Raw genomic sequence first — 68388 nt, 5'->3', positions numbered from 1 at the left:
TTTTTGACAAATGGGTAGATGTGCTGAGGAGGTACCATGACGGGGAGTTACTAAACTCAATGGGTGTGGAGGACGGCCGGAAGCTCAATGATTTGAAGCTCAACGCCTTGCGTTTCTCGCGGTCTCTAGACGACGACGACCTTCTGACAGTGGCTAATGCTCTTCTACGTGGTGAGGTAGTCTTCAACAAGACCAAAATGACTCCCGGCCATATTGTGACATACAAGGACTTGTGCACGACTCTGAGAGCTCGTGCGCTATTGAAGGATTGGATCTTCGAGCAAGTGGCCGTGGAGAGGGTGAGCATCGACACCACGCAAGAGATGATGGAAGCGCTGGATTTGTCAAATGAAGACATCGACGAGTACGTGAAGAGGGCCCCCAAGTTCATCGATCTGCTGCGGGATGCCACGAAAAGTAAAACTGAGAAGTTGGATCAGTATCCAAATTTCATTCAGAGTGATGTCGACCGCCGGCTTCAGAAACAGCTTGACCCCATAGCAGAGGCCTATCGAGAACCTTACCGGGTATACTTGAATTCGGATGAGGATCAAAGGTGGAGGAGCATCGTTTCCCGCGGAGATGAGCAGGTCAAGAACATCTTTTGTGTGATGGACTTCACAAACAAGGAGATCACTCATGCAGACGAAGTCAGCTCCATCATTGACTTAATGGTGGGACTTGCGGAGGTGGAATCTTCAGTCCACTATATGATCTACTACTCCGAATCCTATCACAAGTTCTAGAAGGCCTTGAACGAGGTGAAGGCTCGATTGAAAGGCAAGGAGATGCGGGAGATCCATGGGATAATGGCTAAGAAGAAGATACCAACGAATGTCCGCATCTTCACACTCGCCCTTGTTATTGGTCTTGCAGTAGAGTGGGACTGGAGTGACTTCCCAGCTTCGTTCAACAAGGCCGATCGAATTGATCTGAGGGAGGTCAATTTACCCGTGCCTGAGGAACTGAAGACGGCTATGGAGCTTTCGAATCCAAAGAAAGCTCCAGGTGCAGCATGGGAAATGCTCAGTTGGGTCTTCAACGCAATAGCGGGTGGGTCACCTGCTTCCGACTCCAAGGGCAAATGCGTTGTCGAGTACAACTGCGGCGGACTATTCTTTCGAGCCGCACTACTCAAGGGTGTCCCGTGTGTTGCGGTGACAAACTCCATTAAAGAGGTGACTTCAATGGAGCATATAATTACAGTTGCCAAAGAAAAACAATATCTTCTCTGTGAACCTGGTGAGTACGCACTTTAAGTTTAAATGTTATCTCACAAGCTCTGTATGCAGGAGCGTGGCCACCCCCAGATGCTGAAACGGCATTAACAGCTACTGTTGAAGATACCCATGTTGGGCCGAGCTCACAACCTGCACAAGTTAAGGTCACGTGAGGCCTCACGCCATTTTGATTATAGATTGTTGTGAATATTCAGACACGAGGACTGAAAAGCGCACTGGTGGCGCGTCGAAGAAGGACAAACAGACAAGCAATAGGAAAAAAGGAGGTACAAATTATATTTGCAATGGCGTGTGGTCTCATGCCATTCCTTGCAGGAGACACTTCTTCAAAGGCAAAACAGGCAAGCACCAGCCAAGTTCAAACTGACAGTGGTCATAAAAAGCGAAAACACATTGGACAGTCGTCGGGATCAGAGGCGTTTGATTTGAAAAGGAAGAAGGGCAACGAAAAGATGATAGGTAATGCCTCGCGGTTATGGCGTGTGTGCTCATGGCATTCATTGCAGATCAAGGGCTGAGTGAAAGCAGCCAGTCACCACCTCCTGACTCAGATTCCTATGGCGGACTCCCCTTCCTCAATCTCAATGGAGAGGTACAATGGATGAGGGATGCTTTTCAAGTCAGGGCCACGTTTTTCTCATCTCGTCGTCTTCGAAGGGTGCAAGAACGTGTAGAAACCATGTTAAGACAGTCGGGTGAGGATACGGTCCTAGGTCACACACTAAAACAGGCTATGGATGTCTTGTATTTTGAGATGGAGACTCGGCCAAATGATTTTCCCAAGATGGTCCTGGAAGAACAAGCCATCCAGCCTGAGCAGCCTATGGAAGAAATGCAGGAGGGGGATGAGGAGCCAGAGAAAGATAATGAGCAGGAAGAACAGAAGGACGAAGAGGAGGACAAAGAAGAGGAGGACGAAGAGGACTTGGATGGTCCTCACAATGGTGACGATCACAATAACGACGACGACGTTGATAACGACGATGGCCAGCCTGAGGCGGCCAAAGAGCAACGGAGGAAGGTCATACAAGACAAACCATCAGGTAAATAATAGTACATCCATTCCTAACATTTTACCATTTCTAACATTGTCCATGTAGGTCGCAGAGCAAATGGTAAGTAGAGATTATTCAGTTGAATTTACAAACTCTAGCCTTTAGTGTCGAGGAAGGATAGTGCCAAGCAAGGGTCGAAACGTATGTCCAATCCTTCAGAATCAGCAGTGCGCCCAAGTGATATCGGTCCTAGTTCCTCAATAGCAGTTGATGGTAAATATAGTATAGTCGATTCAATGTGCTAATGAGTTTGTTTTTAGTAGCACGGGAGGATACCATCTCAATCGAAGGGAGATATTTGGACATGCATATGGATCCGCTAGTGGACTCTACTTGCCTGCAAGAGTCATCAGAGCTGGTGGAGGCTACTATCCATATCAACGCCAAGCAAGCTGACCACGCTCCACTTGATGCTGCCCATACCACTGAGTCAATCTTGTCCACGTATCCAACTGACGGTGACCAGGCGCCATTGGACCTGCATGAGGCCGCCCGAGCCGCCGAGCCGGTCGTATCCTCATTTCCAACGGACTCAACGTGTGCCCAATCGTCTGACTACGCGCCGTTGGAACCTCCCTACACCGCCCCTGCTGCCTGTTCGGTCATGTCCACTTTGCCAACGGAGGCACCAGCTGAAATGGCGTGTGATCACACGCCATCGAAACCACCCCATGCCACTGTTGAGCCAGTTGTACCAGAGTCTACAGCTGAAATGGCATGTGCCCACACGCTATCGGATGTGATTGACCCCACATTGCAGAGGAGAGTATTTCCACCCTTCACGTTTCCTCGACTAAAACCCTCTCAACGACTATCGGGAGCACCATTCGCTAATATTATAGATGGTAAAATTGACTTGTACCATTTTTTATGCTGACGCATTTCATTTAAGAGTCACGGCGAAGGTACTGTATCGTTTTTGATCTGAACGGTGTCCTTTTCTCCCATGAGCGTGGCTCGTCCTCGAATGTCACTGCACCCTCCAAAGTCTGCGGTCGCAAGTTGGTCAAAAGAGACAGATTCACATTAATCATACGGGAGAAACTGCGGGATCTAATAATGACCATACGACACTTAAAACAGAGGGCCGGGTTCAATTTGCAATTGGGAGTTTGGACATCCATGATGCGCCACAATGCATTAACGTTGCTACAGATGATGCACGATCAGATGCGAGTAATATTACCATTTGACTTTCTCCTAACGCAGGAGGATTGCTTGACTATGGTCCATGTGATGGGTAGCAAGCCCATCTTCGTCAAGCCAGAGGCTGTAGTGATGAACCGGACTGCTAGCTCAAGTGAAATCCTCATCATCGATGACTCGCCGATTAAAACTGTAGCGAACACGCACACATATGCAGTGCACCCCATCTCTTGCAGTATGGAAACTAGGGAGAAGAAACCATATGTTCTGGGGGACCTTGCAAAACGGCTTGGAGCGATGGTGATAGAGAACCGGCCAGTCCAGGAGGTGGCTGCAGAAATCAACCAAATGGCAGATGGAACGGTATATCAGAAGCCATTTGATCGGACAGACACCAGTCATCATTTATGGCATGTATATTGTCTAGCCAAGCACTATCCGCATCTCCATAATCTGCTCAACCGGATGGGTTCTTCGACCACTGAATATGAGCGTGGACGTATTAGAGAAGAGATGGCATTACTATTGAGTTTAAATCCTGATAGTGTGGAGAGTGATGAAATTCCAAGATTATTGTATAGGCGTTGGAGGCAAAAAATAACAGTCTGAGATGGCATGTATTTATTTAAAAATATAACTTATTATAGTATGGGGTTCCATGCCATTGTATTAATATTAAAAGACAATTCTTTGAGAGGATTTACATTATACTAAAAGTGTTACAGCATGTTATTGGAAGTCTACGAAGTTGTTTTATTAATAAGGGGAAAGTAAAGATTGAATGGGGACTTGGGCTCCACCTAGACTTGGAGCAACTGAGCCAATATTAAAAGGATGGAAAGAAATTGGACAACGATGACAAGGAGAAGAGAGAAGTGAAGCAATGGCAGGGGGAGGAGAAGTGATTGAGTAGACATTTCCTTGTTTAAAATAAAATGGCATGTGCCTCAATGCAGTTGAATTTTGTTATATTTATATACTATATAAAGGTTTGGAAACCTTATTTTATAAGTGGGATAATGACAATTCCCACTTTAACGAAATAGAGCTTTAAAGACTTTAAGATAGAAATAAACACTTCAGACTTTGTGTTGGGTGCAGTTTTGAAACAAGACAACCACCTAATGGCATTCTTTTCGAAGAAGTAGATAAAGCTCAACGAAAGTGGCTTACTCATGAAAAGGAATAATTTGTGGTGGTCAAGGCATTTAAGGAGTGGCAACACCACCTTGGGAGGCACTTCAAATTTTATATGGATAATGTGCTAATGAAACACTTCTTGTTGTAACTTGATTTGTGAGGAAAATAGAGTCAATAGGCCAATACTTTGGCCAAATTTGATTGTAAGATTTCGTATAAACCTAGGAAGAGCAATATTATGGCAAATGCTCTAAGTCAAAAAGCAAGCTTAAAGTTGGCAATATCTAACATAACCACAACCTTTTAGGATGATGTATAGATAGCATATAAGGACGATGGTCTAACATAAGAAGTGTTGCTAAGAAACTAAGAGGTGCAAGATGCTCACTAGAGAGGCAAGCTACCTACGGAAGAAAAACAGATTATGTAGAACACAATGGACTCATCTATTATAAGCAAATGAAAGTGTATATCCACAAAGGGAACTAAGGAAGGTGGCCTTAGAAGAGTGTCATAATGGACTTCTTGTAAAACACGACAAAGTGCCCAAGATGATAGGTTTACTCAAAAGAAAGTATCACTAGCTAAACATAGTTAAAGATGTCCAAGATTATGTGAAGATATGTCTAACATATCAACAGGGCAAAGTTGTGACTAAGGCTAGTGGGGGTTTGCTATAAAACCTCCTAATTCTAAATCATCCATAGAAATGTCTTACGATAAATTTCATCATGGGATCCCCCCCTTCCCCCCAAATGAGGGGTTTGATGCAATATTCATGGTGGTGGATTTGCTTTTGAAAATGGCATATTTCATACCCACCACAACAGAAGTGGATGTGAAAGGCATGGCAAAGTTATTCTTCAAATAAATGATTTAAGTGCAGGGAAGGCTGGAAAAAATTACTTCAAATCGGCATAAAATCCTCACTAGTAAAACTCTCTTATAGCAATATTGCACCAAGTTGAAATTTAGCACAACTTATCACCCACATACAAGTATTGGGTATTGAGTCAAGTTGATGGCAATGACACTTCTTGACAAATGGACAAATAGAAAAGGTGAATAGGTAGTTGCAAGATTATTTGTGATGCTATGTTTCCAAAGACCAAATTGATTGAGTAAGTCATTTGGGACTTGCGAAAATATGTTATAACAACTCACTACATTTAAGTATTGGGGTGAGTCTATGGGAAGTCATCAATGGGTGAGCTATTGAAAGTTTTATGGAACTCAGTGTGGCTGAGTATCATGGAGAGTTACTTGCAGTGGAGGCATTCACAATGGAAAGACTCAACAATGGAACAAACTTAACAAAGCAAACCAAATATGTAAACTAGAAGTGCCAAGATGTAGAGTTCCAACTTGGGAAGAACGTATGGCTAAACACCAAGAACTTAAAGTTACCAAGTGGGATTAGCAGAAAGTTGACCCAAAGTGTAAACAACTAAATTTTTCATTTTACTTTAATCACTTAACCACACTATCGACCACTTGGAGGAGTTTTACTCACGACTTTTATAAGTCCTATTTCGGACTTGGGGACTTGCTAGCCCCGAGAATGGCATCCATGCCATTCAACCTTTGCACTCAGTCCAAATGCTTTACATGTCCAATCCTATGATTGACACCCAAAGGTACCACTGGCATTTTAGCCCGTTACACTAAGGCCATACCTAATCACCTTTGTCACACCGATGATCCAACACCACTTATATTATAGTCCTGTATCTTAAAGATTAAGCTATCCATCCATGAGTGATCATTCTAGATCCACTCCTTAACATCCTTAGGATGCCCACAAACATGGGAACAGCCTTCCCTAGTATCCTTTTTTTGATCCCCACAAAGTCCCTTTCAGTCCAGGGTTATGTTTACCAATATTGCCATTGGGTCAAGGCTCACAGGCTCGACCACTATGTCCCATTGACCTTTGAAACTTCCTCACCATATGACTGTAGCTTTGGTCTTTACACCAAAGGCTTGCTCCTCTTCCTTTCTACAGTCCGAGACTTTGAGACAACATTTCAAAACATCATGGCCCTACGCGAGCCTCATGGGTACTCTCCCCACCTTCCATCTTTGGGTGCCCTAGCCATGTGGCTAAAGTGAGGTTCCAATGAGCCATGCTAAGTATCCAAGTAGGTAGTGCCACCCACACTTAAATTGGGAGCATCGAGCTTTCAATCTCTCGGGGGAGGTAAAGCCAGCTCTTAAGCACTTCACCAAGCTACCCCATTTATCTATCTGTATTCACTCTAGCCTTAGACTCCTCAATAAATATATCATCACCCAATACGTGGGTATAGCCTTTCTAAGTCACACTAGCCTTTCCTATCCAAACTGGTTCCACTAGAGTCTAACCCCCACACTCTCCCTATTATACTTTTGGAACCCTTTATAGTTCCCCCACCCCTTGGGGGATAATCACTTTGGGCTTTCACCCCACAACCTATATTAGTATTCAGTCTCAAACTAAGACTCAAACTCAAACTCAAACTTGTACTTTGACTCAGTTTCAGTCTTGGTCTTGAACTCAGACTCGGACTCGTACTTTGACTTAGTCTCAGTCTTGGTCTCGGACTCAGACTCAGACTTGTACTCGGTCTCGGTCTCAGTCTCAGACTCAAACTCGGTCTCAAACTCAGACTCGGTCTTGGACTCAATCGTGGTCTTGGACTCAGACTCAATCTTGGTCTTGGTCTCAATTTCGGTCTCAATCTTGGTCTTGGTCTCAGTTTCTATCTCGGATCCATCTTGGACTCCATCTCGGACTCCATCTTGGGTCCACCTCAAACTCCATCTCGACACTTCCACATGTTATCTATTAGTCCTCTTGTGTCCCTTTTCTAGAAACTCACTTGTTGCTCGTTTCGTGCTCATTCCTCAAGCATTCCGTTGGGAATTCCACTCCCATTCTCTACTTTTCAAGTCGAAGCACACTCATTTGGCTTTTGCTTCAGCCACTACCATGTGGCACCCTTTCAACTCCCCACTTTGGGGCTTAGGGATTTGTGTCTCACAATTCCACCACCCATAAATGAAATTCTACATAGTAGAATAAATTATTTTATAAAGTAACCGCATCATGGATCATCCTCTCTTTTATTTCATACCACTATTGGCACTAAGTTCCACTTATCCATAATTTGTGCTAGGGTTATTTATGGCCATCTCATTTGGCTACTTTACCATTCCATCTCTTTTAGAGCTTTTACTTTCACCAAATTGAAGTATTTAGGAATTTATCCTTGGAAATATATGTCATTTCCCACAATTTATTAATATCTAACATAGCCTAACTTTGTCATTTAGATTCCTTTTAATGATTTCCATAGTCTAATCTTGGTTATTAATCTTTTGCTCATATCCTGATTGTTGCACCATGCAATATAAGATCACTACCTCTATCCTTGATATATCTTTTTGGTTTTATAACAAAGGCTCTACTTTGCAAAGTTTATAAGGTGTTCACCCCTAGTAGGTTTCTTTAGCATTTTCTACTATGGACTCTATCTATAGCCCAATCTTACAACTCACCCATGAGTCCTTTTCTTGGAGATTGTTTTTTTAAACTCATAATACCACTATATTGTTGCAGTTCATTTCCTTTAGGTGTCTTTCCTATTTGGTTGCTTTGACCAAGCCACACCATTACCAATAGTTTAAATTAATATTTTGAACTAGAAACTTTATAAGGACTTTGTTCTTGTTTAACCATAAGATCACTTAGTAATTTAACCTTTGACACCTTAACAAATTTGCTAATAGATACTAAGTCTTCCAAACTTTTAACTTATTGACCATGACCCGGGGGGACCTTGGGGCCATCCCCCACACTTGGCAGTGCACCCAAGCCACCCCTTCCTGCCAAGGGTCCGTAGTAACTGAGACTGAGTGTCCCATCTCATTCACCACTTGCACCAAAGTATTCAAGTTAGATATGCCGAGCTTTCACCCTACGCAATCTAACCATGCATCATGACTCTGGGGCATCCCCCACTTGGCGGTGTGCTCAAGCCAATCTCCTTACCGAGAGTTTATGACCACCGAAAAATGAGTGTCTTCATATTCCAAACTATCACCATGCTTTAGTGAGTTGGGACCCAAACCAAAAGTTCCTAACTTTCTAGATTCTCTTTGGAAGACCATGCACGGTATCTCGCTTTGAGGATGATTGGGAAATTACTACTTATAGGTCTTCATATGCATATCACTAGCCTTGCCAAAATCCCTTTTGGTTTTGTACAATTTAGATAAAAGGATTTTTCCCATCTTTGCAACCTTGGACGTTAGATAATACCTTCTATCCATTATTTGCTAGGGACTTAATCCTTTGGGACTTATCTAATGCCTTCATGATATTAAATACCATTTTCTAGTGTTTTAGAGTGTTTAAGTGTCCCAATGATGGCCTTCTTTGACAATGAATATTTCCCTTTTCAACATTGACTTATTATATTGCAATATAAGCAATTTATCCTCCTAAGAGATTTATCTAACCTTTTTATTCTAATAAGAAGTTTTGGGTAGTTAACTTTTACCAATCCAATCAATTATGTTATACCTTTTGCTTAGTTGTTTTATAGTGGTCAAGTTTTACAACTCATTATTGGTGCTTCCACACCTCCATCATTATTTGAGTTACCACACTTTAACTATATGCCTTCCAACTTAGGCTATGCTATTTTTATTTCCATTAGGATTCCTTTCTCATGAATCCACTAACTTGACCTTAAGGCATCACACCTTAGCACATTTGGTATCTCCACACCATTGGCTCTACGAGCCTATTCTTACGACACTTTTCACTTATATTTAGGTCTTTGCCAAGACCAAAATAGTTGTTTCTTATGCCAACTATCAGTTAGTACTGCACCATAGTGTTCACACGCAACTCTATGCCAACATTGCTTTATTCTAGGAACACTTTTCCCACAACTTTAGTATAACACATTCTACCATCAATTAAATACCCACTATTCTCATACTTGGATTTTATGATCCTCTTTGTCCTTCATAGAGTGCAACACACCTCAATCTAAATGTTTCCACTAGTTCTTTAGAACTATTCCTTGACTCCACTCAAATCATCCAGTTTTTTGGACTTTGCTAATGTGATGACTCATAAGGTCTTAGCCTCACAGCTATTTTTGAGGTGTCAGTTCACTAAAATACAACTTTTTATATTCATATCCTACTCATAAGGAGTATCTTTGCAAGTGTTACTCTGACACTTGATTATTTTTTATTCCTTATGAGCTACTTTTGCCCCTTAGGATTATTTGTCCATAAAATGAAAATATCGACTCATCCTCTAAGTACACCCCCAACTCCTTGGGTTTGTTCCAGTATTTATTAAAGGTAGCCTCGGGTACCATTTCAAGGACTTGTGTTTGTGACAAAGATCCTCTTCGCCATAAACACATTCACATACTTTTAAATGGTTCCTATCTATGTCAACCTATTCAGCTCATCCCTTAGATGCAAAGTAGCATTTGGAGTAATATAAGTTACATAGATTATAAGCCATAAATTCTTCCTTTCCTATTTGCTAACTTATCTCATCTATCCGACCACCACTACCTTGGCCTTAGTTAAATTCCCTTGCCAAGATTTTCGTCTATTGTACCAACTCTTACTTGGACCTATTTGGTTTCAGCTATTCATTGCATGAGCAATGGAATGTTAGCCATCCATTCACAGATTCCAAATTCTCTTTTAATCCCCCTCCTCAGGTTATATTGGATTTAAGATTCAGTTACACTCCCCGCAAGCATAAGTAGCTAATCATATTAAGCCTCCAAGTTTCTAACATTTCATGGTATAACAAAACTTAATCATAGGACCCTTTAAATCTCAAGTCTTGGGTGCATCATTTGCTTTGGGATTCTAGGGGGAAACACTGTGGCCTAACAGCCCGATATGGGTACCCCTACTCCCCCACTTCCATCCTGAAGGGAAGGCCTAAGCCCCTAGGAAGGGGCAAGGACCAATAAGCCATATGGTACTCAAATAGAGCACCACTCCACATAAGCCAAGAGTATTACAATTGGTTTCTCCTTCGAGAGTAAGAGCTGCTTTTGAGCACTTCCTTAGGTAGCCTTTCTAGCACCACTTGAGTCCATGCTCACTCCCACTCTAATCCAATCTTGGTCTCAGACTCAGTCTCGAACTCAAACTCAATCTCGGAGTTGGTCTCAAACTCGATTTCAGACTCAATCTCGAACTTAGTTTTGGAATCAGTTTCGGACTCAATCTTAGACTCCATCTCATCTGATGAACTCTTTATCATCCTGGTCGTGGTTTCCTTTAGCCTACGATACCTTAGAGAGTTAATTCCTTACAAAGGGGCAATTATTTGATAAAAGAGCTATTAATTGCTATTTTATCCTTATTTATCCCCCAAGGTTCCAAAGATTTACAGTGATAATATATCCAAATCTCATCCCATAATCACATGCGCTACACAAAAGGTCCCAACAATTAGCAGTTATAATGATATCATGGCATGTGTAAAGGAATGAAGAGCTAAAAACCCAACATCACATAGATGTAGTTATAAGATGTATGAAAGTCTAGAGGAAGTTGGAACAAGTGCACTTAATCAATGAACAAAAGGTAAAATCTTTTACTCTTATTATGGGCAGATATAAAGGAGATTATTTACCAATTTGCTAGCTAAGCTTGTAGAGAATGAAAAAAATGCCAAACTTTTAGTTCTTATATAGCTTCTTAGTAATTTTTTGGGTGTATGTATAAATAATTAAAGAGAACAACTCAAGAGACTATTCATAAAGGTTTAAATATAAAGGAAAAATCAGAGTCCATTCTTTTTTCTAATCATGTAAACTCTTGGATTTAGACTTCCTAGGAAGTCACCTAGCCCAATACTATTTAAACTCAAAGACACTTAACCTTAAATATTACAAAACCATTAAATCTATTGGAAAAGAGGGTGCATTTTTTTTCATGGGCCATTTCCGTTTATATTTGAACCCTTATGGATTGTCTCTCAAATTGTTCTCTTTGATTGCTTATAGAGTCTTGGGATACTTGGGGTTAAGCATCTTTGGATTTAAATAGTACTAAGGTAAATGACCTTTCAAGAAGTCTAAATTGAGGAGCTTATATTTGGTATCAAAGTGGTCTCGAGTCCAACTCTATTGGTTGGATAGGGGAATTACACCCTATGTTAATATTGATAACTAGTAAGTTTAGTTTGCCTCCAACTAGGCTCAATCTAAGGGGTAGGGTATCAAGAGAATAGGGCTTTTAGTTTTCATTTATGAGGGTGTGAACTTGCAGGGAAGCATGGCAGATTATAAGCAACCAAAGAAAATGACTTGAGAGACGTATAAAGAACTAAAGTTTCCATTCTACTTTAGTCACTTAACCACACCTTTGACCATTTGGAGGAGTCTCACTTACAACCTCCCTAAATCTTAGTTTTGACTTGAGGACATACTAGCTTTATGAATGGCATCTATACCACTCAGCTTTTGCACTTAGTCCAAATGCTCTATGTGTCCAATTTTACAATAAACACCCAAAGGTACCACTAGCATATTAGTCTATTATGCTAAAGCTATATCCATTCACTTTTGTCTTGTGGGTAGTTCAAGATCATGTATACCATAGTCTCACCTCCCAAAAACTAGGCCACTCATCCATAAGTGGTCTGTAAGCGACTAATTTTTCCATTCTACTTTAGCCACTTAACCACACCTTCGACCCATTGGAGGAGTCTCATTCACAACCTCCTTAAGTCCAATTCAGGACTTGGGACTTGCTAGCCCCGAGGAGGGCATCCATGCCACTCATCCCTAGCACTTAGTCCAAGTGCTCCACGTGTCCGGTCCCAAGATTGACACCCAAAGGTACCACTGACATATTGGCCCGTTAAACTAAGGCCATGCCCATTCACCTTTGCCGCACTAGTGGTCCAATACCACTTGCATCACCATCCCGTCTCTCCAAAACTGGGCCATCCGTCCACGAGTGGTCAACCCAGATCCACTCCTTAGCATCCTTAGGATGCCTACAAATATGGGGAATAGCCTTCCCCAATATCCCTTTGTCAGTTCTTACCAAGTCCCTTTTCTGTCCATGGCCATGTTCGCCGACACTGCCACTAGATCAAGGCCCACAGGCCCGACCACTAAGTCCCATGGTCCTTTGGGACTTCCTCACCATGTGATTGTATCCTTAGTCACTACACTAGAGGACTGCTCCTCCTCCTTTCCCCCCATTTGGGACTCCGGGACAACATTTCGGAATACCATGGGCCTACACGAGCCCCGTGGGTACTCTCCCCACCTTCCACCTTTAGGTGCTCTAGCCATGGGCTTAGAGCGAGGTTCTGTTGAGCCATGCCTGGTATCCAAGTAGGTAGTGCCACCCACACTTGGACTGGGAGCATCAGCCAGTCGATCTCCCGGGGGAACTAGAGCCGGCTCTTGAACACTTCACCAAGATACCTCGCTTGTCGGTCTGTATTCACTCTAGTCTTGGACTTCCCAGTGGTCAGTTCATCACCCAACATTGGGTCTGGCCTTTTTGGGCCAAACTGGCCTTTCCTGGCCAAACTGGCTCCATTGCAGTCCTCCCCCTTACTATACTTTTGGAGCTCACCAAACCCCCCAGGGTCTGGGAGACGAACGCTTTGGGCTTTCACCCTCTCAGACTCGAACTCGGACTCGAACTCGGACTCGGACTCAGACTCGGACTTGGGCTTGGTCTCGGCCTCAACCTCAGTCTCGGTCTCGGTCCCGGTCTCGGTCTCAATCCCGGTCTCGGTCTCAGTCCTGGTCTCGGTCTAGGTCTCGGTCTCAACTTCGGACTCCATCTCGGGTCCATCTCGGACTCCACGTCAGGTCCATCTCGGACTCCATCTCGGGTCCATCTCAGACTCCGTCTCGGTCCATCTCGGACTCCATCTCAGGTCCATCTCGGTCCATCTCGGACTCCATCTCGAGTCCATCTCGGACTCCATCTTGAGTCCATCTCGGACTCCATCTCGGTCCATCTCGGATTCCATCTCGGGTCCATCTCGGACTCCATCTCGGGTCCATCTCGGACTCCATCTCGGTCCATCTCGGACTCCATCTCGGGTCCATCTCAGACTCCATCTTGGTCCATCTTGGACTCCACCTCGGACTCCATCTCGGACTCCATCTCGGACTCCATCTCGGACTCCACCTCAAACTCCACCTTGGACTCCTCCTCCACATGTTATGTGTTAGTCCTTTTGGGTCCCTTTTTGGAGCCTCGCTTATTGCTCACTTTGTGCTTGTTCCTCGAGCACTTTGTTGGGAGTTCCACTCCCACTCTCGACCTTTCAAGTTAGAGCTTTTAGTCCAAACGTGTTACGCTCGTTTGGCTTTCGCTTCGGCCACTACCACGTGGCACCCTTCCGGCTCCACTTTGGGGCCTAGGGATTTTGTGTCTCACATGGTCATCCTATGACTACACTTTACCATCCTTGGGATTCACAAAAACATAGGGAATACCCTTCCCCAATATCCCTTCTTCAATCCCCACTAAGTCCTTTTTCGTCCACAACCATGCTCGCCAACATTGCTACTAGGTTAGGGCTTGAAGACCTAACCACTAAGTCCCATTATCTTTTAGGACTTTCTTGCCATGTGACCATATCATTAGTCACTAAATGAAAGGACTACTCCTCTTCTTTTCACTCTAGCCTTGGACTTCTTATTGGTTATATTATCACCCACTACGTGGGTATAACCTTCCTTGATCATACTAACTTTTCTTGGCCAAACTAGTTCCACTAAAGTTCTTCCCCCTACTATACTTTTGGAGTTCACCAAACCCCCTAAGGTCTTGAAGACGATTGCTTTAAGCTTTCACCCTTGGACTCAGACTTGGATGTAATGCTCCTGAGTTTGGACTTCCCGGGAGGTCACCCAAACCAGTACTATTCAAACCTAAGGACGCTTAACCCCAAATATCCCAAGACCCTTAACCGATTGAAAAAGGAGGTGCACTCTTATTCATGGGCCCTTTCCCTCTATATTTGAACCCCATGGACCGTCTCTTGAGTCGTTCCCATCCACCACGCTTCCCTGCAAGTTCACGCCCTCGTGAACGGAAGCTGAGAGCCGTAGCTCTCTTGAGAGCCCCGCTCTCTTTGACACCCTACCCCTCGGGTCGAGCCCAGTGGGAGCAAACTGGACCAGCCAGATGTCAATCAATATGTGGTGTGATTCCCTTAGCCAACCAACAGAGTCGGACCCGAGACCGCTCCGATACCAAATGTAACGCTCCTGAGTTTGGACTTCCCGGGAGGTCCCCCAAATATCCCAAGACCCTTAACCGATTGAAAAAGGAGGTGCACTCTTATTCATGGGCCCTTTCCCTCTATATTTGAACCCATGGACCGTCTCTTGAGTCGTTCCCATCCACCACGCTTCCCTGCAAGTTCACGCCCTCGTGAACGGAAGCTGAGAGCCGTAGCTCTCTTGAGAGCCCCGCTCTCTTTGACACCCTACCCCTCGGGTCGAGCCCAGTGGGAGCAAACTGGACCAGCCAGATGTCAATCAATATGTGGTGCGATTCCCTTAGCCAACCAACAGAGTCGGACCCGAGACCGCAACCAACAGAGTCGGACCCGAGACCGCTCCGATACCAAATGTAACGCTCCTGAGTTTGGATTTCCCAGGAGGTCACCCAGCCCAGTACTATTCAAACCCAAGGACGCTTAACCCCAAATATCCCAAGACCCTTAACCGATTGAAAAAGGAGGTGCACTCTTATTCATGGGCCCTTTCCCTCTATATTTGAACCCTATGGACTGTCTTTTGAGTCGTTCCCTTTAGTTGCTTACATTGGACTCAAACTTGATCTTTGACCTAGTCTCGGTCTCAGTCTCATATCTGGTCTTAGTCTCCATCTCAAACTCCATCTCGAGTCCATCTCAGACTCCATCTTGGGTCCATCTCGGACTTCTTCTCAAACTCCATCTCGGATTCCATCTTGGTTCCATCTCGGACTCCATCTCAAGTCCATCTCAGATTTGGTCCCAACACTTCTATATATCATGTGTTGGTCCTTTTATATCCCTTTTCTAGAAACTCACTTATTAATTGTTTCGTACTCATTCCTTAAGCACTTCATTGGGAGTTCCACTTTTGCTCTTGACTTTTTGAATAAAAGCCTTTAAACCAAATATGTTCCTCTCATTTAGCTTCAGCTTTGACTATTATTATATAACACCCTTTTGGCTCCATTTTGGGGCTTAGGGATTTGTGTTTCACAAGATGATCCATAAGGGTTCAAATATAGAGTATCCCAAAGTTTTGGGATACTTAGTTTTAAGCATTATTGGATTTCACTCGAGAGTGATTCGTGACCACCCGTCTAGCACATGGACGACACTCAGCTCACACCGACCAAAACCCCCAAAGCCGAGATTGCCAGCTTTTCTTCTAGGTGCTCCCGACACCTATCCCTGCCCCAGTGAACCAATTGACCATGCATCTGGAGATATCTCCAGAGGCTGTAGCGAGTGGGCGATATCATTGAAGAAGGCAGTATTTAGGCCAGATGACCTTCCAAAAAATCCAAATCGAAACTTAGGTATGAGCAGTATAACAAGACTAATAGTTTTTTAGACTACAATGATAACCTATATATCTACTTTAAAGGCCAAGGATTTATCTTCCTAGTGCTTTATGTGGATGATATCCAAATTAAGACTCAACTCTCTGGGAAATTAAATCTTGGTGAGTTGCACTACTACCTTGGAATCCAAATATGAAGGAACTAGAGACAATGGATTCTTGAGCTCTCTCAGGAAAAACATGCACTTCAAAGGTACTTTTAATCTTGTGGCCACTCCCATGCAAGCAAGCCTTAAGCTTTCCAAGGCTTCCACATCCAAACATCCGAGCAGGAGAAAAGTGATATATCTTGTGTTGATGGTCGGCAGCATGATCTATCCCGTGATTTCTACAAGGCCAGATTTAGCCTACCTTATAAGCTGCATGGCAAAGTACTTGGAGAATCCATTGCAAGAACATTTTGCAGTTGGTGCTTGAAGAAGCATGCTATCACAGCTATGTCTTTAATAAAATCAGAATATGTAGTAGCAGCAACAATAGCAAAGGAGGTGATCTGGTTGAGTAAGCTTCTTGAAGATCTGCCTCCCATATAGCTCTAGTGTGATAATCAGTCTGCTATTGCTCTTATGAGGAACTCATGATTCCACTCAAGAACAAAGCACATAAAATTGCATTTCCACTTCATATAGGAGCTGATCCAAAAAGGCAAAATTCTCTTGGAATTGTGACCTACTAACATGATGTTGGCAGACGTACTGACCAAGTGAGTGAGTCTTCTTGAAACAGTCAAGCTAGATGCTGACAAACGTACTGACCAAGGCTCTACCTTGAGTAAGCCTTCATGAAAACACTCAAGCTAGGTGACAGAAACCAAAAAAAGTCCACATCACCCATCCTCAAACCACCGAGAGTTGCCACATACTCATGTATAAAACCACCCAAATGCAATGAAGTAACTATTGAGCCTTTCCACCAAAACTTACAGCCGTGACAAACAATCACAAGTATAAAAGAGAAAAAGAACTCATAAGCTCTATTTCGTTAAAGTGGGATTTATTCAGTAAAATGGGACTAAGTACAAATTTTCAAGTATTTGAAAATGACGTGAAATTATATGTTTTTTGTCCAGGGGCTAGACATATCTGGGGCATGGTGACTAGCGCGGTGACTTTGTGTCCAGACTGAGTCCATCTGGTTGTATAATAAATCTCATTGTCAAGGTGAACAAGCCGAATCTGAAGCTAAAGAAGAGCGATGGCATGCGCGCACACACTATTTGTTTGTTCATTGAGCGTGTGGTGAGCTTTCCAAGATGAACGTCATTCCTATTAGCCAGACATATAACTTAATGGTGAGAACATTTAGATATTATTCAATGTTATCTTTTTCTAACGAATCTAATTGTGAAGGTGTAGCAAGAGGCATTGCTAGTCTGGAGAAGTCATTTAACTCATTTGACCCTTAGTGTATTTTCATGAAACTAAATAACATTCATATTATTAAGGAATTTCTCTAGTACCTTTTTTTTACGACATAGAGGTTTGCATTTCTTTCAAAGGTGATTTAGTAAAAGGCCTGAGGGCACATGCCATTCTATTTCTCAGACCGGTATTAAGATATACTAGTGCAAAGGGCCACATGCCATCATGCCTCCTCTGATTCAGATTCGGATTGTTCACCTTGAAATAAAATACATTAGAAACTTAGTAAAGGAATATTAATGAATCTCACCTTGAACCCGGGTTATGAATGCTCTTGCTGCATCTCTTGCATGGTCTGGCAAGGTGATGGTGGCACTCTGCTTCCGCATCCAACCATGCACAACATTATCCACCGATATGCTCATGCTGGGATCCCTTGGATTCAGCACCCATCTTTTTTCTAGGCAATCCTTCGTATATCCGGAACTTGGCTTGAACCACTCCACAGTTACATTGAAGGAGTTAGTTTCCGCGTCCTCCTCTGCATCAGTGATGCAGCGCCCCACCCATATCATTTGTTTTTTATTACTGGGTCTGACAAGCACGACCATTCCTTTGCAGACCTGTACTGGATTGAATGCTGAATCCGGCTTCTTGTTCCTCGGCCCACAATAGTGATCCTCAACATCGTTATCTGTCACTGCATTTCCAGAGGACATTGTTCCGCTACTATCTGGTGCTCTGGGTTCTGGCCAAAAGGACTCTTCCAATTCTTCATATACAACCGGCCCATTTTGGATAGCAGATATAATCTTCTCCCAGTATTCGAGCAAAGGCTTGCACCTCTTAAAATAGGATTCTCCACCAAACACCAACCCCCTCTTCCAGAAGGCAATATGCTGTCTAATCCCGGCCACTATACTTTCCTGGTCTTTGAGTCCATCCGGGTGCATCGGCCGTGGGGAACCCTGAGGAATCATAGGTTCCCCAGTTATGGGATCTCTCTTGAAGAGTTCAATGCCATCCACTGGCAGCCACACTATGTCCCATTCTCTCATCTTGTACCTCATCACTGGAGCACCGTCACGCATGCTGAAATGAAACTGAAGAGGCTTGGAGTGGCCAATCAGCGTTTCGGATCCGTCCCTGATGTAGCCTTTTACAAACCCCTTAAAGTCTGGAACCTCTGTCACAAGTGCAGCTTCAACAGTGCCTTTGATGCAATTTTGGAATTCATCGTAGAGTTGTGGGAGGGTGAGGACATTGGATCGCCGGAGGGACTCTGCCAGGTGACTGAACATGGCATCGACGTCTTCATGAGTGTGCCCAACCATGAGAAAGCCAAGTGTAACCGTTTCAAATATGCCTTTGGCAACAAGCATCGCCAAGCACGCGAAGACGTACATGTTTTTGTTCTCACTGCCAGCATTGTCTGTTTGGAGCAGAAGATGGGGTGGAAGGCCACATCGGCCGCAAGAACTTCCTTGAGATTCTGCTTTGTTTGGATGAGGCTGTGCATTCACCGGGCGACCAGCCTCGTCGGAATGGCATGAGGCCTCACGTGATAACCCTACAATCTGACGGCCAACATATTCACTGGGATGGCATGGGGCCCCACGCGATACTGCAAGCCTTTGCTCCTCCTCCAGCTGAACCCTGTATGGGGTTCGATCGACAAGGGCCTTATGCAAGGGTTGGCCGTTCAGCTCAGTCTGCGCACTTTGCAGAGACCTTAAGTGTTTTGCTAGGGACGCAATCATCATGTTTGCACCCCCGCCACCCCATAGAGGTACAAAGAAGTTCCCATAGTTCTGGGCACCATGCCCATGAGCGATTATGCCAAACAGAGACACAGGCAGCTGCATGGATGAAGAGATTGCCTTGGGGGCAGGATTGAGTCGAGGTAAGCACGTCTTTTTCTGGTCCATTTTGTCATGGATGATGCAGAGGTAAGAGTCAGGTCTCTCCATGGAGAGAATCCTGTTATGACAATATGCAGTCTTGCAGCTTCTCTGCTCGATGTTGTGGTCGAGCCGCCTTCTAACCAACGTCTCTCGCTCTTGAGCACTGCAAGAATTCTTCGACAAAGCCATTTTGATAGCAATGCACTCGTCACACTTTGAAAAGCTGGAGTACTTTCCTATACTCACATCCCTGAACCTGTTGCTCCACAATCTACTAAATCTAGATTGACTCAGCTTCCTGTAGCCATTACTCTGGAGTTCCCGATTCACATCTTCCAATATGGCCCCTTCGGTATACATGGAAGGGAGAACTCGTTGGGTGTCTCGTGTTCCATCTTCCAAGAGGCGTGTTTTATGTGGTTGCTACTCGCTACATGTCTCGACAAACCTCTTGAAGATTGCCTCTCCATATACAACATGACCCCTGGTTTTGTGCGTACCGTCGTTCCCATGGACTGCCTGTTGAACCCTTTGTTCCTCGAACTCAGTTTTGATTCTGTAGAATGTGCTTCGAGGGACTCCATAAATAATTCTCCATGCCTTCATGCAGACCAAACCCCTCTGGAAGACCATGCCCCCCACCTGATGTTCTGAAGCATCAACAGATGACCGTAATGCCTCATACACAAAATTGCAAGCTGCCTTCCAGGACAATGTCTTGTATCTTGCTCTCTCCTCTTCAATAGCATCCCAATCAGCATGTTGACAGCACCTCCTCTTGCAACAAGCAACTGTCGAGACCATTCGAACCTCCATCGCCATTTTCTGACTTTTCGGTTCGTTGCTCAGATCCCTTTGGCTGTGCTGTAGGAAGGTGTACTTTCTTTTCCCATGAAGAGATGTTCTGTCATTAGTTGTAGTGGTGTTTGATTGTGAATCCTTCACATTCTCAAACACTAAATGCCTCAATTTCCACCGCACAATGCTTCCAATAGTCAGATTGTTTTCTTCTGTGTCAACAACCTCTAAAATCGCAACTCCAATATCATCCCAGCCCAATTCTTGATTAGCAACCGCATCTCTTGGATCGACAACTGTGGCTAAGCCCTCAGCTACCACCTCCCCCTCGGGGTTGTTTAGAAACACCTTTGCCTGAATCCATGTAGCACGGTTCTTAAGATCCACGGAGGGAACATGCGTCGCACTTGCGCTGTCCCCAACATCTGCTTTCTTCTGCAGATTTTTCAAGGCAACAACAACATTTACCCTGACGACCATCTCTCCTCGTTCAATAGCGACCACATTCCCATCGAAGACAGTCTCTACTGATACAGCAGCATTGCCTTCCCCAAGCCTTTGACAGTGTATAACAAAGTTCCGATCCATAGACACAAGGGTCCCTTTTGCAACTCTCTTCCCACCATTCAAAATGTAAACCTTTTCCCCAACCCTGAAGGCCATTCTGAAAGTGCAGAAAAGAAGTTAAGACCATACAAAAAATGATTGGAGAATGGCCTAAATCATAACATACCAAATAGCATGAGGCCACATGCCATTATTCAAACATGCTATTGACACCCACGTGAAATTTCGCATTCACAAAATTGGCATGAGCCCTCATGCCATTAGTGGTACCACTAATGGCATGAGACCTCACGCTATCTTTGGCCCCTGCTAGCCTGTTGCTATATTCCTTTTGCCTTGCTGCAACTGTATATATTTTTGTGTGTGTGACTAGTCACCCATACAAAAATATATACAGTTGCAGCAAGGCAAAAGGAATATGGCAATAGGCTAGTAGGGGCCAAAGATGGCATGAGGCCTCATGCCATCTTGATATACACACAGTTGCAGGCAAGTAAAAACATACATGACAATACGCTAGCCATGAAATTGCAAGGGCCCAAGATGGCATGTGGCCTCATGCCATTTCTAAATGTGGTCCTAAACCATTCCATGGTGAACATACCAGGAAGCACAAGTGCCGAATATCAAAAGGAAGCGGTAGCCACACCAAAGACAGTGCCGCTCGCAACACCGCAACTACTCGTAGCGCCGCTTGCAACACCGCAACTGCTCGTAGTGCCGCTCGCACAAACTGCCACTCGCATAAACTGCCGCTCGCAATGGCGCTCGCAATGCCGCAACCGCTTGTAGACGCATAAACCATAGCTCACAACGCCGCTTACACAAGCAGCGCTCACTGCGCTCAGCGGAACCAAGAACACGGCGCACAAAAATGATAGACCTAGGAATGAGTTCGAGAATTCAAAAATAACACACGCTTGAACGTCACATCAAATCCTCTGACAAACCAGATCTTATGATTCCTCTGACAAATTTCAAACGGAGTAGCTTCTAGACTTTGCTGTCGGAGGTTGAACTTTGTCACATCATGTCCTTGCCTCGATCCAGCTGTGCCATGTCAGTGATTCGAACTTTGCCATGCCATGTCAGCGATCCGCACCAAGATTATTTGCCGTGTAAAGGAATAATTATGCTGTGTGTGTACGTCCATTTATGGCAATATAAGGCCACATGCCATTCAAAGAATAATGCTAGTCGAGCATTTTTTGGTGCATTTTTGGGTTCAAAATTGCATGAGCCCACACGCTATAAAGTTTACCTGTACCAAAAATAGAAACAGCTTTATTTACTTGGGAATTTAAGTGATTGAGGCATTTTTAAACTTACAAACAGATGCCCTACTTACATTCCTTTGGTTGCTTAAAATTCAAAAATATTATAAACCTTTCTTTTTGCATTTTCAATGTTTTCAATTATGGTTTTTGATTTTCGCAGGACCAGCCTAGTAATCTATTTGCATCCCGTCATGTTTATAGCTAGCTTTCGTTTGTCCCCTTCGCTAGCCTGAGATACATCTGCTCGGCATCTGCCTCTTACAGCATTTACCCAGAAAGGGCATCTTTCTTCACGCAGCATTTGCCACATGTTTAGGGTTAGGGTTTAGGGTTTAGGGTTTAGCAATTCAGTAGCTTGATAAACATGCAAATACAGAACTTGATGCAAAATCCTTTGATATGTCACAATGCCCCTAGGACCATAAACACATTTCAATAGAGAGGGTCCTTTCATTTCATAATTCCTTACGTAGATCTTGGTGAAACCAGAGTTAGTGAAGTTGGTTTCTTGTGATCCCGCATCTGATTGTGATGTCCCTTTGCAGTGTCGATGGAAAGGTCAATGCACACCAAACTGTAGAATCTTGGAGCAAAATAACGGTCGGATCTATGGCAAATGCCCCTGAAACATTGTAAGGCTCGTGTGGTCTCATGTGGTGTCCGATCTAGATGCTTCTTTGCAGGGTCATCAACAAGGACATTGTATACCATTTTGTAAAATCTGGTTGCGATCTAACGGTTGGATCTCCAGGAAACTCAAAACAATCTCGCGTGTGTCAGAATATTCTAGGAATATACTCCTATGTGCTCCTAAAAATGGCATGCGGCCCCACGCCATTCAAGAGATAACGCCAGATGACGCCGAGCATTTTTTGGTGCATTTTTTGGGATCAAAATTGCATGAGCCCACATGCTTGAACGTCACATCAAATCCTCTGACAATTTATTTAGCTGAACATCTGGCATTTTTGGAAATACAAGATGCTTTGGAATATCCAATCATGCATGGTATAAATATAGCGAGGGTATTAAATGATATCCCAATCATGATCTTTCTTTTGGATTTCGCGTGCATGCAGTCTGAGGAATGATGACGTTGCGGATTTCTTTTGGATTTCACGCATGCGCGCGCCGATCCAGAAATTAATGGTGGCGCCCAAGTCCGAGAAATGATGACGTGGCGGGATTACCAACCGTCGTGACATTTCGCGCGTGTGAGGTTAGGTTTTGCATTTTGCTTCGTACTCGCGCTCGCACACTCGCGCTCGCATTGCACTCCCACTCGCGCTCGCATCGCGCTCCCACTTCTCTACAGGTTTCTCGTGTGCATCGGCGTCCACTCGCGCTTGCATCACACTCGCGCTCGCATCGCGCTCGTGTGCATCGGCGTCCACTTCAAGACACACCCAGTTTGTAACTTCGCCGCCAACTCCGCCGCCCACTCCGCCACCCACACGCAGCCCACTTGGCGTCCCGGGAGATTTCAGCGCCACTCTCCAACTGTAAGTGGCAGAGTAGCCTTGCTGCTACGATCCGCTGCACACACAGTGCACATTCGCCAGCGAGTCCGGTTGTCACGCCTCCATTCGGCTTCAAATGGTAAGTCTTTTAGGCCAAGTAGAAAATGGCATGAGGCCACATGCCATTCAGTAGCAACATTGGCATGCACCGATTGGGCTCTCGAGTGCAGTCCGGTTACAGATGGCGTGTAGCCTCACGCCATCTTAGGATGCAGCCTCAAGACATCTGATGCAGTGGTGAATGGCGTGTGGCCTCACGTTATTTCCAGCTACTAGCTTTTCATCTGTCAGCTCTAATTGTTGTGCATTTCTGAACAGGCGAGGAATTGCGTTCTTCTTCCAGCCACTGTCAATGTGGATGCAGAGAAGGGGGAGGAGCTCACCAGTTGGACTTTCGGGATGGAAGGCGAGGATCTGAGGCTGTACAACACAGATGGTGGGAGAAAAGAATGCATGGGGATCCTCATCCAAGTGACAGACACTCCATGCAGTTCCATGCAAGAATATGGACTGGCACTTGTGGTAGAGACAGCGTCTGCCTTCAAGATCCACCTTGCACATCCTAGCGGCTTCCTGGAGGGGGGTAGCGGCTATGAGGAATTCCTAGAGGGAGCTCGGGAGAGGTTGTCCAGGAGGCCCACAATTTCAAAGACGCTGCGGGTCTATGAAGATCTCATGGAATCCACGGACCTCACCTACGGCGATGTTCAAAAACTATATTCCAATATTGAGCCGTTGAGAGTGACTCCAGTTCGCGAAGCAAAGGGGAAGGGGGTCGATCTGGAAACTACCTCGAAGCAGAAAAGGGTGGTCAAGCTCAAGCCGACGTCCGACTCTCCTGCTCCAAAAAAGAAGCTACTCAGTGATGCCATTGCCTCGGGTTCAAACACTACACCCACCAAAAAGAAGAGCCGCAAAGAGCAGAAAGAGCAAGAAGAGGCAGCAAAAATCGTTGCAGATAATAGTACTTGTTACTATTCCAACAAAGTATATACAATCGACGTGAGCCGTATCGACATCCAAAGCAAATACAACCATAGGCTAGTATCTGATGAGTGGGTGGAGAAACTGAAGCAGAAGATGCTGGCAAGTCCAGTAACACCCGACATCGCAGACGTGATCCCCTACTACCGAACAATGAAGGGCGAGACGAGGTTTCCAGACTTGATCAATAGGAAGGTGTTGGACGATTAGAACATCCGGTTCTATGCCGTCTCCGGGCAGCATTCTAGCTTGGCGATGCAAGAGATAGTTGTGGATATTATGGTGGGCGAGGAGGTGAAGAAAGTCTTCAAGACAAGAGTTGTCCGCCTGATAAAAGGCAACTCGCCCCTCCGATCTATCATATACATCTCCCACGCGCAGAATGTCAAGCAAGAAACGTGCTACAAATCGGGTCTGCACGAGACATTGGCACGAACACGGAAGCTCTGGGTTCAACTGAAGAAGCCACAAAAACCAGGACAAGGACGTGCACTAGCAACTAGCGCCTGGCAGGTAAGCCTCGTTGCATGTGGCATAGCATGTGGCCTCACGCCATTTCCATTGCAGGAATTCTCGAGTCTTCTCTCGAAAACACTAGGGGTCAATGACACACTCAGCATCCATAACATTCTACTCGCCACAAAAGTTGTTTTTGACAAATGGGTAGATGTGCTGAGGAGGTACCATGACGGGGAGTTGCCAAACTCAATGGGTGTGGAGGACGGCCGGAAGCCCAATGATTTGAAGCTCAATGCCTTGCGTTTCTTGCGGTCTCTAGACGACGACGACCTTCTGACAGTGGCTAATGCTCTTCTACGTGGTGAGGTAGTCTTCAACAAGACCAAAATGACTCCCGGCCATATTGTGACATACGAGGACTTGTGCACGACTCTGAGAGCTCGTGCGCTATTGAAGGATTGGATCTTCGAGCAAGTGGCCGTGGAGAGGGTGAGCACCGACACCACGCAAGAGATGATGGAAGCGCTGGAGTTGTCAAATGAAGACATCGACGAGTACATGAAGGGGGCCCCCAAGTTCATCGATCTGCTGCGGGATGCCACGAAAAGTAAAGCTGAGAAGTTGGATCAGTATCCAAATTTCATTAAGATTGATGTCGACCGTCGGCTTCAGAAACAGCTCGACCCCGCAGCAGAGGCCTATCGAGAACCTTACCGGGTATACTTGAATTCGGATGAGGATCAAAGGTGGAGGAGCATCGTTTCCCGCGGAGATGAGCAGGTCAAGAACATCTTTTGTGTGATGGACTTCACAAACGAGGAAATCACTCATGCAGACGAAGTCAGCTCCATCATTGACTTAATGGTGGGACTTGCGGAGGTGGAATCTTCAGTCCACTATATGATCTACGACTCCGAATCCTATCACAAGTTCTGGAAGGCCTTGAACGAGGTGAAGGCTCGGTTGAAAGGCAAGGAGATGCGGGAGATCCATGGGATAATGGCTAAGAAGAAGATACCGACGAATGTCCGCATCTTCACACTCGCCCTTGTTATTGGTCCTGCAACAGAGTGGGACTGGAGTGACTTCCCAGCTTCGTTCGACAAGGCCAATCGAATTGATCTGAGGGAGGTCAATTTACCCATGCCTGAGGAACTGAAGACAGCTATGGAGCTTTCGAATCCAAAGAAAGCTCCAGGTGCAGCATGGGAAATGCTCAGCTGGGTCTTCAACGCAATAGCGGGTGGGTCACCTGCTTCCGGGCAAATGCGTTGTCGAGTACAACTGCGGCGGACTATTCTTTCGAGCCGCACTACTCAAGAGTGTCCCGTGTGTTGCGGTGACAAACTCCATTGAAGAGGTGACTTCAATGGAGCATATAATTAAAGTTGCTAAAGAAAAACAAATCTTCTCTGTGAACCTGGTGAGTACACACTTTAAGTTTAAATGTTATCTCACAAGCTCTGTATGCAGGAGCGTGGCCACCCCCAGATGCTGAAACGGCGTTAACAGCTAATGTTGAAGATACCCATGTTGGGCCGAGCTCACAACCTGCACAAGGTAAGGTCACGTGAGGCCTTATGCCATTTTGATTATAGATCGTTGTGAATATTCAGACACGAGGACTGAAAAGCACACTGGTGGCGCATCGAAGAAGGACAAACAGACAAGCAATAGGAAAAAAGGAGGTACAAATTATATTTGCAATGGCGTGTGGTCTCATGCCATTCCTTGCAGGAGAAACTTCTTCAAAGGCAAAACAGGCAAGCACCAGCCAAGCTCAAACTGACAGTGGTCATAAAAAGCGAAAGCACGTTGGACAGTCGTCGAGATCAGAGGCGTTTGATTTGAAAAGGAAGAAGGGCAACGAAAAGATGATAGGTAATGCCTCGCGGTTATGGCGTGTGTGCTCATGCCATTCATTGCAGATCAAGGGCTGAGTGAAAGCAGGCAGTCACCACCTCATGACTCAGATTCCTATGGCGGACTCCCCTTCCCCAATCTCAATGGAGAGGTACAATGGATGAGGGATGCTTTTCAAGTCAGGGCCACGTTTTTCTCATCTCGTCGTCTTCGAAGGGTGCAAGAACGTGCAGAAACCATGTTAAGACAGTCGGGTGAGGATACGGTCCTAGGTGACGCACTAAAACAGGCTATGGATGTCTTGTATTTTGAGATGGAGACTCGGCCAGATGATTTTCCCAAGATGGTCCTGGAAGAACAAGCCATCCAGCCTGAGCAGCCTATGGAAGAAATGCAGGAGGGGGATGAGGAGCCAGAGAAAGATAATGAGCAGGAAGAGCAGAAGGACGAAGAGGAGGACAAAGAAGAGGAGGACGAAGAAGAGGAGGACGAAGAGGACTTGGATGGTCCTCACAATGGTGACGATCACAATAACGACAACGACGATGATGACGATGATGGCCAGCCTGAGGTGGCCAAAGAGCAACGGAGGAAGGTCATACAAGACAAACCATCAGGTAAATAATAGTACATCCATTCCTAACCTTTTACCATTTCTAACATTGTCCATGTAGGTCGCAGAGCAAATGGTAAGTAGAGATTATTCAGTTGAATTTACAAACTCTAGCCTTTAGTGTCGAGGAAGGATAGTGCCAAGCAAGGGTCAAAACGTATGTCCAATCCTTCAGAATCAGCAGTGCGCCCAAGTGATATCGGTCCTAGTTCCTCAATAGCAGTTGATGGTAAATACAGTATAGTCGATACAATGTGCTAATGAGTTTGTTTTTAGTAGCACGGGAGGATACCATCTCAATCGAAGGGAGATATTTGGACATGCATATGGATCCGCCAGTGGACTCTACTTGGCTGCAAGAGTCATCAGAGCTGGTGGAGGCTACTATCCATATCAACGCCAAGCAAGCTGACCACGCTCCACTTGATGCTGCCCATACCACTGAGTCAATCTTGTCCACGTATCCAACTAACGGTGACCAGGCGCCATTGGACCCACATGAGGCCGCCCCAGCCGCCGAGCCGGTCGTATCCTCATTTCCAACGGACTCAACGTGTGCCCAATCGTCTGACTACGCGCCGTTGGAACCTCCCTACACCGCCCTTGCTGCCTGTTCGGTCATGTCCACTTTGCCAACGGAGGCACCAGCTGAAATGGCGTGTGATCACACGCCATCGGAACCACCCCATGCCACTGTTGAGCCAGTTGTACCAGAGTCTACAGCTGAAATGGCATGTGCCCACACGCCATCAGATGCGATTGACCCCACATTGCAGAGGAGAGTATTTCCGCCCTTCACGTTTCCTCGACCAAAACCCTCTCAACGACCATCGGGAGCAACATTCGCTAATATTGTAGATGGTAAAATTGACTTGTACCATTTTTTATGCTGACACATTTCATTTCAGAGTCACGGCGAAGGTACTGTATCGTTTTTGATCTGAACGGTGTCCTTTTCTCCCATGAGCGTGGCTCGTCCTCGAATGTCATTGCACCCTCCAAAGCCTGCGGTCGCAAGTTGGTCAAAAGAGACAGATTCACATTAATCACACGGGAGAAACTGCGGGATCTAATAATGACCATGCGACACTTAAAACAGAGGGCCGGGTTCAATTTGCAATTGGGAGTTTGGACATCCATGATGTGCCACAATGCATTAACGTTGCTACAGATGATGCACGATCAGACGCGAGTAATATTACCATTTGACTTTCTCCTAACACAGGAGGATTGCTTGACTATGGTCCATGTGAGGGGTAGCAAGCCCATCTTCGTCAAGCCAGAGGCTGTAGTGATGAACCGGACTGCTAGCTCAAGTGAAATCCTCATCATCGATGACTCGCCGATTAAAACTGCAGCGAACACGCACACATATGCAGTGCACCCCATCTCTTGCAGTATGGAAACTAGGGAGAAGAAACCGTATGTTCTGGGGGACCTTGCAAAACGGCTTGGAGCGATGGTGATAGAGAACCGGCCAGTCCAGGAGGTGGCTGCAGAAATCAACCAAATGGCAGATGGAACGGTATATCAGAAGCCATTTGATCAGACAGACACCAGTCATCATTTATGGCATGTATATTGTCTAGCCAAGCACTATCCGCATCTCCATAATCTGCTCAACCGGATGGGTTCTTCGACCACTGAACATGAGCGTGGACGTATTAGAGAAGAGATGGCATTACTACTGGGTTTAAATCCTGATAGTGTGGAGAGTGATGAAATTCCAAGATTATTGTATAGGCGTTGGAGGCAAAAAATAACAGTCTGAGATGGCATGTATTTATTTAAAAATGTAACTTATTATGGCATGGGGTTCCATGCCATTGTATTAATATTAAAAGACAATTCTTTGAGAGGATTTGCATTATACTAGAAGTGTTACAACATGTTATTGGAAGTCTACGAAGTTGTTTTATTAATAAGGGGAAAGTAAAGATTGAATGGGGACTTGGGCTCCACCTAGACTCGGAGCAACTGAGCCAATATTAAAAGGATGGAAAGAAATTGGACGACGATGACAAGGAGAAGAGAGAGGTGAAGCAGTGGCAAGGGGAGGAGAAGTGATTGAGTAGACATTTCCTTGTTTAAAATAAAATGGCATGTGCCTCAATGCAATTGAATTTTGTTATATTTATATACTATATAAAGGTTTGGAAACCTTATTTTACAAGTGGGATAATGACAATTCCCACTTTAACGAAATAGAGCTTTCATGCATTATTTAAATTTTAGTTTGAATGTCACTATGATTGTAGCTACTACAAAAGATATGACAAATAGCAAAGCTCCAGCTAGAAGTTCCTCGTCCCTTCCATCAACCTCTTGGGTCTTCTCCTCTGCTGTGGTGGAATTCCTTGAAGACGTGTGATTGTAAGTAAGAGGAGAGCCATACAATCCTGGATTGCCTTCATAGCTGCTGCTTTGAAAAGTTGTAAGCTGGCCTCCCTGAGGAATCAAGCCTGATAGATTGTTGTAGGAAACATTCAGGCTGAAGAGAGTGTTCAGCAAAGTAAGAGAGCCTGGAATCGTTCCGCTCAATGAGTTCTCAGAAATATCCAAGGTCTGGATGTTATCAAGATTTCCCATGGACTCTGGAATTGGGCCTGATAGGAAGTTATGAGAAAGATCCATCTTGAGTAGACTGCGCATGTCACCAATGCTTGCCAGGATCTGGCCGCTTAGATTGTTGTGTGACAAATCCAGCACCATGGCGCTTGAAACCTCCATCTTGAAATGACTACCATATAGCAATATCGTCCAGGAGCACTCTGGATGAACCAGAGTGTTTAAACGCTTCTTCAAATCTTCTAAAAGAATTCCTTGCATCTCCAACATATTATCCATCTTGCAATGAGATTGTCGAACCTCCAACAATTTGCAGTTCCCCAAATCGGTATCAGTAACAAAATTCTTCCCAAACACTAGCTCTCTCGTTACGTTTCGGCCAATACGAGCAGGAACTCTTCCAGAGAAATAGTTGTTACTCAAGTCCACCATAAGCAGATTCTTGTTCTTGGACAAGCCCAAAGGTATATCACCTTGTAAAGAGTTATTGCTAAGTTGCAGAGTTTGGATTTGATTCAGCTCCTCGAAAGACAAGGGAATGCTTCCGATAAGCCTGTTGCTGCTGAGAGATAGCCAATTCAAATTCTGAAGCCGTGAGAGCTCTGGAGGAATGACTCCTTCGAGCATGTTGTAACTTAAGATTATTGTGGTCAAGTTGGAGCACATTGCAAGACTGGATGGAATGGTGTCTTGAAGTTTGTTCACCCATGCAAGAAGGTGGCGGAGGCGTGGAAGCTTGTTGCAGAGTGTCACTGGTATGTTTCCACTCAATGTATTGAAACTCAAATCCAGCATCTCCAGACTAGTGCAACTCAGTACAGAGTAAAGAATTCCACCAACAAGCTTATTGTTTGGCAATAGTAGGCTTTTGAGTCTGGAAGGAGATGATAAAGAGCACACATTGTTTTGAGTGTTATTGAGATTATTGGAGCTGAGATTCAGAAAGAGAAGTCTGTCATGGATTCCCAAAACTTCACCAGAAATACGATTATAGCTTGCATCCAGAAGCTCAAGAGATGGTAAGAAGTTCTTGCTTAAGCTTGGACTGCCTAGAAGTTCTATGAATGTCCCTGAGAATGAGTTGGAAAAGAATTTAAGCAGTCTGAGTGAAGAACACTTAGCTTGTCCATGGAAAAGTTTTCCAGAGATGTTGTTGGAGGAAATATCCAGCTCAATTAGATTCTTGCATGCCTCATCTGAGTGGATTTGAAATGTGGAGAATCTATTTCCTGCCAGGTTGAGCGTATGAACTTTGTTGGAATCATAAAGGGAAAATGTGCCAGAGAACTTGTTATCAGAAAGTGAAATATTTTGCAAATTGGTGCAAGTTTTGATCAATTGTGATGGTATTCTTCCTGTGAATTGATTGCTTGAAAGATCCAGATACTCAAAACTCTTGCAATTCAGCTCTGATGAAATTGTGCCATTGAGCTGGTTATGCGAGAGATCAAGCCGAGTCAAGTGTGGACAATTGCCAAGGAGCTCAGTTGGAAAACTTCCAGTGAGCTGATTTCTGGAGATATTGAGCACTCTTAAAGAGTAAGATTGCAAAGATATCCCTTCCAATGTATCTGTGAAAAGACTCTGATATAAATGCATTTCCTGAAGACATCCCAACTCCTGGATTGTGGTCGCAAGAAGAGAACTGGATAGTTCTAAGGATTGGAGGCTAAGCTCAATCACCCGACCTTTCTCAGAACAAGTTACACCATCCCACTTGCAAGGAGTGCTTTGGTTCCCATTCCAAGACTTCAGAGTTTTTGAATGATCAACAACAGCATTTTGGAAGCGCCACAATGTGTCAGTGTCTTTTGTATTCGCTACAACTGTAAGAAAACAGAGAAAACAAATCAAGGCAAACATGACTTCAGTGTTTTCCAATATTTCACGGACTTATAAACAACACTTACACCATATGTGAGTCAAAAAGAAAAAGCAGAAGGAAGTCAATCTTTACTGCATATTCAAAGTATTCACAAGAAATTTCTGCTGTCAAATATAACAATTGCCGTGTCAACAACGAGTCTAGTGAAGAAAACAAAAAAGAAATGACTCAAAGGGCCCATTCAAAGTCAATCCAGAGTATGACATAGTATCACAGATCCACTCGCTACATGCCACCACGTGTACAATGCATCAGTCTGTCTCCCATTTGTACAGACTCAAATGGGAGAGCTCTAGTACAGTCTCCCATTGGCCATGCACACAATTGGATCATAGTGTTCCACAAGATGGAATCATTCTAACACAGGTGGACATTACATACCTGTGAATCATAGCTGTCCATGACACAATATTCCACTCAGGCATCTCCCCTAGAATCTGCCGTACTGCACGTGGGTGGCTGCATTGCATATGTCCACCATCACCAGTCTCACTAGGGCATTGCGTGGAAGATCCTTTTAGTATCTTCCAGCTTCCAGTGTTAGAAAATGCTTGGAGCATCATATTGTGATCCCTAATTTACTGGCAATGCCATAAGGAAAAGGAAGTGAGTTATTTTCTTTAAGTTTTTCTTAGCATTAATCCATTAATACACCTTATATGTTTTATCCATGGACACCAAATTTGAGTGATAATTGATATAAGAGTTATGCACAATGTGATATCTAAAAATTTAATTAAATTATTAGGATTGAAGTTGAGCAAATGTCACCACATTTCCAGTTTGCAAAAGGTGGGCATGTAGCCAAGAAATTTATGAGTGATGTCCCAATAAGGCACAAAGAGTCGTACAAAATGCCACCATAGCAGCCAAATAAAAGCTAAAAGTAGGAAACAATCACTATTATTGCTTGCATTGGCATCCTTCTGAAGGTCATTTGGATTAGATTGCACACCAACAAAAAACAATTTAGGCATCTATGCAACCCTGGATTTCCCTCAAACTAGCTTAAAATTTGTGTTGAAGACATTGGCTGTGGGAATTTTCCCACTCAAGTTGTTGTCCACCACACTAAAGCTACTCAGTTGAAGCTCTGCAATGCTTGAAGGAATAAGACATGCAAGCGATTGTGTGAAAGATCCACCAACAACATATCGGTGAATCTGGTTAAATTATGCAATGTACCTGTAAGATAGTTGTTTGAGAGATTGGGGATGTGGAGGTTTGCAAGGTTGGCCATGCAGCGCAAGTTGTTGAATGCCATTGATAGGACCAGCAGCTGCATACTGCCTATGGAATGCGTGACGTTGACGATAATCTGGAGGATGATAAGTTGGCAGGGATTTGCGTGGATATCGTAAATCTGGGGAAGTTTCGGAATATCTCGCCTTCCAGGTTGTTCTGGTCGGTTTTGAGCTCTCGAAGGGCCAAGCAGTTATTAAGATCCAAAGGAAGGTGGCCATGCAAGGTGTTGTAGCACAGTTGCAAAGACTGGAGTTTAGGGCACGTGCCTATGGATGGTATCTCGCCAGACAAGTTATTTCACATACGTACTCAAGTTCTGCAGCAGATCCCTTGGAGCAGAAATCTGGGATTGTTCCTTCAAAGTTATTGTGAGAGAGGTCCAGCCATCTGAGGCTCTTGCTCCAATTTGTAGGAATGGGACCATTAGTGAGATGTCAATCCTTTTGATGCTGGTCGAAAAACTCCAGTTTGAAGGAACGCCACCTAAGAGCTTGTTACCGGAGAGTTGTATCCTTAGCTCTGGCCAGAAGGCATTCAGATGTTCAGGCACTGCTCCAGATATCCCAGTGCTATTGAGATCAAGGAATCTGCAATGGTCCCAATTGTGTGATCTGACTGTCCTGTAGCTCGTTGGCTGAAATCCAAATGCTGCAGTTTTGTGCACTTGGATAGAGCAGCAAGAATCTTGAGTTAAGGGTTTAACAAACCATATTCATTTAACAAATATGCTTACCTCCTGAAAGATTGTTTTCCAGGTGAGGTGTTTGAAATACACATCCTGAGGTGAAACTCTTCCAGTAAAAATTGTTGACAAGTCCAGTGCAGGTGAGAAATGAATCAAAGATGCCTTGGAAGTTGTTGTGAGAGAACCTGAGAGAGCCTGAGATGCCTCAGATTCCGCTGAAGGTAGACTGCTTGCACTTCTGCAGCATGGTTTCTCAGAGCAGGAGAAACTGTGCCATTGAGGTAGGGAAATTACACTGTTGTGAGGAACCATTGGCAAAAGTTGTGGCTGTTTGATACATTCCAATCAGAGAGTGCTTGGTCCTGTTGCATTTTAAGAGTATGATAAAATCGTTGCTCTGAACATGGCTGATTCCTGCACAAATTCATGATAGCAAGCATAAGAACAAATGTAACAAGCCATGATTCCTTTTCTTTTCTTACGGCTATTTATGTCTCATGCATACGTTCTAGATTGCTAGCACCGTAGATAACCAAGATGCAAGGTCAAAATATTTCGAAATTGATGGCCCAATGTCTAAACTGACCCAAGACCGAAGACCAACGACTGCGCAGACCCCGTGCCGTGCCTTCGGCTAACGACAGAGGTGGTACGGCAGAAGCATGCGACGAACTTGTCCTTCACTATGCTAGATCCAACAATAATAATGGATGTTTCACTTTGTCTTTGCAGAGGATCAATCTGAAACTTGGCTCTTGTAGCGTTTCTCCTCTTGAAATTTCTTGAAATTTGCAATTACACCACTTTTCCATTTCCTTTAAACTAACCTTTACCAGAAAGGATGTTGGAGAATGATACATACGGTCCCGCATGGCCCGGCCCGAGCACAAGCATGCCACCAGCAACCCGACCAGCTCGTTCTGTGTCGTTGTGCGTCTTACAGGCCGACAGCAGCGTGTTCCAGCCGACAACACCCGGCTCCACTGGCATGAACTCCATCAGCTCCTCAGCCTCGTTGAGCTTCCCAGATCTCCCAAGCAAGTCGAGCATCCCCACAAAGTGCTCCACCCCTGGCGTAAAGCTTTGGTCCTCCACCATCTTGAGGAAGTAAATCCGCCCCTCCTCCACCAGGCCCGAGTGGCTGCACGAATGGATGATGCTCAAGAAGGCCACTTGATCGGGCTGGACTCCTTCCAGATCCATCTCTTGAAACAGCTCCAGTGCCTGCGCTCCGTGGCCCTGCTGCGCGTAGGCTGCGACCATGGCCGTCCATGAAACCACCGTCTTCTCGCGCATCTTGTCGAAGACAAGCCTCGCTTCTTCTGGCTTCCCACACTTCCCAAACATGTACACCAGTGAGGTAGCGACTTGGACGTTGGAGTCGAATCCAGCTTCTGTGATACGTGAGTAGACTGCGCGGCCCTTGTGGATGGAGCCAGTGCTGGCGCACGCCTCCAGGACGCTTATAAAGGTGGTGTCGTTTGGTGCTAGATCCATCTCTGAGTAGAGCTCCAGCGCGTCCTTCCCGAGGCCCTGGCTCGCGTAGGCACCCAGCATTGCGTTCCAGATAACCACGTCTTTGTTTGCCGTTCGGTCGAACAAAAACCTGGCATCTTCGAGACTCTTGAGTTTCCCGTAAATGTGGACGAGCGCTGTCGCGAGTATGAGATCGGACTCGTAGCCACCGGCTCGAAGTTGATGATGGACTTCTTTCACTTCGTTGAGATTGCCGAAGTCTGACCAGGAAGTAAGAACTGTCGTGAAAGTGATGTCATCTGGCGTTAGTCCTTCCAGGTTCATGCGGCGATAGTGTTGAAGGACTTGACCATGGCCGTTCTCTGCATGAGCCCGGATAATCGCGTTCCAGGCAGGAACACACCTTCGTCCCTTGATCTTCTCAAAAACCGTCCTCGCATCCTCTAAACTCCCACACTTCCCGTACATGTCGACGAGCGATGTCAATATCCTGTCTGTTTCGATCCCACTCGCAGATATCCTTGCATGGATTTCCCTTCCCGCGTCCAAAGCCCCAGAGATGCAGCACGCATCTAAAGCGGCTACCAAAGTCACTGCATTCGGAGCCACACCCGCCTTCTCCATCTCCTCAAATAACTCAAGAGCTTCTTTCCCTTGCTCGTGCTGGACGCACGCCGTGATCATCGTAGTCCAGGTAATCACGTTTCTGTGACTCATACGGTCGAAGATCCCTCTGGCAGCCTGTAAACTCCCGCACTTCCCATACATGTCGATGAGGGAATTCTCGATATACATCACCGACTGAAAACCTTCGGCTCTTATCCGTGTGTGGATTACGTTCCCCTCGACCAAGGCACCCAAGAGAGAGCAGGCGTCCAGCAAGCTGACGAAAGTCACGTAGTCCGGCTTCACACCCTCTAGATCCATCCTCCGAAAGTGAACAAAAGCGTCTTTGCAGTGCCCGTGCTCGGCAATGACCGCCAGCATTGCCGACCAGGAGATCAAGTCCCTTCTCTCCATCCCTCCAAACACGGCCTTCGCAGATGCCAAGTCTCCACACTTACCGTACATCTTAATAAGTGTGTTCCCAGTGGAGACGTCTGCTCCAAATCCACAGATGACAACGAGTTCATGTGTCATCTTGCCTTCAGCTAGAGCACCGGCGCTAGAGCACGCCCCGAGAATGCTCATGAGGATGATCTCGTTGGGCCTTACACCGTCCAAGTTCATATACCCGAAGAGTTGGATCGCTTCTCGGACATGACCAAGTTGGGCATAGGCCGAGATCATGGTGCTCCAAGTCACCACGTCTTTCTCCACGATACCGTCAAACACCTGTCTCGCTTCGATCAGCCGGCTACACTTCCCGTACATCCCCACCAGCGCAGTTCCAACGATGAGGCCGACGTCCAGCTTCTTCCTTGCCGCCAGCCGGTGGATCATCTCGCCTTGCTCTACAGCCTCTGCGTTAGCACACGCATCCAAAACGCTGAGAAAAGTTACCTCGTTTGGCTCTACGCCTTCTTCCTCCATCTTCTGGAACAAAACCAGCGCTTGGTCGTGATCTCCTCTCTGGGCATATGCTGCAACCATGGTCGACCACGAGATAACGTTCCTGTGCGTCATGCTCTCGAAAAACTCTCTGGCCTCCTCCACACCCCCACACTTCCCATACATGTTGAGGAGAGAATTACCCACGAATTCCCCGCAGCACAGCCCCGTAGCTCGCATTCTCTCGTGCGCTCCCTTGCCCTGCGACAAGGAACGAGCATTGGTACAAGCACTAAGAACGCTGATGAAAGTCACAGTGTCGGGCTTGACGCCACTCAAATCCATGTACCTCAAGATCTGAAGAGCTCGATCGTTCTCGCCATTGTGGACGTGCGCTTGGATGAAAATACTCCACGAGAACACATTCCTCCTCTCCAGCCGCTCAAACGCCATTGCCGCGTCCTCCAAGCTCCCACACTTGCCATACATCTGGACGATGAGATTCCCCAGGAAGGTCTCGCGATCGTCGCCGCCGGCCTCGGCGATCGCGGAATGCAGGCGCCGTGCGTCGGGGAGCGATCGCGATGCAGCGCATTGCCGGATCTGTGCCGCGAACGCTGCCTTGTCGAAGGATTGAGAGCTCCTGCTACTGGAGGCGACGGCGATGGAGGGGACCTCCAGCGCCATCGCTCTCTTGCGGACTAAAACCCTAACCTACAAATTCCCGCATTTTTTCGAATTTTCGCGTGAATAATATCCCTCTTCTGAGGCTGTGGTTCTTCCACGCGCATATTCCCCCTTGTGCCAGCATCGTTCTAGGGTTCTTCACTGCGAGAGAAAGAGGATGGATCCACTCGCGCATTTCTAGGTAAGCGCTGCTCGGTTCTCGGAGCGCTGGAGCTGGCGATGGCGCTGCTAGATGGAACAGGCAGTTTCCTTCACCCGCACAGGCAGCAATCCAGAACGATTCTCACGAGAAAGACCCGGACGATCACCAGGATTCTAGTCGCGAGGCTCAATCCCACAGAAGATCGCAGGGATTCGCAGCGGCGGCAGCTAATTATCAATTCCTCTTCGTCCCGGCATGGGAGAATCGGGAAGAAGCTCTTGGCAATTCCTCCAGCCTTCTCGGCGCTAGGGGGAACAGGACTAGAAGGCCCGGAATCGGTCCTCCAGGCGGTGGGAGTTCTCACAGTGATCATCCTCGTTCACGAGGCCGGGCATTTCCTCGCGGCCAGGCTCCAAAACATCCATGTTAGCAAGTTCTCTATTGGATTTGGGCCGAAGCTGGCCACCTTCCAGAGAAAAGAGGTGGAGTACTCGATCCGGGCGATTCCGCTGGGCGGCTACGTGGGCTTCCCGGACGACAATCCAGACAGCGAGTTCTCGCCCGAGGATCCCGACTTGCTCAAGAACAGGCCCATCCTGGACAGAGTTCTCGTCATGTCCGCGGGCGTTTTCGCAAACATCGTCTTCGCCTACACGCTCCTCTTCACCCAGACGCTCACGGTGGGGCTCCTCCAGCAAAAGATCCTGCCGGGGGTCGTCGTCCCGGAGGTTTACGCGAGCTCGGCCGCAGCTAGAGCCGGGGTCCGGCCAGCCGACGTGATCCTCGCGCTCGACGGCCAGGAAGTCCGCAGTGACGAGCGCTCGGTAATGCAGATCGTGGACGTGATCAAGCAGCGGCCGGGAAAGAAGATCCAGATGCTGCTCCAGCGCAGAGGAGAGGCAGTGACCGTGGACATCTTCCCGGACAGGAGCAAGGATGGGTATGGAAGGATCGGCGTCCAGCTCTCGCCAAACATCCAGACCTTCCGGGTGAAGGCCAGAGATCTGGCGGACGCCACCGTGCAAGCTAGCCGCGAGTTTTGGAAGCTGGGCAGCAAAGTCGTGGAGGGATTGGCGCAGGTGGTGGTGAACTTCGCTCAAACAGCGGACAAAGTCTCGGGCCCGGTGGCCATTGTTGCGGTGGGGGCCGAGGTTGCGAGGTCGGACGTTGCAGGGCTGTTCCAGTTCGCAGCGCTGCTCAACTTGAATCTGGCAGTGGTGAATATCTTGCCACTCCCGGCGCTGGACGGAGGCTATCTGGCTTTGATCGCGCTAGAGGCGCTGAGGGGTGGGAAGAAGCTGCCCGACAAGATAGAACAGGGGATCATGTCGTCGGGGATCTTGCTCATACTCGCACTGGGGATTGTTCTTATGGTCCGTGACACGCTCAACCTTGGTCTCGTCCAAGGCTTGTGAGTTCCACTTTCCAACAAAGTTTATATATATATATATGAGGCTAGTGCAGTCGCTGTAGTCTACACTAGTCAACTGAGTTCACTCGTCTTCGTAAATGTTACTTTGATATGTGAATTTCACTTTATATTTCAAATTTTTTAAACAAATATGCAGGTATGTAAGAATTAACATAAAGGTATCATAAACAAATTTATATAATATGTTTTAGATGTTCAGTCTAAAATAATAATAAAAATTAATATATTAAATAAATAAATTATTTATTTTTAGTACATAATTTATTTTTTATTAGTTAAATATGTGGTTTTTTAATTCAGCAGTTTAAATGATATTTTTAAATTTAAAAGATTTCTACTAATCTCATCTCTTCTATGGCTAATTGCTAATTGTTAATTGCTATGCATTGCATATAACAATGTTTGGTTTGCTAAATAATAAGTGTTATTCTTACTTATTAATCCAATTGATCAAATAAAATTTATAATTATAAGCATGTTTGTAATTTATAAACACAAGATTATGTTTTGGTTTGCTTAAGTAAACGTGTAGGGGACTGAATGCTAGTAAATATGCCTGGAAATTCTAGGATATTCTACATCTAACATCTAACGGTTGTTATTCATTTAGATTAATCTTGTCTTTATAATTTATAAACATGTTTATAATTTATAAACTTTCTTAAACCCTTTCTAGTATATTCTTTTTTATTCTATCATCTAATGGTTGATATGCAATAAGATTTCTTTCTTAATAATAATGTTATTCCTTGTTTAGTATTATGTATTAATCAAATTGAAAGTTTATAATTATAAACATGTTTGCATATTATAAATACAAGATTAATCTAAATGAATAATGGTAGAATATAAGTGAATTAATTAATACATAAAATGGAACAAGGGAAATTTAAAATTAATATTAAAACTATTTTTTAGAAACTTCAAAGTATATATAAAAGCTATTTTATATCTCTTTTCATTGATGCCTTATATATTGATCAGTGGTATAAACCATGTCAACCAAACCAGTAACATTTATGAACATGAATGGAGTGGACTCCTGCTACTATATGGCCTCTCAGTCTGTGCCAGACTAATGCCAGTCTTGTAATGGCTATGTGGCAGGAAAGCTGGTTAATCGTTTGTCACTGAAATTTTCTATCAAACTTTGCACGAATTTTGTAGGCTTTGAACATAGCGATTATGGCAATGAGAAGTGCCATGTAGCCAACACGATAAACCTGGAAGAACAAATATCGTGTCCATGGGCAGCTTGACCAGACCAGTGGGTACGTAAACAGTGAGAGAAGTGTATGAATGCCTTGCTGCTCATGGCCACAAGGAACGATTTTGGGATGCATTAGTTCGTGCTACGTGACACATTTCTCTACAATTGAGTCGAGCAATTTCACAAGAACAAAAGTTAATAGAGATGTCATCGACTTTACCACGGAGTTGCGGTGGGAGCTGAGGTTGCGAGGTCAAATGTTGCGGGGCTGTTCCCGCTGCTCAACATGAATCTAGCAGTTGAATATCTTGCCGCTGCTGGCGCTGGATGGAGGCTACCTGTTTGATCGCGCTCGAGGCTGCCCGACAAGATAGAACCGGCCATCATGTCGTCGGGATCTTGCACTGGGGATGGTTCTTATGGTCTGGCACACACTCAACCTCTGGCCATAATAATATATTAATAAGTAGTTTCTTAAAGTAAAGTTAATATATATATTAATAAGTAGTTTCTTAATATATATATTGCAACTCCACAGTCAGTGACGAAGCTGCTGAAGATCACCTTGCTGCAGAAACCATCCGTGGCTGTTGCGTGACGAACGCTCTCGTAGATGATGTTTGTCATGATATAGTAGTTAAGTTTGCTAATCGTCGTTGGACCTCCCCGCGAGCTCCTCAGTGAGAATCTCGGCTCCTCGTCCGATGAAATTTTTTCGTGGTGGAAACTTTTGAGAACCTTGAGCTGCGCTCTCTTCTCCGTCATGGCAACGCTCACCGAACGATCTCCACACACACCTTCCTTGTGCCGTAAAATTCCCCAAGTTGTTTGTAACTGTCGTCCTTATGATCGTAAAAGAGGTGTACTGGTCCATCCTCCCGAGATGGAAACCCGGAAGTTGCTCTGTCCACTTTTCTTCTTCTACCACCAAACCATGTTGCAAGACGGCCAAGAAGATCCACTTGCTCGGCAGCCGGAGGAAAGGCTCCACTCGCCTTTTCAACTCCATCACGATCCTCCTCCCCACTTAAAAACATTGGCACTTCTTCCTGCACAGCTATGACAACGTCGAGATTCTCCTGTTCGTTGTGTTGGGAAGGAACTGGCACTTGATCATGGTTCGCTACTTCTTCCACAGCGGAAGCTGGAGCTTGATCACGCACAGCTATGACAACGTCCAGCTCGTTGATTCTGGAAGAAGCTGCTTCCTCCACAGCTGTTCCCTTCAAGCTCGATTCAGTAACCTCCAGATCTGCCACTTCTTTGATCATTTCTGAGTCACCACTTGTCACGGGCTTTTCATCCTGCTCCTCCCAGTTTTCCAGAGCATTCCCCGTGTTGCCAGCCGAATCTTCTTTCTCGAGAGGCTTGAAATGGATGTCGAGGGAGCGAGCACACCAATCCATCCATTGCCTCCTACGAGCGAGTGTTTCTTCTAAACCAGCGATAAACTCAGCTCCGAGTACGTCACCACCATTCTTGCTAGCGGGCTGAATCTCATGCCCAGGCTTGAATCTCGTGGCATCTGCAAAACAATTGAATAGTTACTGAATCAAATTCAGAATCAAGTTACCTTCTTGGATAGTAGAGGCGTGACCAGAAAAGCTGTTACAGCCATGTCTCATTCCTTTGAGATCTCCATCTCTCCAATCTTGCTTGTCCGGCTCGATCCACTCCCATAATGACGCAGGAACATGCTCGAAATCAAGCACCATCTTGGATTCCCTATTAATCGCACCTGCAGAACAATCGTAGCTAAGCTTTCTATCATGGAAAACTTTAGATTGTCGTACCTTTGTAATAATTCTCGAGCTCAGCGGTGTAGCCGTTGAAGAAGTCAATATGAGACTCCCTTCTCCTTCTCATCTTATCCTCGTCCATGATCGCAGGCTCGTGAACAAGCCAAGAAAAGTCTGACCTCCAAGCCTGGATCGAGTTTTCCTTGAGCTGCGCGTCGTAGTAGTCGATGTGATAAGCGTGGTACTTCACTCTCTTGCGGAGTCGAGACACTTCCATAGCAGATTCCCAGTCAAGATGGTCTCTCTTTTGGCGGCGTGGAAGGCCGAGGATTTGGCTGCGAGGAACTTGGTCACTCTCCACCATCTCGACTTCCAGAGGCTGAGATTTCCTCTCCTTTGCATCTGAAAGAACCACCATCCTATCGTCACTATCAAGATTCCTGGGAGTCCTGACAAGTTGATCCCCCTCAATCTGGTCACCTGTAAACGAATGACATGTGAGTTCTAACATATCCCTGCAGAGAGTGATCATACCTTCGATAAAGATGATGCATTCTTCACTTGACTTCTCAACTTCCTCCACAGCTGTTGCCTTCAAGCTAACCTCAGCAACGTCCAGATCTGCCAATGAGTCTCTGTGTGAACTTGTCACGAGCGTTTCTTCTTCTTCATGATCCGACTCATCCTGCTCCCCGCACTTTTCCAGAGCACTATTTGTGTTGCCAGAGTCTCCTTCCTCAAGAAGCTTGAAATGGATGTTGAGGGAGCGAGCGCACCGATCAATCCATTGCCTCCGACGAGCAAGGGTTTCTTCTAAACCAGCGATAAACTCAGCTCCGAGTACGTCACCACCATTCTTGCCAGCGGGCTGAATCTCATGGCCAGGCTTGAATCTCGTGGCATCTGCAAAACAATTGAATGGTTACTGAATCAAATTCAGAATCACATTACCTTGTTCGATAGTAGAAGCCTGACCAAAGAAGCTGTTTACATCCACCTCGTGCTCAACCTCGGCAACACCTCCGATCCTCTCGTCTTCCTCGCGCACAAGCAAGATGACGGCTCCCTTGTCTGTGCCCGTGTTTAGGGGCATAATCGCACGGGATTTGCGGCCGTGCCTCCACAAAAGACCCCACCACAGCGCCATACCCAAGACAAGTAGTCCGATGATCAAAATCGTTGTCTCCACGCTCACCATAGCGGCGCCCACCATTCTTACTTCCATCAGCCCTATTATTTTTTAGTTAGCCCTATTTCGTTTAGCATTTTTTATGTGATATTTGTAAATACTTTTCTGATACTTCGTTCGCAAAAAGGTGGCGGCATAGCATCTTCAATTTAGCAAGTGTCTTTTCGAAGCATGCTTTGAGATTAGTAGAGATTGCTATGTCTATACAGCATGTACAACCTAGCAAGTTGGTGCAACAAAATTGATTCACATGTCCAACTTAGGCTATTCTCCTTCCTCTCACTTTTGCTGCTCTTGAGCTCATCCAACTTGCCAATTAGGGGCTTTCCTGCAGTCAAATTTCTGCCCACCAACTCATAACACCAAAGAAAGGCCATGCACAAATTTTTCAGTGAATCTTTCCTACTTTTAACTTCTCGGATGTGGCTTCTAACCCTCTCTCGTACTGCTCTATTCCCAAACGTGCTTGGACTGGTTTGCAGCTGTTTTCAATACACACCAAGATTCTCTAACTCAGTTCCCCCAAGAAAGTGACGAGCTCTTCCTTGCACTAGGACTTGCTTCTGGCTACCCTAACTTAGAGAACTCTCTCATAACTTCTAAACACTGAACATCATTGTGTTTTTACAACCAATCACAAACAACTCCAAGCTTCCCTCTTTACAACATTACCAAAATGGGACAAGGTTAGAATTCTCTCTAAACACACCATTATAACTTCTTTCAAGGTTATGAACACCACTAGATTGCAGCTGTTCACAAGCTACAAAAGTATTCTTCTCAAATAACACTTTTTTCTTTCTAAAGAAGATATAAACTTATTCCTATGACTAAAGGGTTGTGATTGTCATAAAGGTGAGTTCCAGCTAGCTTTTATCACTCCATTCTCACCCTTTTATCCTTCATAGATAAGATTTTCGCAATGTTTATGCCATCTCCTAGAATTTTGGATTATTGTTTCAAACTTCTTTGTTTCATTAGTAATCTTTCTGAACTTATCCAAACTCCCCAATTGCCTCACTCATGATTCTCCTATTGCAATCCCAAAGATTCCTTAAATCTCTTGATACTACCATCTGCCATATGGATTAAATGGCATTTCCCTTTCTTTAGTACATACACAAACTCGTGATCAAAGAGGTAGATAGGGCAGTGATATAAATTAGAGGTGGTGGAGCTATAACACATGCAAGGGATTCCTAGATCTTCTTAGAGTTAGAGAATAAGTGGGAAGTAATGGGAGTAATATCTAGGTTGGGCCCTTAGGGTTCTGGTATTTCCTGGAGTGGCACATTGTGAGCATTTTGAGTGTGGTTTGGATTAGAGTGGGCTTATGTCTATTCTGTGGGTATGGGTTTTTTTCTTTGAACAACAAATGTGTTTCCAAGTACCTTGGAGTGACTATTATGGCTTGAGTGATGAGTTTGTTCCTTGGTATTAAAGGGATTGTGTGATGATTCGGTAGTAGAATATTCTTTTTAATTGATGCATATATTAGGAAAAATTGAAAACCCCAAAGAGAATTGGAGTGTAAGTTTTCTTTGTTGATCTCTAACCTCATATTGTTATGGCATTTTCTTATAAAAAGATGGCTGGTGATTTAGGATAGAGTGAATCTTCTATAAAGCCCAAGAAGCAAAGTTGGACTGACATTGTTAAAGAAAAGGAGAGTGCCACAAGGAAAGACACTATTGGTAGCATCTCTAGCCAATGCCAAGGGAAAAGATGTTCAAGAGGGTGGTGTGATTATACATAAAGTTTAAGAGTGATGAGGGCAAACAAGATCAAGAAAAAGGAAGGAACGAGTTTTCATTGAACAAGAGATTCTGAAAGAGGAGCATGGCAAGGGTTTGGGTAGTGAAGTGGTAGTGACCAACCTTTTTAAAGTGACTTAATGTCTTTGTATTGAGGGGGATTTTTTTTCTTACACAGACATAGAGGATCCTTGTTATTCTTTGGAGGAGTTCAAGGTCAATATAGCACTTTCAACATGCCTGAGGTTCCTTTTAGTTGCACTATTAGATGATAAAATAAATCCTCTCATGCAAAATCTAAGAGTGTTGGTGGATTCCTATAGTTGGGTTGAGAATCTTTGCGATCCCCACCACAAAGTGATTTGGTAAGTTCAAGAAGTGAAGGAGAGTAAGGTGGCTACCATCCAAGATCAATATGTAGCAATTTTGGAGCACTAGAAATATCACATAAGTTGATGTTGATGCAAAAGAAGAGGAGATGCCTTAAGGTTATCCTGATGCAATGATTGAGGAACTAATGTTGTGGTCAAGTTGATGGAAGACTATATTAAATAGGTATTTTAGTGTCTATTAAGCCAAGGACTTGCATAGCTTATAACAACATATTTGGTCCTCATATTCTGACAATTCCCCACCTAAAAGATTCAAATCTTTTAGAGAATGCCTAACTTAAAATAGAAAAATTCAAGCATCTCATAGAAGTTTAAACTTCTAGCTTTCAAGGGAGATGGTCTTATTAATGAGAATTAAAATTGTGTTCACAACCAAAGAAGTAAATAAATGGACTAATTATGGCACTTTACTTTAACCACTGATCAAAGGTTGACTAGAGTTTGGTGGAACTCTAATAAAGAAGAATTCCTTACATATCTATAGGGATTTGCAATAGGCTTATTCATGAAATAATGTCTTTTATAAATTTTTTTTATCTCTTTATTTTCAACATTCTTATGCTTTGAGTTGACTTTTAATATAACTTGGACATTCACTAGTGACAAATTACTAACTATAATAGTATTTTACAAGGGCCTCAAAAATAATCTTCAGATCAAACGTTAGCTGCACCAATTTTGGTCATACAATACAACCTTGGTTAGTTAATTTTCTTCTAAAAGATGTAAGTTGATGATCTACCTTTGTGAGCTAACTCTTCAACTCTTATGTCAATAGTAATGTAAGATTCTTCATGTCAATCTGCATATCATCCTCCAAACTACTCCCTAAATGCTCCATTATTTTCCTTGGAAGATTCATTGTTAGGAATCTTAATCATATCATCAAAATAGTTCTCTTGAGTCTTGAATTGACATGCTTGTGGTGGTGGACAATACAACGAGTGCTTTAAGTGTGATTGTGACTATTAAGCTCAAGATTGTCTAACCAACCAGCAGCATCTAGCTATAAATCATGCTATATATGTCAAAGAAAGTATTATAAAGTTAACTGTCACAACAAGAGGTTCATTTGAAGGATCTTTAGAACTAGATAACAAAGATCTAAACAAGTATCATTAGAACATTTAAGACCAAAGAAAAAAAAGGGAGAGAAAAGATGAGGAAAATTGGTAGAGCTTCAAAACTTATTAAGAATGTAAATATTTAGAAGCCAGGGTGTATAGATGAGAATATAGTGGAGATAATAAGGGATCATTTACAAGTAATAACACAGTTTTGCAATGGAGATTCTTAAGAGGGATTGTGTAGAGGCTACTAAGATATGGTGTTAGAGATTCCAGAGGAGAATCTACTTATTTGTGAGGATGCAATTAGCTAAATGGGGGCAAGTGTTCTTTAATGTGGTGCATTACAGTGAGGTGCCATGCATTATCGAATGACAAAGAGGATGCCAACAAGGTATCCTTGAATGGGAGAACTATGAACAAGAACCAAGTTGTGTCTACTAAAGTAAACACTTGTACTTTAGAGATAGAATATAGTGGAAGAAATCCCAATGAAAGAGTCTAAACAATTGCTAGTTAAGGCTGTATGATAATAAAGATTCCAAAATATTGTATTTAGGAGGAAAATATAATGTCTAGATTATAGAAGGGAATTCTATTAAAGGATATAGCTCTAGTGGTGCTGAAAGTAAGTCTTTGAGGCACTAGTGAGGGAGATCTGTAATAGAGATGGATTGTATTTGAGCAGTAAAAAGATATGGTGTGGTTGATAAGTGGTGGCCAACAAGATAGTACTAGATCATAAGATTTTGGATAGGAATCCTCTTGTTGTGAGAAAAATAGAAGTGTGTAAGTAGAAATTCTAGAAGAGAATCCATTTATTTGTGAGGATGCAAGTTAAATTTGCATCCTAGTTGGGGGCAAAGACTATATAACTATACTACACAAACTTGTGAATGATCAAACTTTTGATCAAAGAAGGTAGCTAAGGGCTTGTGAGGTGGTAGAGCTACAGTGCATGTAAAGGTTGAGAATGTCAAATTTGGGAAAATAAGAGTGGGAAGCAACAGGGAGTAAGGGTTAGAATAAGCTTTCAAAATTTTGTGTTCATGCACTTTGTGGGCATTTTGAGTGTGGTCTGGATTGGAGTGTGTTTGTATTTGTTCTTGGATATTGGTTCTTTTTATGAACATCAAATGTTTCTATCAATGTCTTAAATACTTCAGGATGAGTGGGAGATTTGTGTTGGCATTTGCAGTATGTTATGAGGTTGGGTCACGTATGTGTATTTGTTTCATGTAGTGAGTTCACCATTGGCAATAAAAAAACCAAGCTGTGTAGGCAAGAGATCAAAGAAGCATTGCCGGGCTGACATTCCATGTCACTTGGCTTGAGTGAGAGTTTGTTCAATATGCTTTTTAGGATGGTATATGCTATCTAAAGTCCATTATTAAGTTCTACAAGGTGGGTCTTGGGGTGCTCGCAGAGGCATGGAGAACCAGCCAAAACAATGTTGTAAGGGATCAAATTCAAGGTGGCAGCAGATCTCCAGAATGGCAAATGCTGGAAGTAATGCAATTGAGAGGAGTAGGTGTAAGAGGCAAAGAAAGTAGACCGAGAAGGTCCACCCCATCCCCTCTGGGGAATCCCATGTTTCAAGGCATTTACCATGATTCTTTAGACTTAGATCATGGAATGTCCTCTAGAGAGAATCTCATGGCCATGAGCTTGTGTAAGAGCATCCCACAGCCGGCTAGTGGCAACATAGTGGCCATGGGACTGTCGTCTTCAATGTGAACGTGTTCTCTCGTGTTTCTCTTGGAGAGTTTTATGGCAGTGGCTTCTGGGTGCGTGGGGATCAACCCCATGAGATTCGTTATGATCTACAGTTATTCTGGAGCTCTTCCAGTGCGTGGAGAGTGGCTGGGCGCAGAGGCCTGCAGATAACCGCAAAGGGAATTCATGCGAGTTGGGCGCCTGCCAGACAGGCGGCCCAAGAGCAGAGGAGGCTATGGGGACGAGTTCGACTGTTCTACTCTATTGGATGGTACAAGCGATCGCTGCCAACTAGAAAACATTAATTTAACTGCTATATCAGATCTCTCGCAATGGCATCACAAACCAGAGCGGCCATGTCGTGGTTGATGTTCTTCACGCAAATGGTTGATCTGCTCGGAAGAGCAGGATGGCGCTGTGAAGCACGCCTGGAGAGCCTTCTTCCGAAACCTGGATGTCTTTACTTGGTTACATGTAAGCTGCAGAGCGTGTCAAAAGTCTGTGATGCGGCAGGAAAGCTGGTTGCTCCACCGGATAATCGTTTGTCACCTTGACCTCAGCTGAAATTTGCTTGTACTACCAAAACTTCGCTCGAATTTTGTAGACTTTGAACATAGCGACTATGGCAACAAGAAGTGCCATGTAGCCAACCACGATGACAACCGAAAGGCCTGGAAGAACAAATATCGTGTCCATGGACAGGTTCACCAGACCAGTGAGTACGTTTGCCTGTAACGAACAGTGAGAGAGAGAGAGAGAGGTGTATGAAAGTATTGCTTGCTGCTCACCACTAAGAATGTCAATAACATATTGTCGTCGACGGCCTCTACAAGGACGAGTTTTGATGAGAGAAACGCTTCTGCCGAGGCAAAGATGGCCATAACCTGTCAACAATGTATGCGTTAGAGCCTATATGCTGCAAAAATATATTGGTGAAATGGTAAGATACCTCTAAGTTTTGGGCGAGGACAAACATCACGTACGCCATGTTACACTGGCCACAAAGAAGGATTTTGAGATGCATTAGCAAACCATGGAGTATACCGTGCGGCGTGAAACGTTCTCTACGATTGAGTCAAGCACCACAACCAAAAGCCTGCACAAAAACAAGAGTTACTAGCGAGGTATTAGCAAAGATAGACTTCACCACAGAGCCCCATCAAGAAGCCAAAGCTCCGCTATGCTTAGCCAGTGGCTGTTTTCATTTGAGGACGAAGCGATCCATTTCAAGAAGCCTCCCGGATTGAAAAATATGTGTTGTCCAAGATGGACAGACAGGAAGTACAAGCTCCAGTATCCTGATATCAGCAGCATCAGAAGAGTTCCAGAAAGCGAGTTCTTTACCAAAGATGCTGAAAATGCCTTCTTTGTTCAAATCAACAAGTCCGGAACTCCTGTGCGGGGAAAGAATGTAATCTTTTAAACCGCAGAGAAGGGTGAACTGATGCACTGACATAAGAGTGTTAAAACAAACGACACATTCCACCAAAACTAGCGACCAACCTGACAGTATGCCAAGTCCAAGATATCCACAATACGAAACAGGCATGCGAATTACTGAAGTAAGAAGAGAAACAGCCGCCAAAGTGAAGAAAAAGTTCCAGTGTACGCCATATTCCCCTACGTGAACCTGAACAAACCAATAAGTTTCACCATTTGCAATTGAGTCACAAAGAAAAACCTGATAATCTGCTCCTTTCGTCGCTATAAGTCTCACAAAACCCAGAGCCAGCAATGGACTCACGCTTTTAAGAATGTCCACGGTTCTAGTCCTTCTGAAACAGGAAACAAAGAAAGAAAAGGAGGTTTTTACATGACGTCTACAACGAGAAAGGTTACGTACAGAAGTTCTCGACTTCTTGCTTGTCTGGAGACTATAGCATTCGCAGCAACAAACGATCCAACGCCTAGATCCATCTGGGAAACTTTCACTATCCATCAAACGAAGATCCGTCGACTCACCAAGCCAGTGCCATAAGTCTCGGTCTTGGCATATCTGCGAGGAAAAGCAGTGAAGTCCACAGCCAGGATTGTAACGCAAGTAACCAGCATCTGCAAGTTTAGGAGCATAAGTTGCGGTCAAACGAGCCAAAACACGTACCATAACAAATCTATAGTATGTCAAGAACGGCCTTTTGAATGGAATAGAAGAGGACTTTAGTTTTTCTCGCTCCAGAAATGGCAGGAAACTACTCATTCCCAAGAGAATGGAAACGAGAAGCGCGATTCCATAAACTTTGTCCGCAAGCACCTGTTAAGAAAGAAGATCTCGTGAGAAAACGATCACTACAACCACGGATCTTACCGTGAGGCTCAAGACGGTAGGAAGAACAATGAAAGTAAAATCCAAAGCGAGGCATGTCCAAAAACCCTTTTGTGGCAAGATTGCAAAGCTCCGGAGAATAACAAGGGCCTGCAATCATTCTTCCACCAGAGCTTCATCTCACAAGGAAACAGAAGAAACAAAGATGTAGGTACCGGTATGAGCGCCGAGAGTGCCGCAATCTCGATCTTGGAAGAGCCTTGCAAGTTGCTCACAAACCTGAGGAAGATATCACGCTTGGAATGATCAAAGGCGAGGGAAACCGAGGCGCGCTTACTCTTCTTTCAAATGCTTGTTTGGATTGAGCTGCCCCATCGTCGAATCCACGAATTCACGCTCTCTCACATCGCCGAATTATAACCTAATTTTAAGACGCTTGAGTTGACCAAGTTGACTTCTATTGACTTAGATTGACTTCGCTTAAATCGAAATCAAGCAGTGAATTATAGGAAAAAAACTATTACAACGCTAGTAAATTATTACATTGATAACACGTTATATTTGTGAAAGCCAAAAATCACAATCTCATAGAAAGAAGAAAAATCCAGGGCTGAGAACTATACGCTAGAAAATGTTTACAGTCACAACAGGGAGGGTCATTTCCTGAAGTGGAAGTTAACAACCGACGCTTGGAGGAACGATTGCTGAATCGATATAGCAAACGGAAAAATTGGATGGAACACGAACGCAGCAACTCGCTTGATCCGAGTCTCGTTGGCACCATTCTCTGGACCTGCAAGTTTTTTTATTGCGAGCGTTAGAATGACTCACTTCTTGCGTTGCTTGGAGAAAATAGCGTACCTGGATTGATCTTGAACTTCAGAATGTGTGGTCTCCTTCGAGATAGGAACTTGATAGGATGCTCCATGGACGGCTTGTGTCGATCAGTAGCAGAGATAAGCTGTCCATGAAGGCTGTGTGAGTGTAGTGGAGAAGCAGCACGAAAAAAGAAAAATAGCCCTTACCTTCTCATCAAAATGGAAGAGTGAATGGTCGAAATACACAGAAGGGCTTTGGGACTGAGAGTTTACTGGCAACGATGCAAGTGTACGCCTAGCAATCTGAGAGAAAAGGCAGTGGTTTACAGAAAAAGACGTAGCTTACGTGTGCGAAGCTGTTCGCTTTGTTGCTGGCTTTGGTATTGATGCAGGCTACTTTTTGCTCACGGCTTTGCTCTCGCACAAACACGTTGTTTGAAAACGATGTCACGTAGTTCATGTACACGGGGTAGCGTTGTGCGGAGCGAAAGTGATCCGCGAAGTTCTCAAACAGCTGGAGCAATTCTTGGGAAGAGTTCTGCAAGAAAAAGACCTCAGATCAACAGCACAAAATGGTCTCTCGATCTAAGCTACCTGTTGGAACTCCAAAATCTCCGTAGTCTCAAAGTTGTATACCACGAAAAATGCAAGCTGCTGAGAAACATCACAGCTCCGAGAAATCTGCACAAGAAACAAGCTAACACATCACATTCCTTCTAATGACACGAGCAAAAGATACGGACCACTCCATCCGCACTGCCAAACTTAATCAGCAAATGGTAGCGGTCCAAGAATTGCACCTGCTAAACGGGATAAAAAATGGAAATAATGGCAGCCAGTGTTTTACCTTCCACATCACCAGCTCCGTGTAATGCTGAAAGTGGTAGTAAAAACGTTTCAAGCGTTGCGCTCGCTGCAAAGTCACCTTCAACTCAAACTCAGCCAAATCTCAGCAAGTAAAAATACCTGGACATGATCGTCGTCATGCTCAAGAATACTTCGGAATATAAAAGAAAGGAGCCGCTGTTTAATACCGCCCAGCACCGGCGGTCCTGTTTCGGATGATGAATTGGATTGCTCTCGACCAGACCTTGCGTTACTTTCACTTAGACTTCTAGGAACAGCTCTCGGCAAACTGTGAACAACGTCATTCCTGCTGCTGGTGACAGGCGTGGAAACATTTGTAGTCGTAGCTTCAATGCTGCTGCTATGATGATCCCGTGAGTGAGCATACGCCGGCTCCCAAATATTTCTACCTCCACTTACGTGCCTGCTTCCACTCGAGGAGACAGGAGTCACATTTTGGCCAGCTTCTCCCGTTGTTCCCAAAGTTAATCCAGATGAGTCGTCAACATGACCAAGCTCACTTCTAGCTTCAAAATCTTGCTGGTGTGGTGTCCTGCTACTCAGGACGAAATCCGTCCGTCTCTGCGCGTTTGCATTGTTGACGCTGCTCTGCTGGTTCTGGTCGCCGTGACGAGCACCCGTCATGTCATAGGATAATATCAAAGGTGTATAAGCTGTATAAGTCATTGGCAACTCGGTGACGCCTTGAGAAGATGTGCCAGCCCCAGAAGAAGAGGCACCAAGCAGCCCCCTGAAATAGCACTCGAAATCGGATCCGACGGGAATGTGGCTGGAGTCATGATCATTATAGTTCCTTGAGTTCCTGTCGTCGCGAAGGATCTTGGAATCCTTCTCCAAGCTGGTTCTCGACTCCGTAGTCTCGTCCTCTTTATGTAGGACAGCTTGTGTGCTCTGATACCATGCTTCTTTCTGCAACACATTGTTTGTTTTAAGATTTACAAAGCAGATGACTCCTAGCTAACTTACTTGAGTTTGAGAACTGATGAGAAGCTCGTCATCTTCCTGGCAAAAGTCGCCAACACTTCGAACATCTACAAAAGTGCCAGAATCTCTTATCTGCAGGATGTGAACGCATTGGAATCGAACCGAAAGAATCGCCAAAAGATCCTCATACATGAACACCCCCATGTTGTGAGATAAGTGGATGAAATCGTCATGATAGATACGATCATCCGTGATAATACCATCCGCTAATCTGGAAAGAAACCAACACAAAAGTTATCAATTGCATCGTTTACGTTTCCATTTGCAAGCTCACCTCACAGCCAGAATTTTTATTTTCTCAATCGATGGCACGCCTGGAACGGCTCCTTGAACCGAAGCTGCATCAGCGTCAGGGCCCGTAGATGTTGCGAACAGTCCATAGACTCCATTCTCCGTCGTCAAGAAAAAATCCTTACAAATAGTCTCGGTTCCCGTGGCCAAAGCAACACAATAAAGCTCTGTGAAGAAGCTCTCGAACTTTGCTGCTTTCGGAGGGAGCTCGGCATCTTCAGCTTCACCTTTGACGCAAAAATTCAACCAGTTGAAACGATAAACCACCAGGTGCTGGAAGCTTCGAGTGAAAGCTATCAAGTACTGGCCATCGTTGGTGAATTTGCGGAATGTATGATCGGGACACTCCACATCGTAGACAGTATGACTTGGTACAATATTCTCGTACAAAGTCCTCACCGTTTGCAACTGCGAAGAAGAATAGAAGGAAGTACAGTATCCCTGTTTCCTTGCATCATACCTGAGAGCCAGAAGGTTTGCAACTTAGTTGTCGATTGAACAGCCTGTGAGTGATATTCTCACTCCGTTTCACCATTCGAGCCGGAAAGAGAAGCCTCTTTACAAGGACTTCTGCTGAGAAGAACGAGGCGGGAGGGAAAATGAAGAGCGGCTGCCATACCCATAAAAGAGAAGATCTCGCCGCTGGAGCCTCAACTCGCTGTTCATAACAAGCTACTCATAGCGATAGCAATGCTTTCCTGTCACAAGACGGAAAAACAATCAGCAATGCAGAAAACCCAAGAACCACGGCACAACTGGAGAAGAGGCACGGATCACAGGCACATGAGAATACGGTGGAGGCGAAAAGAGGAGAATGCTGTTGCCCACCTGATTCCACGCTGCTGGCCTTGATATCTCTCTTTCTTCCAGCCCTCTCTCTCTTCTCTGTGGTGGATGTAGACCCTTGAATTGATAGCCTCTAGAATGGCATCTTTTGGGCGGAGGGGATAGAAGGCTACCGGAAAAGAGCTCTTTTCCTCCTCCCTCCTCCCTTTTAGATCTACAAAGCAATCTACAGCACAAAAACCCCGTAAATAAAAAAAAAGGAAAGAGGAGTGTACGGATTTTTTTTGTTCTCCTAAGATCACCTTGCAAAGATGTCGTCTCAAGTTCACTGGCTGCAATGAGCCATCCATCTGTATGTGACGGAAAGGTTAAGCCACCGCTTTCTTTCTAAACATAGACGAGGAAACCCACCATTCGTTTTTTGACTTGTCTTCGCCAAGTTGTATCATATCAGATGTTACGTATCAAGCGCTGCGAATTTTCAGTGATCACAAATGCCAGCTTTCAACGAACAAAGGCACAACTTACCCAAACAGAAGGCTTGTCTTTGTCTTTTCCTGGAATACAGAAGGAACAGTCTGCGTGCTGCTACATTACGGACAAAGATGAGAAGAAAACCAACCAGAAGCGGTGAAATCTCACCACGAAAGCTAGATTTACACAAAGCTGGAATATGCATTTGGTACTCCCGTGGACAGCGACGGAGACATTGCATTTACACCCTTGACCATCCTGCCCCCACAGCACAGAAAGCACGTTTCACAAAAAACCGCAAGCTTACAAACCAAGAAATATACGTGCCTGCAGCTTGCCTGCAGCTGTCATGGGGACTGGCCCTTGTACATAACTCCGCAACCGATGGAACAACGTCCGCGTCTCTGCGAGAAAACACAATTAGCCTCTCCCCCTCGCTTTGCGTCTCAACAGGGAGGAGCGACTTACTGCTTGCTTAGTAACAGATGGCGGTCTCAATCGGCCCTGCAAAAGGTAGGAAGACGATGAGAAATGGAAAGAAAAAGCTCATAAAAGCACGTTACAATCTCTCGCCGTAAAAGGGACTCCTCTCTTTGCCGAGAAAACAAGCAACAGAATCTAAGCCACTGGACAGCCACACGTTGAACAAAAGATTCACAACCATCTACGTGTTCCGCTACCATCCATGAGAAACTCATTTGACACTCTCTGCCAAAAGCCACACCCAACCGATCCAATCCAATCCAATGGAGTCCGACCATCCTGTACACCGACCAGCAGTAGACTCTACGGGCTAAGTGAAAAAGATATCCACCTGGAATATAAGACCACCGCTCTCGCCTTTAATCCAGACGTGTAGCGCCCACCAAACCACCAAAAGCTTGAGCGCCCTTGAATAGATAAGGTGACTTGGTACCATTACCACCAAGCGCTCCTGACTGGCACTGTTCACAAGCACAGCTAACGTTTAGCTCCACGAAAAAAAAAACAAAACGAGTGACTACAGAAGTCTCACCGTTGCAAACGCCAGTGAATTGGTGGCCCTGCACTCGAACGTCATCGCGCGCACTGGACAGAAAAAGAAGTGCTTTCGGAACATTATCGGTTAAGTAAGCCAAAAGAGAGAAACAAACTGTCATAAAAAAACAGATGTCTTACAAGCTTGGCTGTTTCATTTGCTAATATGCGATTCCATGGTCTCCAATGCCCCGAGAATCGCTGCCACCTGAGATCAAAACAAAAGCAAACCTCTTGAGCAAGAAGTTGAAAAAGACAGATTTGTTTTAGACCGGCATAGCGCTCCAAGGTAAAGACCGAGAAGACGGCGGCTCTAAGAAGATTTAAAACGCTACCCCTGTAGAAACAACCTTCGCTATTGGAAAGGCATGCCACTAGTCAAAGGTACCTGTGAGCAAAACGTTAGCGAGAGCATAAAAACAAGAGCTTCTTGCCTTTTGGTTTGCCCCGGCTTTCCTGAAGAGAGCAAAGACGAAACATGATAGGCCGATCCACCGCGAAATGAAGCACAAGAACACCTCAAACAAGGAAAACATGAGTGTTTTCGTCGATAACGAGAAGCTGACGATCGTTTGATCTAGAAACGAAGAACTCGATCACAGTGAGAATCACTTAAGGACCTAGATGTCTAGAAGTGCTGGGAATCACGGCTACGATTACACGCCAAGCAAGACAATGCCGCTTACCCCAAGCTCTGCCCGATTTCTCCTGCGATTCCTTCGATCGATGCGCTTGGTTTGATCGCTACGCTTGCAGACAGGTGCTGGCGATCAAGCGGAGTCCATCGCGGCAGCTCCTAGAGATCGAAGGCGCAAGACGCTTACCCTAGACCTTCTTCTTTAAACCCTTACATGTTTTAAAACCCTTTAGTAAAGCACATAGATTCGTGTTTCCTTTCTCTGTGGCGATCGAATCAGATCGTGGTCGCTGCTAGGATTGTGCGATTCGACTCCTCGAGAACTTCCAGCTTCTTCTGGAGCCTCTCTCGCTTGTACTGGAGATGCGTGTCCTCGGCCATGAGCTCCATCGACTTGTCCCGCGACGCAAAGCTCTTCATCACCACCGTCTCAAACTCCTCGATCAGCGACTTGTCCAGCGAGTACCGCAGATGCATTGGAACCTCGTCGCAAATCCTGTTCTTGATCACCTCCATGTACGAATCCAAGCTGTTCTTCATCTCCCTCATCGTAGAGCTGGAGGATTTGGAGTACATCCTGTTCTTGGACAACTCGCAAGAATCCATCTCCGATACCGCCAAGAGCTGCTTCTTCTCGACCAGCTCCATGTACTTTGGATTGAGAGTGAAGGTGATGGTGGTCTCCTTCTCGAGCTTGTCCTGGACGAACTCCTTGCACGCCGACTGGGATTTTTCGAGCACGCCTTGCATGTTCTTCTTGAGCAGTGCCTGGAGCTTCGGGTACCCCTCGGTTTTCTTGCTGATCACTGGCATCACCACCTGGGCTGCGTAGTTGTGAACCTCGTCAACCGTGGCAATGCTCGGCTCATGGAACTCCTTCACGTTGTAGGCCACCATTTGCTTGAGCACCGATGACTGGAGAATGTTTGGCAGCGTCACGCCTTTGGCCTCGTGAAGGAGCTCCTCCAGCTTTCCCTGTGACCCGGAGCTTGAAGAGTCTTCGTCTCCATTAGAACGGATCTGGCTGGAGAGCTTGACGAAATACTCGTGGAGCCGAGCAGCGTAGTTCATCTGCTTGTCGTCGGGAAACTCGGGTAGAGAATCACCAGCGAGAAGCCTCTCGAGTGACCTCCGGATGCTCTGGTAGCAGTCCATGGCCAGAGGCAGCGCCGACTCGGAGTCTGCTACGCGCTGAGGGAGAGCATCCAGGTCTCTCCTCACGGCGGTCAGTGCACTCCGGATGTTCCCCACGAGTTTCGGTAAGTTCTTCCGCAAGCTATCGGCTTGGAACTCTGTCAACCGCTTCGCAAGTTGACGGATGCCCAGCATGCTCTCGGGTAAGTCTCTGAGATGAGGATCAGTCCGAAAGAGCTCGGCTTCCTTGTCTCTGCCTTCCTCATGAGTTTCATCACCTATCCTGTTTCGGACACATATGTATCCCAAGCCGATGCCGACTACGTCCGCCATCACCTTCTCCTTCAAATCCTTCGGCGACATATCCACTTTGGTGACGACGGCCATAGTCCTTTCACCCTCCCTGTCAACCTGCCTTGACATGAGAATCGATTCGCAAGTTGGGAAATCCACCGTCGAGCAGATGACGTTGAGGATAATTGTTTCCTTCGGAGAAATGTATTCCTGTATGATCTTCTTTATCTGCTCCTGGATGTCCTCGGGTTGGCCATGGACGGGAACTCTGGTGATGCCAGGAAGATCGATCATTGTCAAGTCAGGAGCACCCGGCTTGGTTATGTGCAGCGATATCGGCTTGTTGACAATGTGCTTGTCTCCGGCAAGCTCGATAGTAGCTTCCACAACTGCCGCAGAGATCTCAGCTTCCTCGATAACCCGCTTCTTCCCACCGTACTGAATAACTACCTGGTGAGACTGATCAGTGCCGGAGGTATTTTGAAGCCGCAGGACTAGAGGCACTCGCGTCACGACGCCTTGGCCGCGAGGTAAGTCCACCTGAGCGAGTGACTCCAGGACGCTGCTCTTGCCACTCGACTGGTCCCCGACAACAACTATAGTTGGAAGCTTGATACCTTCCTCCGCGACGGAGAGCTGCCTCAGCGTGTCGACAGCATCCAGTAAAGGACGAACATTCTCGTTGAACGGTGTCTGCAATGCGCATTCCTCTGGTGTCCGCCTGCTTCTATACCTTTCCATGATAGCCATTCTGTCGGGAGCGATTGGCGACGAGATGCTTTCCTGCAATACAAACTTCGAAAACGAAAACTTGGATATATCACTTACCCAGTTTGACAACGCAGAGCTCACTGCACTTCCAAGTCGCCTCATCGGTAACAAAGAAAGTCTGACTATCACCGAATCTCCGAACTCTTTATCCTCCTCAAAACAATCAGTGATCCTCGAAGGATGTCAAGATATTAATAGATACATCCGTCCAGAATTAAAACCGCCGAACCGATTTTCTAGCATGAACAAGACGTGACTGCTTGAAATGACATGCATTGCAGAAGAACGTGAAGACACGCTGCAAGCATACACGCAAATACAGAAGGGAAGTATGTACCTCGCAGTAGTCTTAGTAGCGGAGCCTAACAAGTGTTGACACCATCTTTGCAGTCGCTCGTCAAATGCCCAAACGTCTCAATGCGCTTCTTTGCACGTAGAAAAACCTCCGAGTCCACCTCCGCTCTCATGTAGCCATCGAACTCCACTCGCTTGTTCCTTGTGAGAAGCATTGTTTGGTTGTACCAAAGGCTGTGCGGACCCCAAAGGCTCTTAAAATCGCTGAGTAAGTGTACTCGGTACTTGGCCCGCAGCTTATCGAAGTAGCCTTCGAGCCTCTCGTTGGTGGCTATATACAAAGTCCGGCCCTCCTCTACTTCCTTTTCTAGCTTCTCCATTATCGCCTCCGGCATTGTATCCCTGTCCAAGTTCGGCCACCGCTCCTTGTCCTCGGCTTTTTTTCCTCTGACAACGTGAACAGCATCGAAGTCCCATTCCATTTCCCCGCAGATTGAGTTGACCATGTTCATCAGCCGCTTGGATTTCCACAGGAGATCCCACGGCCTGTGGATAACTTTCTCTGGCTCCCCTTCACAAACTCGATACCAGTAGTTGTTTGGCTCGGGCTGCTCGAATTTTCTCCAGAGTATAGTGTTCTCAAAGCTGCGTAAGTGCATCGGAGTGACGTTAAAATCCTCCACCACCCTGTAGCTCAGGGGGTGCTGCGGATGCTTCTTGTTCCAGTTCAGCCACCTTTTTAGGAACTGCTTCTGCTCGACTACAGCAGCTTTCTTCTGCAAGTGCTCGTAGTCGAAGTAAAGCCGAAAATCTTTTCCTTCCTGCGGCTTGAGATCGGGACTGTAGCTGCCCTCGAGGCACATCTCTAGATCCACCACGAGTGTCCTGTTGAGATACCGAGCCTCGCCTAGAGCGCACAAAAAGCTCCACATATACTGGTTCATGCTCTTGCAGTAGTCGCCACCCCGAGAGTAGTATAAATACTTGCTGCTCCAGAATGTGTTGAATGACCTGTTATATATCGAGTCATTGACGAAATCCCTCTGGAAGAAAGCATTTTTTCCCGAGTGCCATCCGCCAATCTTCTCGACAACGTAGTCGCACGATGTGTTGACGAGCAGCTTGTACTCCCTGTAATCCCTGTACATCCGCAAAGACTTCTCATGCCTGGGTTTGAACCTCCAGGCTATGTCGCACGCCGAATCCTTCGAGCCTCGAACAGGAACTCCATACTGGAACACTCCCATGTCGGGGAACTTCTTCTTGTTAGCCAACTGGATCGCGACCAAAACATCTGGGTCGGAGCAGTTGATAAACGTCGTCCCGGGATCACAAACTCCAACGCTGACGCTCAAGTTCTTCTCCAGCGCTGGCCCAAGGATTTCTGCCGGTGCTTGAGAAGGAACTGGAGCTAGGATGTCTTCGCCTGTGACGAGAACCGTGTCCTCCTTCTCAAACGTAGCGTTTCTCAGCGTGGAGACAACTTGGTCCATCACCTTCGAGGCCTGGAACACTGGATCCGGTGGTTGATACCCAATGGCGAGAAGCGTGAGGAGCAGCGCTAAAGTGACCACCGCCGCCATGGAAATGGTGCTACTGGCAATCCTCTGGATCATCTCCAGAGAAAAAACGTGGATGTGCTTCATTGCTATCGTTGATTTTCCTCTCACACGGTAAGAGTTTCCTTACGGTCTGGCCATGGCACTAGTTAGTCAGGAGAGGGAAATTCTAGAAGTAGCTCACAAACCTGGAGAATCAGTGCTATGCCGCGCAAGCCGATTTGAAATCCCGGGAAGTTTTCTCATCGAGCAGAAGAATTGATGCCTTCGATTCGCGCTAACATCTCGAGCGAGCGCTCTCTCGCGAAATGTAGCGTAAAAACGATCAGACAAAAACCTGGAAGGAATCGCCGGGCGGATAGATCAGCTCCTCAGCCGCTCGCGATCGACGATTCACTCAATGCCGGACGGATTCCCATCGATCTAGGGAGATCTCTTCGCTGCTCCGGCCAGATCTAGAAGAATGGAAACCTCAAAACCCTGGGAATATTGTTTGAACGCTCCCTCTACCTAATTGCTCCATTAGCGCAAATAACACGTGTTCTCTTGACAGCGGGAAGGAGCTCTTTACTATCGTCCAATGGCCACTCCTCTGCGATTTAGGGCTAGCGCCATTGGCGAATGCTTTGCGAGGCAGCACTCCTCGCGCCTCCCAGCGCAGAGGAGCGGCGCCGGGAGATCTGGAACGCGGCGCCATTGCAGCGCCATCACTGCCAGCCGCAGCACTGGCGTCTTGAATTCGCGCATTGGAGCTGCCAGATCGGGGTCCCTGCCGTTCGAGGAGCTTCTAGCCGGTGCCGAGGCGGCAGCGAAGCTTGGCTCTCAGGTGTCGATCGGTAGGGAATTGTCCTCATTCTCAGCCATGGATTGTCTTTTTGAGGCCAGGTTGTGCTCGATGCATTGGACAAGCCGCGCAGAATCGATTACAAAGGAGCAACGGATCTTGTGACCGAGTATGTCGACTCGATGTCTTTCTTTCTCTCTTCCTTGATTGACGCTCATTCCAGCACGGACAAAAAATGCGAGCTTGCTGTGCTTCAAGAAATCCAGCGAAGGTTTCCTGACCACTTGATATTGGGTGAAGAGGGTGGTGTGATTGGAAACTCATCCTCTGATTACCTCTGGTGTGTCGATCCTCTTGGTAAGTTGGATGGTTCGCTTCGATTTTCCTTGAAAGCTTGAATTTTTGTAGATGGAACGACGAATTTTGCTCACGGATATCCCAGTTTTGCTGTTTCGGTTGCAGTCCTTTACAAAGGAAGACCAGCAGCTGCAACAGTGGTATGTAACACTTACGACTTTCTTTTTTTCTCCCATGTTTACTCGCGTGATTTGGACCGACTGTAGGTGGAATTCGCGGGAGGACCGTTCTGCTGGGTCACACGCACTTTCACCTCATCTTCAGGCAAAGCTGCGATATCATTTCATTTGCTGAAGTCACGCTAAACTTACAGGGGGAGGAGCCTTTTGCGAAGGCAATCCCATTTCCGTCAGTAACACTGATCAAGTGAGTGTGGCTGCGACACCTTTCTTGTGTCTTACAAGAGCTTCTCGAACCAGGTGGAAAGGTCGCTATTAGTTACCGGGTTTGGATACGACCATGACGAAGCATGGGCTACAAACATCTCGCTTTTCAAAGATTTCACGGATGTTAGCAGGGTAATGCTTTTTCTAATTTTCTTTTTGGTCTTACTAATACTGTACACAGGGTGTTCGTCGCCTGGGAGCTGCCGCAGTTGATATGTGCCATGTTTCCCTCGGCATTGTAGAAGCGTATTGGGAATACCGACTGAAACCTTGGGATATGGCAGCTGGGGTCCTGGTGAGGAGTTCTAGCCTTGGCATTAACTCCATAGCTTAACTTTATTGTTTGCAGATGGTTGAGGAAGCAGGAGGGAAAGTAACTAAAATGGATGGTGGGGAGTTTTCGGTTTTTGATCGCTCAGTGTTAGTTTCAAACGGTGTAATACATCCCAAAGTGAGTAGTTGCAAATATTCTAGTTTATTGATTAATTTTTGGTTGCAGCTATTGGACAGAATATCTCCTGCAACAAAAAGTTTGGTCAACCAAGGCTTAGATTTTTCACAGTGGTACAAACCTGAGGGTTACAGTTGCAACTGAAACGTTGTATTCCCTTTCTTTCTAATAAATGATCAAAGACATTCAAAAATTGATTATAGTTTCTTACAGTAGATTTCTTGCCATCTGACAGGAGAACTAGCTTGAGGGGGAGCATAAGGATGATCGTTTCCCAGCCACAGACTGCCATTCTAAACCCGGTTTCTATAATTGCTAGAAATCATGGCTTGAGCAACCAAATCTCATTTGCTACCACAATATTTTTTTATAGATCAAATTGTTATTTTATTTTCTGATACAAGATTGTCATTATTTTGTAGAATTAATATACATAAACCATAAAATTCATTTTTGTTATCTGAAATCCATAAAAGATATTTTTCAGAATAAAGAGAAAGCTTGCAATTTGAACTTACCAATAAAATATATTTACCATTTGGAGAGCTTATAAATTGACAGTGTGAGGGCCAAGTGTACGGCTACAATGCCGTATACTAATATTAGTGTAGTGGGATTTTGGTAGCCGTCGGATTGGTTTTAATCCGGACCACTCACTCTTGTATATAAGCTAGGGTTTTTGGACTAATTGATATGCACATTTCTGTATTCCCTTTCTATATTCCATGCACTCACATTGGTGGAAGTGAGAGGCACCTTTGATTGTCCCTGGGGAGTGCTTGGATTTGGGATTTCAGTTTATATCTAGCTTTTGCATTGTCTAGATCTAGCTTTTTCCATTTTCATTTTTTTGTTCTTTCCTTTCAGGATTTTGGTTTAGATCTAGCTTTTTGCATTGTCTAGATATACCATTTCCTTCTAGCTTTTTGTCATTTCTTTTCTTTTGCTCTTTCTTTTTCATTTGTCTCCATGGCAGATCAACAATCTCCTCCTTTGACTCTGAAGCAATAGTTGGTATAATTGCTTGATGCTATGCGCTTGCAATTGAACAACCAAACTCAGTTGATGGCAGCGTTCACGGCACGTGGTACAACTCCTCCTGCTCTTGGTGCCAATCTTCACGTCCGGCCGGAGTTCTTTCATGGGAATCTTGGGGATGATGTGTACCATTAGTTTGATCACTTTACGGTGATTGCCACATATCATTCTTAGGATGATGCTCGACGTTTGCATGAGTTTCCCACGTGTCAAGGGACGCCATTGCAGTGGTACAACGGTTTGGGAGCAGCCACTCGCAGGGATTGGAGTGTTCTTCCGGATGTCTTCAAACGTGCCTTTGGACATGCCGATGACTGTGATGATGCTTTCCAACAATTGCATCATCTTTGCCAAGGGCCATCTGAGTCAGTGATGCAATTTGGTGTTCGTTTCCGAAGTCTTTTGCTTCGTGCGGAGCCACATATGTCGGAGCGGATCAAGCTAGGAATGTTGTGGCCAGCACTTCTTCAAGATCTTGTCGGACTTGTGCATGCACTTGCTCTCGCCACCCTTGACGATGCTCTTCACTTGGCACAACGTTATGAGACGTCGCCTCTTCCACTTCTCGCTACACATCCTTCAGCTCCACTTCCTATGGGTGATGGTCCTGTTCCAATGGAGGTTGATGTTGTTGCTGCTCGAGTCCAAGGTTAAGGGCGAGGACGTGGTCGTGGCCGTGATGTTCTCTGCTGGGCATGTGATGAAGTTGGTCATACTTATCGGCGTTATCGGCATTTTCCAGATTAGCGACCTCCATTTCCTGGGTGGAGACCTTTGCGCCAGCAACCTCCCATTGGTGCTGCTGCAATGGAAGGTTTGGACACCGAAATGCATCCGGGAAATGAGGAGTTGCGCGAGTAATGGAGGGACCTTGCGCGAATAAGTCAGTGACCCTTCCATCTTTCTTTCGAGATTATCATCAAGGAGTTCACTTGGCACTAGTTCATCTAGTGTTTACTTTCTTTATAACAAGAGGTCTCCTATTATTCTCTCTGTGTTGGTTGATACAGGTTCGAGTTTATCTTCTATTGCTCGACCTATTGCCACATGTTATCATCTCCACTTGCGTCATGCAGCGTAACTAGTTTTCATTCTTTATGGCAATGGCCGTACACATGCATGTGCCGGGTGGTGTACACCTCCGGCACCACCCGCAATGATTGCAACTCAAGCTCGAGATTGCCCACACGCATAACCAGGTCTGCCTTAAGTTTTTGACCTCATTCTTGGTATGGATTGGTTGCAGCACAATCATGCCAAATGTGATTTTGAGGCTTCTCCCCCTTGTCTCATACTTCCTTATGTTTCATCCATTCCTCTCACTTTCGTACCTTTTCGTCCTTCTACTTCTACCTCTGCTTCCATTACTTTTATTCCCCCACTATTTCCTCCTGTGTTTCCATCTTGTTCTGCTTTTCCCTTTTCCGGTCCCTCCGACGATTTTTGTGTTGCAGTAGTTGACCGGCTCATGAAGGAGTATCCTGATCTCTTTGACTTTGACCTATCATCTGGAGCCAAGATTGCCACACGTCATCCGATTCCAACTGGGGATACTCGTCCAATCAAGGTTCCTGTTCGTTGTCAGTCACCAAAGGAGATCAAGATTTTACGTGTAAATGTCAAAGAGATGTTGGAGAAGGGTGTTATTTGGAAGTCGCGGAGTCCTTGGGCATGTGAACCTCATTTTGTGACGAAGCCTGATGGGAGTATTCATTTCTACATCGACTATCGTCCGTTAAACGACGTAACGATCCCAGATGTGTACCCTCTTCCTCACACTGCTGATCTCTTAGATCGTCTAGGGCGAAGTCGTTGGTTCACCAAGCTAGATCTTGCTTCTGGGTACTGGCAAGTACCGATGGCCGAAGAAGATATTCCTAAGACTGTTTTTCGTACACCATTTGGTTTGTATGAGTTCTTGGTTTGAACAATGCTCTAGCAACTTTTCAACGGATGATGGACAAGGTTCTTTGCGATATGCCGGAGGTGACTACTAACTTCATTGATGATGTCTTGATCCACTCGAAGGGGACACGGGAGGAGCATATTCATGATGTTTGTAAAGTGTTGGATCGGCTACGCAACGTTGGTTTAAAGATGAAGCGGTCGAAGTGCGTGTTTGGATCCAAGGACACAACTTATCTTGGGTACCATATTTCTCGTGAGGGTTTGCAAGTTGATCCTAACAAACTTATGGCTGTTCTAAAGTTCCCTACTCCGAAGTGTGAATGATGTGTAGTGCTTCTTGGGCAAGGTGCAGTATCTCGGGTGTTTTGTGGATCATCTTTCTGATCGCACTGCACCATTGCGAGCGTTGTTGAAGTCATCAATGTCATCTTTCATTTGGTCTCCGAATTGTGAGCGGGCGTTCGGGGATCTCAAAGAGTTATTGACAAGTCCTCCGGTTTTGGCATATCCTGACTACACTCGACCTTTTATTTTGCTCATGGATGCTTCTGATATTAGTCTTGGAGGTGTGTTAATGCAAGAGAGCTCGAGTGTACTTGGTTAGTGCCATCCCATTGCATATATAAGCCGTATATTGCAACCAGCGGAGATGAACTACTCCATGATAGAGAAGGAGTGTTTAGCAGCAGTCTGGGGTTTTGAGAAACTTCATGGATATCTGCATGGTTCTCAGACATTACTTGAAGGTGACCATGCTACTGTTACTTCGTTATTAAAGCGGAAGAACCTGGTTGGTCATATGGCTCGGTGGGCTTTGAAGCTTCAGATATATGATTTTGATGTTGTTCACCTCCCAGGGAATTCTATGGCTGATGCTGATGCTCTTTCTAGAGCCCCTCTTCCTTCTTCACTCTCTTCTCATGTTTCTAACGAGCCTGTCTTTCCAGCATTTGTGGATTTTCTAGACGAGGATTCTGTGCCGTCGGCGGTTGCTGTACTTGACGTTCAGTGTCCACAAGGTGTAGAGCAAAATCTACCTTCACTTGATGAGGTTCGCGAGGCTCAAAAGATTGAGCCCTGGATTTGAAGGCTTCAAGATGGGTTTGAGAATCCTGCATCACTTGTTGATAACACGCCTTTCCGGCATTTACATTCTTAATATCGTCTTGAAGATGGCCTTCTTTATTTTGTGGGGACAGATCCTGATGATCATTTATGGCTGGTGGTGCCTTCCATCTTTATTCCGCAGTTTCTCCATGCCTACCATGATTCTCCTGTTCTAGGTGGGCATATAGGACATCATCGTATAATTGAGAAGCTATGCAGTTCTTTCTATTGGCCGGAGATGCGACGTGATATTATCTGGTATGTGCGTAACTGCGTTTGGTGCCAAGCTCGTAATTGTCAGGAATCCCCCAATTCTTGCCACATTCCTGACTCTCGCCGGATTCCTGACCTGCAGACCACATTCCTGACTCTCGAGACACTTCTCTATTCCTGACTCTCGAGACACTTCCCTATTCCTGACTCTCGAGACACTTCCCGATTCCTGAGTCTCGAGCCACATTCCTGATGATGATGTGGCGCCTCCTCGACCTCAGCTGTATTTAGGCTGTCCTCGATCCAAGAGTGGTGGAGCTTCATCAACCTATAGTATATATAGGTTAGCCTTGTTCCATTTCTCCACAATCTGAATCAACACCAGTCTAAGGCCTCTTCTTTGTTTTCACTAGCTTTTTCTCTTTATCTTTAGCATTTTCCAGTCTTGATCTTGTTGGGGGTCTTGACAGTTTGATTCAGATTGTGTTTTTTGCTTTTCTTTTAGCTTGTTTTGATTATTTGATTGCCTTTGTCTTTTCCCCCCTTTCTTTTCTTTCTTCTTGCCAATGGAGTCTCCAAGCCATCCTGATTTCTTTGCCAAAGTCCTTGCAAAAATCCAGTCTGAGAATACCGAGCTGAAGGCGACCCTTCTTCGCATGCAGCAGGAGCTTGCTTCACTTTCGGCTCAAGGATCCAGCAAAGTTCCTGAACCGAAGGTGAGTTTCCCGGCGAAATTTTCAGGCAAGCGTTCGGAGCTTCGTGGATTTTTGAATCAAATGGAGCTGATCTTTGCACTTCAACATCGGCGGTACCCCACTCCCGAGTCTCAAATCGGCGCGATTGGGACGTTGCTCGAGGGTGCAGCTTTGTCATGGTTTTCTCCTCTTCTGGAGAAGAGCATGAAAGGGGTCGTGGTTCCGGAGCTGATGGATCTTCAATTGTTCAAAGAGAAGCTCGAAGCATGTTTTGGCGAGACGGATCGGGTTCGGGCTGCTACCACAAAGATGAGACGTCTCTCTCAAGGGTCTCGTCCTGCCTCGATCTACGCTGCAGAGTTCCAACTCCTTGCCTTGGACACTCAGTGGGATGAGCGGGCCCTGATTGACCAATTTCGTTTCGGCCTCAACAACGGTGTCAAGGATTTGTTGCTCACCATGGAGGATCCCAAGGACCTGTCGGACGCCATCAACAAAGCTGTTCGATGTGACAATCGTCTCTTTGAACGTCGTCAGGAAAGTCGCCGCGCCGCTGTTTTTCCGTCCCAGACTCAGGAATCCCAGCTTGAGTCTTCGGGGCATAGTCCTGAACCTACTGCTTCGGTCCCGATGGATATTTCTGGTACTCCCCGACTCATTAGAGGGAAGTTGAGTCCTGCTGAGAGGCAACGTCGAATATCTCATAATCTTTGCCTCTACTGTGCTGATCCTAATCACAAAGCAGCTGTGTGTCCCAGGAAGCCTCCCCGATTGCTCGAGTTCACTCTGCCTCAAATTCCACCACTGTTGCAGTCGGGAAACAACCCTGTCCAAACAGAGTAGGAGCTGTCTGTTTGGACTCCCCAAATAAAAATCACTTTTCTTCCTTATCAAGCTCCTCACCACCTTTCATCAAAGCCACCACCAATTCCCGCAACTTCCGCGTCCCATGTCTCCTTTCTTTCACCGGACAATCAGGACTCAAGGCTTTGGCGCTACTGGACTCGGG

General features: G+C 45.4%; 8 protein-coding genes across 19 annotated transcripts; 2 read left to right on the top strand and 6 right to left on the bottom strand.

Moving 5' to 3' along the window:
* Positions 1-29793: 29793 nt before the first annotated feature.
* On the bottom strand, positions 29794-32589 carry LOC112344861 (receptor-like protein kinase BRI1-like 3). Its single transcript, XM_024670387.1, has 3 exons — positions 32408-32589; positions 32241-32251; positions 29794-31967 (listed from the first exon to the last, which is right to left on the bottom strand). The coding sequence occupies exons 1-3, from the start codon at positions 32587-32589 to the stop codon at positions 29794-29796; spliced, it is 2367 nt and encodes a 788-aa protein (XP_024526155.1).
* Positions 32590-34707: 2118 nt separating this feature from the next.
* LOC9635336 (pentatricopeptide repeat-containing protein At2g13600) lies at positions 34708-37622 on the bottom strand. Of its 2 annotated transcripts, none has more exons than XM_024670827.1 (2): positions 37273-37622; positions 34708-37224 (listed from the first exon to the last, which is right to left on the bottom strand). In XM_024670827.1, exons 1-2 carry the CDS (start codon positions 37608-37610, stop codon positions 34779-34781), a joined length of 2784 nt encoding a protein of 927 aa, XP_024526595.1. In that variant the 5' UTR covers positions 37611-37622; the 3' UTR covers positions 34708-34778. The 2 variants fall into 2 exon arrangements, with proteins under 2 accessions (XP_024526595.1, XP_024526596.1); XM_024670828.1 differs by having other exon boundaries at positions 34708-37184; positions 37273-37380.
* Positions 37623-37725: 103 nt separating this feature from the next.
* LOC9633976 (membrane metalloprotease ARASP, chloroplastic) lies at positions 37726-39313 on the top strand. Its single transcript, XM_024670829.1, has one exon. It carries the CDS (start codon positions 37830-37832, stop codon positions 39165-39167), a length of 1338 nt encoding a protein of 445 aa, XP_024526597.1. The 5' UTR covers positions 37726-37829; the 3' UTR covers positions 39168-39313.
* A 1854-nt stretch (positions 39314-41167) lies between these two features.
* On the bottom strand, positions 41168-43346 carry LOC9633975. Its single transcript, XM_024670386.1, has 5 exons — positions 43085-43346; positions 42668-43036; positions 42188-42613; positions 41968-42132; positions 41168-41919 (listed from the first exon to the last, which is right to left on the bottom strand). Exons 1-5 carry the CDS (start codon positions 43344-43346, stop codon positions 41168-41170), a joined length of 1974 nt encoding a protein of 657 aa, XP_024526154.1.
* Positions 43347-48532: 5186 nt separating this feature from the next.
* LOC9633973 (uncharacterized protein At4g17910) lies at positions 48533-50949 on the bottom strand. 3 transcript variants are annotated; one of them, XM_024670842.1, is made up of 14 exons: positions 50852-50949; positions 50730-50793; positions 50557-50664; positions 50353-50502; positions 50214-50303; positions 50095-50168; positions 49933-50026; positions 49755-49881; positions 49596-49700; positions 49399-49549; positions 49296-49347; positions 49201-49245; positions 49040-49135; positions 48533-48980 (listed from the first exon to the last, which is right to left on the bottom strand). In XM_024670842.1, the coding sequence occupies exons 1-14, from the start codon at positions 50887-50889 to the stop codon at positions 48828-48830; spliced, it is 1347 nt and encodes a 448-aa protein (XP_024526610.1). In that variant the 5' UTR covers positions 50890-50949; the 3' UTR covers positions 48533-48827. The 3 variants fall into 3 exon arrangements, with proteins under 3 accessions (XP_024526610.1, XP_024526609.1, XP_024526611.1); XM_024670841.1 differs by having other exon boundaries at positions 49596-49881; XM_024670843.1 differs by having other exon boundaries at positions 49596-49881; positions 50557-50675; positions 50852-50870.
* Positions 50950-51048: 99 nt separating this feature from the next.
* Positions 51049-56135, bottom strand: LOC9633972 (light-mediated development protein DET1). Of its 6 annotated transcripts, none has more exons than XM_024670272.1 (22): positions 56024-56135; positions 55893-55959; positions 55750-55821; positions 55298-55678; positions 55203-55238; positions 55046-55138; positions 54903-54992; positions 54789-54848; positions 54672-54731; positions 54563-54610; positions 54303-54486; positions 53935-54172; positions 53458-53882; positions 53166-53394; positions 52299-53108; positions 52180-52257; positions 52076-52132; positions 51927-52013; positions 51679-51870; positions 51540-51635; positions 51376-51475; positions 51049-51307 (listed from the first exon to the last, which is right to left on the bottom strand). In XM_024670272.1, the coding sequence occupies exons 12-22, from the start codon at positions 54007-54009 to the stop codon at positions 51171-51173; spliced, it is 2286 nt and encodes a 761-aa protein (XP_024526040.1). In that variant the 5' UTR covers positions 54010-54172; positions 54303-54486; positions 54563-54610; positions 54672-54731; positions 54789-54848; positions 54903-54992; positions 55046-55138; positions 55203-55238; positions 55298-55678; positions 55750-55821; positions 55893-55959; positions 56024-56135; the 3' UTR covers positions 51049-51170. The 6 variants fall into 6 exon arrangements, with proteins under 6 accessions (XP_024526040.1, XP_024526039.1, XP_002965424.1 ...); XM_024670271.1 differs by having other exon boundaries at positions 55549-55678; XM_002965378.2 differs by having other exon boundaries at positions 52180-52245; positions 55549-55678.
* Positions 56136-56586: 451 nt separating this feature from the next.
* LOC9635335 (dynamin-related protein 4C) lies at positions 56587-60931 on the bottom strand. Of its 4 annotated transcripts, none has more exons than XM_002965377.2 (3): positions 58925-59016; positions 58645-58730; positions 56587-58599 (listed from the first exon to the last, which is right to left on the bottom strand). In XM_002965377.2, the coding sequence occupies exons 2-3, from the start codon at positions 58687-58689 to the stop codon at positions 56665-56667; spliced, it is 1980 nt and encodes a 659-aa protein (XP_002965423.2). In that variant the 5' UTR covers positions 58690-58730; positions 58925-59016; the 3' UTR covers positions 56587-56664. The 4 variants fall into 4 exon arrangements, with proteins under 4 accessions (XP_002965423.2, XP_024526044.1, XP_024526045.1 ...); XM_024670277.1 differs by lacking the exon at positions 56587-58599 and adding an exon at positions 60629-60931 and having other exon boundaries at positions 58657-58730; positions 58925-60573; XM_002965376.2 differs by lacking the exons at positions 56587-58599; positions 58645-58730 and adding exons at positions 58732-58823; positions 60629-60931 and having other exon boundaries at positions 58925-60573.
* Positions 60932-60990: 59 nt separating this feature from the next.
* Positions 60991-62620, top strand: LOC9635334 (phosphatase IMPL1, chloroplastic). The gene is made up of 10 exons (XM_002965719.2): positions 60991-61266; positions 61326-61393; positions 61448-61581; positions 61633-61721; positions 61788-61845; positions 61895-61947; positions 62001-62099; positions 62149-62262; positions 62317-62418; positions 62467-62620. The coding sequence occupies exons 1-10, from the start codon at positions 61021-61023 to the stop codon at positions 62560-62562; spliced, it is 1059 nt and encodes a 352-aa protein (XP_002965765.1). The 5' UTR covers positions 60991-61020; the 3' UTR covers positions 62563-62620.
* The last annotated feature ends 5768 nt before the right edge of the window (positions 62621-68388 follow it).

This window comes from Selaginella moellendorffii, unplaced genomic scaffold, assembly GCF_000143415.4.
Source record: "Selaginella moellendorffii unplaced genomic scaffold, v1.0 SELMOscaffold_6, whole genome shotgun sequence".
In the NCBI taxonomy this organism is placed as follows: Eukaryota; Viridiplantae; Streptophyta; class Lycopodiopsida; order Selaginellales; family Selaginellaceae; genus Selaginella; species Selaginella moellendorffii.
This window is presented reverse-complemented; position numbering and strand designations above follow the sequence as displayed.

What these genes read in the sequence shown, in the direction of transcription:
- LOC9633976 (XM_024670829.1), top strand. Translation starts at nt 37,830, where the DNA reads ATGGCGCTGCTAGATGGAACAGGCAGTTTCCTTCACCCGCACAGGCAG.
- LOC9635334 (XM_002965719.2), top strand. Translation starts at nt 61,021, where the DNA reads ATGGCCACTCCTCTGCGATTTAGGGCTAGCGCCATTGGCGAATGCTTT. An exon ending in CAGCGAAGCTTGGCTCTCAG is followed by an intron (nt 61,267 to 61,325) that starts GTGTCGATCGGT and finishes TTTTGAGGCCAG; the next exon opens with GTTGTGCTCGATGCATTGGA. An exon ending in CACTTTCACCTCATCTTCAG is followed by an intron (nt 61,846 to 61,894) that starts GCAAAGCTGCGA and finishes CTAAACTTACAG; the next exon opens with GGGGAGGAGCCTTTTGCGAA.
- LOC9635335 (XM_024670276.1), bottom strand. Translation starts at nt 58,689, where the DNA reads ATGAGGCGACTTGGAAGTGCAGTGAGCTCTGCGTTGTCAAACTGGGTA.
- LOC9633973 (XM_024670841.1), bottom strand. Translation starts at nt 50,889, where the DNA reads ATGGGGCAGCTCAATCCAAACAAGCATTTGAAAGAAGA. An exon ending in AACAAGCATTTGAAAGAAGA is followed by an intron (nt 50,794 to 50,851) that starts GTAAGCGCGCCT and finishes TATCTTCCTCAG; the next exon opens with GTTTGTGAGCAACTTGCAAG. An exon ending in AGGCATTTTCAGCATCTTTG is followed by an intron (nt 49,550 to 49,595) that starts GTAAAGAACTCG and finishes TGCTGATATCAG; the next exon opens with GATACTGGAGCTTGTACTTC.
- LOC9633975 (XM_024670386.1), bottom strand. Translation starts at nt 43,346, where the DNA reads ATGGTGGGCGCCGCTATGGTGAGCGTGGAGACAACGATTTTGATCATC. An exon ending in GGCTTCTACTATCGAACAAG is followed by an intron (nt 43,037 to 43,084) that starts GTAATGTGATTC and finishes ATTGTTTTGCAG; the next exon opens with ATGCCACGAGATTCAAGCCT. An exon ending in CGCCTCTACTATCCAAGAAG is followed by an intron (nt 41,920 to 41,967) that starts GTAACTTGATTC and finishes ATTGTTTTGCAG; the next exon opens with ATGCCACGAGATTCAAGCCT.
- LOC9635336 (XM_024670827.1), bottom strand. Translation starts at nt 37,610, where the DNA reads ATGGCGCTGGAGGTCCCCTCCATCGCCGTCGCCTCCAGTAGCAGGAGC. An exon ending in CGAGCTCTTCAGATCTTGAG is followed by an intron (nt 37,225 to 37,272) that starts GTACATGGATTT and finishes GACTTTCATCAG; the next exon opens with CGTTCTTAGTGCTTGTACCA.
- LOC9633972 (XM_024670272.1), bottom strand. Translation starts at nt 54,009, where the DNA reads ATGGTGAAACGGAGTGAGAATATCACTCACAGGCTGTTCAATCGACAA. An exon ending in CGGAGCTGGTGATGTGGAAG is followed by an intron (nt 52,133 to 52,179) that starts GTAAAACACTGG and finishes CCCGTTTAGCAG; the next exon opens with GTGCAATTCTTGGACCGCTA. An exon ending in GAAGTTCAAGATCAATCCAG is followed by an intron (nt 51,308 to 51,375) that starts GTACGCTATTTT and finishes AAAAACTTGCAG; the next exon opens with GTCCAGAGAATGGTGCCAAC.
- LOC112344861 (XM_024670387.1), bottom strand. Translation starts at nt 32,589, where the DNA reads ATGATGCTCCAAGCATTTTCTAACACTGGAAGCTGGAAGATACTAAAA.